Source organism: Salmo salar, chromosome ssa02 (genome assembly GCF_905237065.1).
Source record: "Salmo salar chromosome ssa02, Ssal_v3.1, whole genome shotgun sequence".
In the NCBI taxonomy this organism is placed as follows: Eukaryota; Metazoa; Chordata; class Actinopteri; order Salmoniformes; family Salmonidae; genus Salmo; species Salmo salar.
Window position 1 is genome coordinate 92,195,884 of NC_059443.1, and position 60,948 is coordinate 92,256,831.

At 42.1% G+C, this 60,948-nt stretch overlaps 1 protein-coding gene across 2 annotated transcripts; it reads right to left on the minus strand.

The window, feature by feature from the left end:
- Nucleotides 1-27,848: 27,848 nt before the first annotated feature.
- LOC123732936 (zinc finger protein 2-like) lies at nt 27,849-59,485 on the minus strand. Of its 2 annotated transcripts, XM_045712272.1 has the most exons (4): nt 59,004-59,473; nt 56,247-56,344; nt 43,364-43,550; nt 27,849-29,419 (listed from the first exon to the last, which is right to left on the minus strand). In XM_045712272.1, the coding sequence occupies exons 1-4, from the start codon at nt 59,278-59,280 to the stop codon at nt 28,344-28,346; spliced, it is 1,638 nt and encodes a 545-aa protein (XP_045568228.1). In that variant the 5' UTR covers nt 59,281-59,473; the 3' UTR covers nt 27,849-28,343. The 2 variants fall into 2 exon arrangements, with proteins under 2 accessions (XP_045568228.1, XP_045568234.1); XM_045712278.1 differs by lacking the exon at nt 27,849-29,419 and having other exon boundaries at nt 43,434-43,550; nt 59,044-59,485.
- Between the last annotated feature and the right edge of the window lie 1,463 nt (nt 59,486-60,948).

The window sequence follows — 60,948 nt, forward strand, 5'->3', positions numbered from 1 at the left end:
TCCACCAGTAGATTTATTATAATGGAGTTGATAGTGACAACCATCCCATCCACCAGTAGATTTATTATAATGGGGTTGATAGTCACAACCATCCCCCATCCACCAGTAGATTTATTATAATGGTGTTGCTAGTGACAACCATCCACCAGTAGATGAATTATACTGGAGTTGATAGTGACAACCATCCCCATCCACCAGTAGATTTATTATAATGGAGTTGGTAGTGACAACCATCCCCATCCACCAGTAGATTTATTATAATAGGGTTGATTGTGACAACCATCCCCCCTTCACCAGTAGATTTATTATAATGGAGTTGATAGTGACAACCATCCCCATCCACAAGTAGATTTATTATAATGGAGTTGATAGTGACAACCATCCCATCCACCAGTAGATTTATTATAATGGTGTTGCTAGTGACAACCATCCACCAGTAGATGTATTATACTGGAGTTGATAGTGACAACCATCCCCATCCACCAGTAGATTTATTATAATGGAGTTGGTAGTGACAACCATCCCCATCCACCAGTAGATTTATTATAATAGGGTTGATTGTGACAACCATCCCCCCTTCACCAGTAGATTTATTATAATGGAGTTGATAGTGACAACCATCCCCATCCACCAGTAGATTTATTATAATGGAGTTGATAGTAACAACCATCCACCAGTAGATTTATTATAATAGGGTTGATTGTGACAACCATCCCCCCTTCACCAGTAGATTTATTATAATGGGGTTGGGTAGTGACAACCATCCACCAGTAGATTTATTATAATGGAGTTGATAGTGACAACCATCCCCATCCACCAGTAGATTTATTATAATGGAGTTGATAGTGACAACCATCCCCATCCACCAGTAGATTTATGATAATGGGGTTGATAGTAACAACCATCTCCATCCACCAGTAGATTTATTATAATGGAGTTGATAGTGACAACCATCCCCATCCACCAGTAGATTTATTGTAATGGAGTTGATAGTGACAACCATCCCCATCCACCAGTAGATTTATTATAATGGAGTTGATAGTAACAACCATCCCCATCCACCAGTAGAATTATTATAATGTGGTTGATAGTAACAACCATCCACCAGTAGATGTATAATGGAGTTGATTGTGACAACAATCCCCATCCACCAGTAGATTTATGATAATGGAGTTGATAGTAACAACCATCTCCATCCACCAGTAGATTTATTATAATGGAGTTGATAGTGACAACCATCCCCATCCACCAGTAGATTTATTATAATGGAGTTGATAGTGACAACCATCCCCATCCACCAGTAGATTTATTATAATGGGGTTTGTTAGTGACAACCATCCACCAGTATATGTATAATGGAGTTGATATTGACAACCATCCCCATCCACCAGTAGAATTATTATAATGGAGTTGATAGTAACAAACGTCCCCATCCACCAGTAGATTTATTATAATGGAGTTGATAGTGACAGCCATCCACATCCACCAGTAGATTTATTATAATGGAGTTGATAGTAACAACCATCTCCATCCACCAGTAGATTTATTATAATGGAGTTGATACTGACAACCATCCCCATCCACCAGTAGATTTATTATAATGGAGTTGATAGTGACAACCATCCCCATCCACCAGTAGATTTATTATAATGGAGTTGATAGTAACAACCATCCCCATCCACCAGTAGATTTATTATAATGGAGTTGATAGTGACAACCATCCCCATCCACCAGTAGAATTATTATAATGTGGTTGATAGTAATAACCATGCACCAGTAGATGTATAATGGAGTTGATTGTGACAACCATCCCCATCCACCAGTAGATTTATTATAATGGGGTTGATAGTAACAACCATACCCCATCCACCAGTAGATTTATTATAATGGAGTTGATAGTGACAAACATCCCCATCCACCAGTAGAATTATTATAATGGAGTTGATAGTAACAACCATCCCCATTCACCAGTAGATGTATTATAATGGAGTTGATAGTGACAACCATCCCCATCCACCAGTAGATTTATTATAATGGAGTTGATAGTGACAACCATCCCCATCCACCAGTAGATGTATTATAATGGAGTTGATAGTGACAACCATCCACCAGTAGATTTATTATAATGGAGTTGATAGTGACAACCATCCCCATCCACCAGTAGATTTATTGTAATGGAGTTGATAGTGACAACCATCCCCATCCACCAGTAGATTTATTATAATGGAGTTGATAGTAACAACCATCCCCATCCACCAGTAGATTTATTATAATGTGGTTGATAGTAACAACCATCCACCAGTAGATGTATTAATGGAGTTGATTGTGACAACAATCCCCATCCACCAGTAGATTTATGATAATGGGGTTGATAGTAACAACCATCCCCATCCACCAGTAGATTTATTATAATGGAGTTGATAGTGACAACCATCCCCATCCACCAGTAGATTTATTATAATGGAGTTGATAGTGACAACCATCCCCATCCACCAGTAGATTTATTATAATGGTGTTGGTAGTGACAACCATCCACCAGTATATGTATAATGGAGTTGATATTGACAACCATCCCCATCCACCAGTAGAATTATTATAATGGAGTTGATAGTAACAACCGTCCCCATCCACCAGTAGATTTATTATAATGGAGTTGATAGTGACAGCCATCCACATCCACCAGTAGATTTATTATAATGGAGTTGATAGTAACAACCATCTCCATCCACCAGTAGATTTATTATAATGGAGTTGATACTGACAACCATCCCCATCCACCAGTAGATTTATTATAATGGAGTTGATAGTGACAACCATCCCCATCCACCAGTAGATTTATTATAATGGAGTTGATAGTAACAACCATCCCCATCCACCAGTAGATTTATTATAATGGAGTTGATAGTGACAACCATCCCCATCCACCAGTAGAATTATTATAATGTGGTTGATAGTAATAACCATGCACCAGTAGATGTATAATGGAGTTGATTGTGACAACCATCCCCATCCACCAGTAGATTTATTATAATGGGGTTGATAGTAACAACCATACCCCATCCACCAGTAGATTTATTATAATGGAGTTGATAGTGACAAACATCCCCATCCACCAGTAGAATTATTATAATGGAGTTGATAGTAACAACCATCCCCATTCACCAGTAGATGTATTATAATGGAGTTGATAGTGACAACCATCCCCATCCACCAGTAGATTTATTATAATGGAGTTGATAGTGACAACCATCCCCATCCACCAGTAGATGTATTATAATGGAGTTGATAGTGACAACCATCCACCAGTAGATTTATTATAATGTAGTTGATAGTGACAAACATCCCCATCCACCAGTAGATTTATTGTAATGGAGTTGATTTTGACAACCATCCCCATCCACCAGTAGATTTATGATAATGGGGTTGATAGTAACAACCATCTCCATCCACCAGTAGATTTATTATAATGGAGTTGATAGTGACAACCATCCCCATCCACCAGTAGATTTATTGTAATGGAGTTGATAGTGACAACCATCCCCATCCACCGTAGATTTATTATAATGGAGTTGATGGTTGTTACTATCTCCATCCACCAGTAGATTTATTATAATGGAGTTGATAGTGACAACCATCCCATCCACCAGTAGATTTATGATAATGGTGTTGATGGTTGTTACTATCTCCATCCACCAGTAGATTTATTATAATGGAGTTGATAGTGACAACCATCCCATCCACCAGTAGATTTATTATAATGGGGTTGATAGTCACAACCATCCCCCATCCACCAGTAGATTTATTATAATGGTGTTGCTAGTGACAACCATCCACCAGTAGATGAATTATACTGGAGTTGATAGTGACAACCATCCCCATCCACCAGTAGATTTATTATAATGGAGTTGATAGTGACAACCATCCCCATCCACCAGTAGATTTATTATAATAGGGTTGATAGTGACAACCATCCCCCCTTCACCAGTAGATTTATTATAATGGAGTTGATAGTGACAACCATCCCCATCCACAAGTAGATTTATTATAATGGAGTTGATAGTAACAACCATCCACCAGTAGATTTATTATAATAGGGTTGATTGTGACAACCATCCCCCCTTCACCAGTAGATTTATTATAATGGGGTTGGGTAGTGACAACCATCCACCAGTAGATTTATTATAATGGAGTTGATAGTGACAACCATCCCCATCCACCAGTAGATTTATTATAATGGAGTTGATAGTGACAACCATCCCCATCCACCAGTAGATTTATGATAATGGGGTTGGTAGTAACAACCATCTCCATCCACCAGTAGATTTATTATAATGGAGTTGATAGTGACAACCATCCCCATCCACCAGTAGAATTATTATAATGTGGTTGATAGTAATAACCATCCACCAGTAGATGTATAATGGAGTTGATTGTGACAACCATCCCCATCCACCAGTAGATTTATTATAATGGGGTTGATAGTAACAAACATCCCCATCCACCAGTAGAATTATTATAATGGAGTTGATAGTAACAACCATCCCCATTCACCAGTAGATGTATTATAATGGAGTTGATAGTGACAACCATCCCCATCCACCAGTAGATTTATTATAATGGAGTTGATAGTGACAACCATCCCCATCCACCAGTAGATTTATGATAATGGGGTTGATAGTAACAACCATCTCCATCCACCAGTAGATTTATTATAATGGAGTTGATAGTGACAACCATCCCCATCCACCAGTAGATTTATTGTAATGGAGTTGATAGTGACAACCATCCCCATCCACCGTAGATTTATTATAATGGAGTTGATGGTTGTTACTATCTCCATCCACCAGTAGATTTATTATAATGGAGTTGATAGTGACAACCATCCCATCCACCAGTAGATTTATGATAATGGTGTTGATGGTTGTTACTATCTCCATCCACCAGTAGATTTATTATAATGGAGTTGATAGTGACAACCATCCCATCCACCAGTAGATTTATTATAATGGGGTTGATAGTCACAACCATCCCCCATCCACCAGTAGATTTATTATAATGGTGTTGCTAGTGACAACCATCCACCAGTAGATGAATTATACTGGAGTTGATAGTGACAACCATCCCCATCCACCAGTAGATTTATTATAATGGAGTTGGTAGTGACAACCATCCCCATCCACCAGTAGATTTATTATAATAGGGTTGATTGTGACAACCATCCCCCTTCACCAGTAGATTTATTATAATGGAGTTGATAGTGACAACCATCCCCATCCACAAGTAGATTTATTATAATGGAGTTGATAGTAACAACCATCCACCAGTAGATTTATTATAATAGGGTTGATTGTGACAACCATCCCCCCTTCACCAGTAGATTTATTATAATGGGGTTGGGTAGTGACAACCATCCACCAGTAGATTTATTATAATGGAGTTGATAGTGACAACCATCCCCATCCACCAGTAGATTTATTATAATGGAGTTGATAGTGACAACCATCCCCATCCACCAGTAGATTTATGATAATGGGGTTGGTAGTAACAACCATCTCCATCCACCAGTAGATTTATTATAATGGAGTTGATAGTGACAACCATCCCCATCCACCAGTAGAATTATTATAATGTGGTTGATAGTAATAACCATCCACCAGTAGATGTATAATGGAGTTGATTGTGACAACCATCCCCATCCACCAGTAGATTTATTATAATGGGGTTGATAGTAACAACCATACCCCATCCACCAGTAGATTTATTATAATGGAGTTGATAGTGACAAACATCCCCATCCACCAGTAGATGTATTATAATGGAGTTGATAGTGACAACCATCCACCAGTAGATTTATTATAATGGGGTTGATAGTAACAACCATCTCCATCCACCAGTAGATTTATTATAATGGAGTTGATGGTGACAACCATCCCCATCCACCAGTAGATTTATTGTAATGGAGTTGATAGTGACAACCATCCCCATCCACCAGTAGATTTATTCTAATGGAGTTGATAGTAACAACCATCCCCATCCACCAGTAGAATTATTATAATGTGGTTGATAGTAACAACCATCCACCAGTAGATGTATAATAGAGTTGATTGTGACAACAATCCCCATCCACCAGTAGATTTATGATAATGGAGTTGATAGTAACAACCATCTCCATCCACCAGTAGATTTATTATAATGGAGTTGATAGTGACAACCATCCCCATCCACCAGTAGATTTATGATAATGGGGTTGATAGTAACAACCATCTCCATCCACCAGTAGATTTATTATAATGGAGTTGATGGTGACAACCATCCCCATCCACCAGTAGATTTATTGTAATGGAGTTGATAGTGACAACCATCCCCATCCACCAGTAGATTTATTCTAATGGAGTTGATAGTAACAACCATCCCCATCCACCAGTAGAATTATTATAATGTGGTTGATAGTAACAACCATCCACCAGTAGATGTATAATAGAGTTGATTGTGACAACAATCCCCATCCACCAGTAGATTTATGATAATGGAGTTGATAGTAACAACAATCTCCATCCACCAGTAGATTTATTATAATGGAGTTGATAGTGACAACCATCCCCATCCACCAGTAGATTTATTATAATGGAGTTGATAGTGACAACCATCCCCATCCACCAGTAGATGTATTATAATGGGGTTGGTAGTGACAACCATCCACCAGTAGATGTATAATGGAGTTGATATTGACAACCATCCCCATCCACCAGTAGAATTATTATAATGGAGTTGATAGTAACAACCGTCCCCATCCACCAGTAGATTTATTATAATGGAGTTGATAGTGACAGCCATCCACATCCACCAGTAGATTTATTATAATGGAGTTGATAGTAACAACCATCTCCATCCACCAGTAGATTTATTATAATGGAGTTGATACTGACAACCATCCCCATCCACCAGTAGATTTATTATAATGGAGTTCATAGTGACAACCATCCCCATCCACCAGTAGATTTATTATAATGGAGTTGATAGTAACAACCATACCCCATCCACCAGTAGAATTATTATAATGGAGTTGATAGTAACAACCATCCCCATTCACCAGTAGATGTATTATAATGGAGTTGATAGTGACAACCATCCACCAGTAGATGAATTATACTGGAGTTGATAGTGACAACCATCCCCATCCACCAGTAGATTTATTATAATGGAGTTGGTAGTGACAACCATCCCCATCCACCAGTAGATTTATTATAATAGGGTTGATTGTGACAACCATCCCCCCTTCACCAGTAGATTTATTATAATGGAGTTGATAGTGACAACCATCCCCATCCACAAGTAGATTTATTATAATGGAGTTGATAGTAACAACCATCCACCAGTAGATTTATTATAATAGGGTTGATTGTGACAACCATCCCCCCTTCACCAGTAGATTTATTATAATGGGGTTGGGTAGTGACAACCATCCACCAGTAGATTTATTATAATGGAGTTGATAGTGACAACCATCCCCATCCACCAGTAGATTTATTATAATGGAGTTGATAGTGACAACCATCCCCATCCACCAGTAGATTTATGATAATGGGGTTGGTAGTAACAACCATCTCCATCCACCAGTAGATTTATTATAATGGAGTTGATAGTGACAACCATCCCCATCCACCAGTAGATTTATTGTAATGGAGTTGATAGTGACAACCATCCCCATCCACCAGTAGATTTATTATAATGGAGTTGATAGTAACAACCATCCCCATCCACCAGTAGAATTATTATAATGTGGTTGATAGTAACAACCATCCACCAGTAGATGTATAATGGAGTTGATTGTGACAACAATCCCCATCCACCAGTAGATTTATGATAATGGAGTTGATAGTAACAACCATCTCCATCCACCAGTAGATTTATTATAATGGAGTTGATAGTGACAACCATCCCCATCCACCAGTAGATTTATTATAATGGAGTTGATAGTGACAACCATCCCCATCCACCAGTAGATTTATTATAATGGGGTTGGTAGTGACAACCATCCACCAGTATATGTATAATGGAGTTGATATTGACAACCATCCCCATCCACCAGTAGAATTATTATAATGGAGTTGATAGTAACAACCGTCCCCATCCACCAGTAGATTTATTATAATGGAGTTGATAGTGACAGCCATCCACATCCACCAGTAGATTTATTATAATGGAGTTGATAGTAACAACCATCTCCATCCACCAGTAGATTTATTATAATGGAGTTGATACTGACAACCATCCCCATCCACCAGTAGATTTATTATAATGGAGTTGATAGTGACAACCATCCCCATCCACCAGTAGATTTATTATAATGGAGTTGATAGTAACAACCGTCCCCATCCACCAGTAGATTTATTATAATGGAGTTGATAGTGACAGCCATCCACATCCACCAGTAGATTTATTATAATGGAGTTGATAGTAACAACCATCTCCATCCACCAGTAGATTTATTATAATGGAGTTGATACTGACAACCATCCCCATCCACCAGTAGATTTATTATAATGGAGTTGAGAGTGACAACCATCCCCATCCACCAGTAGATTTATTATAATGGAGTTGATAGTAACAACCATCCCCATCCACCAGTAGATTTATTATAATGGAGTTGATAGTGACAACCATCCCCATCCACCAGTATAATTATTATAATGTGGTTGATAATAATAACCATCCACCAGTAGATGTATAATGGAGTTGATTGTGACAACCATCCCCATCCACCAGTAGATTTATTATAATGGGGTTGATAGTAACAACCATACCCCATCCACCAGTAGATTTATTATAATGGAGTTGATAGTGACAACCATCCCCATCCACCAGTAGATTTATTATTAATGGAGTTGATAGTGACAACCATCCCCATCCACCAGTAGATGTATTATAATGGAGTTGATAGTGACAACCATCCACCAGTAGATTTATTATAATGGAGTTGATAGTGACAACAATCCCCATCCACCAGTAGATTTATTATAATGGAGTTGATAGTGACAACCATCCCCATCCAACAGTAGATTTATGATAATGGGGTTGATAGTAACAACCATCTCCATCCACCAGAAGATTTATTATAATGGAGTTGATAGTGACAACCATCCCCATCCACTAGTAGATTTATTGTAATGGAGTTGATAGTGACAACCATCCCCATCCACCAGTAGATTTATTATAATGGAGTTGATAGTAACAACCATCCACCAGTAGATGTATAATGGAGTTGATTGTGACAACAATCCCCATCCACCAGTAGATTTATGATAATGGAGTTGATAGTAACAACCATCTCCATCCACCAGTAGATTTATTATAATGGAGTTGATAGTGACAACCATCCCCATCCACCAGTAGATTTATTATAATGGGGTTGATAGTAACAACCATACCCCATCCACCAGTAGAATTATTATAATGGAGTTGATAGTAACAACCATCCCCATTCACCAGTAGATGTATTATAATGGAGTTGATAGTGACAACCATCCCCATCCACCAGTAGATTTATTATAATGGAGTTGATAGTGACAACCATCCCCATCCACCAGTAGATGTATTATAATGGTGTTGGTAGTGACAACCATCCACCAGTAGATGTATAATGGAGTTGATTGTGACAACCATCCCCATCCACCAGTAGATTTATTATAATGGAGTTGGTAGTGACAACCATCTCCATCCACCAGTAGATTTATTATAATGGAGTTGGTAGTGACAACCATCCCCATCCACCAGTAGATTTATTATAATGGTGTTGGTAGTGACAATCATCCCCATCCACCAGTAGATTTATTATAATGGAGTTGATAGTGACAACCATCCACCAGTAGATTTATTATAATGGAGTTGATAGTGACAACCAACCCCATCCACCAGTAGATTTATTATAATGGAGTTGATAGTGTCAACCATCCCCATCCACCAGTAGATGTATTATAATGGTGTTGGTAGTGACAACCATCCCCATCCACCAGTAGATGTATAATGGAGTTGATTGTGACAACCATCCCCATCCACCAGTAGATTTATTATAATGGAGTTGATGGTTGTTACTATCCCCATCCACCAGTAGATTTATTATAATGGAGTTGATAGTGACAACCATCCCATCCACCAGTAGATTTATTTTAATGGGTTGATAGTCACAACCATCCCCCATCCACCAGTAGATTTATTATAATGGTGTTGCTATTGACAACCATCCACCAGTAGATTTATTATAATGGAGTTGATAGTGACAACCATCCCCATCCACCAGTAGATTTATTATAATGGAGTTGATAGTGACAACCAACCCCATCCACCAGTAGATGTATTATAATGGTGTTGGTAGTGACAACCATCCCCATCCACAAGTAGATGTATAATGGAGTTGATTGTGACAACCATCCCCATCCACCAGTAGATTTATTATAATGGAGTTGATAGTGACAACCATCCCCATCCACCTGTAGATTTATTATAATGGAGTTGATAATGACAACCATCCGCATCTACCAGTAGATTTATTATAATGGAGTTGATAGTGACAACCATCCCCATCTACCAGTAGATGAATTATAATGGAGTTGGTAGTGACAACCATCCCCATCCACCAGTAGATTTATTATAATGGAGTTGATAGTGACAACCATCCCCCCTTCACCAGTAGATTTATTATAATGGGGTTGATTGTGATAACCATCCCCATCCACCAGTAGATTTATTATAATGGAGTTGATAGTGACAACCATCCCCACCCACCAGTAGATTTATTATAATGGAGCTGATAGTGACAACCATCCCCCCTTCATCAGTAGATTTATTATAATGGGGTTGATAGTGACAACCATCCCCATCCACCAGTAGATTTATTATAATGGAGTTGATAGTGACAACCATCCCCATCCACCAGTAGATTTATTATAATGGGGTTGGTAGTGACAACCATCCACCAGTAGATGTATAATGGAGTTGATATTGACAACCATCCCCATCCACCAGTAGAATTATTATAATGGAGTTGATAGTAACAACCGTCCCCATCCACCAGTAGATTTATTATAATGGAGTTGATAGTGACAGCCATCCACATCCACCAGTAGATTCATTATAATGGAGTTGATAGTAACAACCATCTCCGTCCACCAGTAGATTTATTATAATGGAGTTGATACTGACAACCATCCCCATCCACCAGTAGATTTATTATAATGGAGTTGATAGTGACAACCATCCCCATCCACCAGTAGATTTATTATAATGGAGTTGATAGTAACAACCATCCCCATCCACCAGTAGATTTATTATAATGGAGTTGATAGTGACAACCATCCCCATCCACCAGTAGAATTATTATAATGTGGTTGATAGTAATAACCATCCACCAGTAGATGTATAATGGAGTTGATTGTGACAACCATCCCCATCCACCAGTAGATTTATTATAATGGGGTTGATAGTAACAACCATACCCCATCCACCAGTAGATTTATTATAATGGAGTTGATAGTGACAAACATCCCCATCCACCAGTAGAATTATTATAATGGAGTTGATAGTAACAACCATCCCCATTCACCAGTAGATGTATTATAATGGAGTTGATAGTGACAACCATCCCCATCCACCAGTAGATGTATTATAATGGAGTTGATAGTGACAACCATCCCCATCCACCAGTAGATGTATTATAATGGAGTTGATAGTGACAACCATCCACCAGTAGATTTATTATAATGGAGTTGATAGTGACAACCATCCCCATCCACCAGTAGATTTATTATAATGGAGTTGATAGTGACAACCATCCCCATCCACCAGTAGATTTATTGTAATGGAGTTGATAGTGACAACCATCCCCATCCACCAGTAGATTTATTCTAATGGAGTTGATAGTAACAACCATCCCCATCCACCAGTAGAATTATTATAATGTGGTTGATAGTAACAACCATCCACCAGTAGATGTATAATAGAGTTGATTGTGACAACAATCCCCATCCACCAGTAGATTTATGATAATGGAGTTGATAGTAACAACCATCTCCATCCACCAGTAGATTTATTATAATGGAGTTGATAGTGACAACCATCCCCATCCACCAGTAGATTTATTATAATGGAGTTGATAGTGACAACCATCCCCATCCACCAGTAGATTTATTATAATGGGGTTGGTAGTGACAACCATCCCACCAGTAGATGTATAATGGAGTTGATATTGACAACCATCCCCATCCACCAGTAGATTTATTATAATGGAGTTGATAGTAACAACCGTCCCCATCCACCAGTAGATTTATTATAATGGAGTTGATAGTGACAGCCATCCACATCCACCAGTAGATTTATTATAATGGAGTTGATAGTAACAACCATCTCCATCCACCAGTAGATTTATTATAATGGAGTTGATACTGACAACCATCCCCATCCACCAGTAGATTTATTATAATGGAGTTCATAGTGACAACCATCCCCATCCACCAGTAGATTTATTATAATGGAGTTGATAGTAACAACCATACCCCATCCACCAGTAGAATTATTATAATGGAGTTGATAGTAACAACCATCCCCATTCACCAGTAGATGTATTATAATGGAGTTGATAGTGACAACCATCCCCATCCACCAGTAGATTTATTATAATGGAGTTGATAGTGACAACCATCCCCATCCACCAGTAGATGTATTATAATGGTGTTGGTAGTGACAACCATCCACCAGTAGATGTATAATGGAGTTGATTGTGACAACCATCCCCATCCACCAGTAGATTTATTATAATGGAGTTGGTAGTGACAACCATCTCCATCCACCAGTAGATTTATTATAATGGAGTTGGTAGTGACAACCATCCCCATCCACCAGTAGATTTATTATAATGGGGTTAATAGTGACAATCATCCCCATCCACCAGTAGATTTATTATAATGGAGTTGATAGTGACAACCATCCACCAGTAGATTTATTATAATGGAGTTGATAGTGACAACCAACCCCATCCACCAGTAGATTTATTATAATGGAGTTGATAGTGTCAACCATCCCCATCCACCAGTAGATGTATTATAATGGTGTTGGTAGTGACAACCATCCCCATCCACCAGTAGATGTATAATGGAGTTGATTGTGACAACCATCCCCATCCACCAGTAGATTTATGACAATGGAGTTGATGGTTGTTACTATCTCCATCCACCAGTAGATTTATTATAATGGTGTTGATAGTGACAACCATCCCATCCACCAGTAGATTTATTTTAATGGGGTTGATAGTCACAACCATCCCCCATCCACCAGTAGATTTATTATAATGGTGTTGCTAGTGACAACCATCCACCAGTAGATTTATTATAATGGAGTTGATAGTGACAACCATCCCCATCCACCAGTAGATTTATTATAATGGAGTTGATAGTGACAACCAACCCCATCCACCAGTAGATGTATTATAATGGTGTTGGTAGTGACAACCATCCCCATCCACCAGTAGATTTATGATAATGGTGTTGATGGTTGTTACTATCTCCATCCACCAGTAGATTTATTATAATGGAGTTGATAGTGACAACCATCCCATCCACCAGTAGATTTATTATAATGGTGTTGCTAGTGACAACCATCCACCAGTAGATGTATTATACTGGAGTTGATAGTGACAACCATCCCCATCCACCAGTAGATTTATTATAATGGAGTTGGTAGTGACAACCATCCCCATCCACCAGTAGATTTATTATAATAGGGTTGATTGTGACAACCATCCCCCCTTCACCAGTAGATTTATTATAATGGAGTTGATAGTGACAACCATCCCCATCCACCAGTAGATTTATTATAATGGAGTTGATAGTAACAACCATCCCCATCCACCAGTAGAATTATTATAATGTGGTTGATAGTAACAACCATCCACCAGTAGATGTATAATGGAGTTGATTGTGACAACAATCCCCATCCACCAGTAGATTTATGATAATGGAGTTGATAGTAACAACCATCCCCATCCACCAGTAGATTTATTATAATGGAGTTGATAGTGACAACCATCCCCATCCACCAGTAGATTTATTATAATGGAGTTGATAGTGACAACCATCCCCATCCACCAGTAGATTTATTATAATGGGGTTGGTAGTGACAACCATCCCACCAGTATATGTATAATGGAGTTGATATTGACAACCATCCCCATCCACCAGTAGAATTATTATAATGGAGTTGATAGTAACAACCGTCCCCATCCACCAGTAGATTTATTATAATGGAGTTGATAGTGACAGCCATCCACATCCACCAGTAGATTTATTATAATGGAGTTGATAGTAACAACCATCCCCATCCACCAGTAGATTTATTATAATGGAGTTGATAGTGACAACCATCCCCATCCACCAGTAGATTTATTATAATGGAGTTGATAGTGACAACCATCCCCATCCACCAGTAGATTTATTATAATGGAGTTGATAGTAACAACCATCCCCATCCACCAGTAGATTTATTATAATGGAGTTGATAGTGACAACCATCCCCATCCACCAGTAGAATTATTATAATGTGGTTGATAGTAATAACCATGCACCAGTAGATGTATAATGGAGTTGATTGTGACAACCATCCCCATCCACCAGTAGATTTATTATAATGGGGTTGATAGTAACAACCATACCCCATCCACCAGTAGATTTATTATAATGGAGTTGATAGTGACAAACATCCCCATCCACCAGTAGAATTATTATAATGGAGTTGATAGTAACAACCATCCCCATTCACCAGTAGATGTATTATAATGGAGTTGATAGTGACAACCATCCCCATCCACCAGTAGATTTATTATAATGGAGTTGATAGTGACAACCATCCCCATCCACCAGTAGATGTATTATAATGGAGTTGATAGTGACAACCATCCACCAGTAGATTTATTATAATGGAGTTGATAGTGACAACCATCCCCATCCACCAGTAGATTTATTGTAATGGAGTTGATAGTGACAACCATCCCCATCCACCAGTAGATTTATGATAATGGGGTTGATAGTAACAACCATCTCCATCCACCAGTAGATTTATTATAATTGAGTTGATAGTGACAACCATCCCCATCCACCAGTAGATTTATTGTAATGGAGTTGATAGTGACAACCATCCCCATCCACCAGTAGATTTATTATAATGGAGTTGATAGTAACAACCATCCCCATCCACCAGTAGATTTATTATAATGGAGTTGATAGTAACAACCATCCCCATCCACCAGTAGAATTATTATAATGTGGTTGATAGTAACAACCATCCACCAGTAGATGTATAATGGAGTTGATTGTGACAACAATCCCCATCCACCAGTAGATTTATGATAATGGAGTTGATAGTAACAACCATCTCCATCCACCAGTAGATTTATTATAATGGAGTTGATAGTGACAACCATCCCCATCCACCAGTAGATTTATTATAATGGGGTTGATAGTAACAACCATACCCCATCCACCAGTAGAATTATTATAATGGAGTTGATAGTCACAACCATCCCCCATCCACCAGTAGATTTATTATAATGGTGTTGCTAGTGACAACCATCCACCAGTAGATTTATTATAATGGAGTTGATAGTGACAACCATCCCCATCCACCAGTAGATTTATTATAATGGAGTTGATAGTGACAACCAACCCCATCCACCAGTAGATGTATTATAATGGTGTTGGTAGTGACAACCATCCCCATCCACAAGTAGATGTATAATGGAGTTGATTGTGACAACCATCCCCATCCACCAGTAGATTTATGATAATGGTGTTGATGGTTGTTACTATCTCCATCCACCAGTAGATTTATTATAATGGAGTTGATAGTGACAACCATCCCATCCACCAGTAGATTTATTATAATGGGGTTGATAGTCACAACCATCCCCCATCCACCAGTAGATTTATTATAATGGTGTTGCTAGTGACAACCATCCACCAGTAGATGTATTATACTGGAGTTGATAGTGACAACCATCCCCATCCACCAGTAGATTTATTATAATGGAGTTGGTAGTGACAACCATCCCCATCCACCAGTAGATTTATTATAATAGGGTTGATTGTGACAACCATCCCCCCTTCACCAGTAGATTTATTATAATGGAGTTGATAGTGACAACCATCCCCATCCACCAGTAGATTTATTATAATGGAGTTGATAGTAACAACCATCCACCAGTAGATTTATTATAATAGGGTTGATTGTGACAACCATCCCCCCTTCACCAGTAGATTTATTATAATGGGGTTGGGTAGTGACAACCATCCACCAGTAGATTTATTATAATGGAGTTGATAGTGACAACCATCCCCATCCACCAGTAGATTTATTATAATGGAGTTGATAGTGACAACCATCCCCATCCACCAGTAGATTTATGATAATGGGGTTGATAGTAACAACCATCTCCATCCACCAGTAGATTTATTATAATGGAGTTGATAGTGACAACCATCCCCATCCACCAGTAGATTTATTGTAATGGAGTTGATAGTGACAACCATCCCCATCCACCAGTAGATTTATTATAATGGAGTTGATAGTAACAACCATCCCCATCCACCAGTAGAATTATTATAATGTGGTTGATAGTAACAACCATCCACCAGTAGATGTATAATGGAGTTGATTGTGACAACAATCCCCATCCACCAGTAGATTTATGATAAAGGAGTTGATAGTAACAACCATCTCCATCCACCAGTAGATTTATTATAATGGAGTTGATAGTGACAACCATCCCCATCCACCAGTAGATTTATTATAATGGAGTTGATAGTGACAACCATCCCCATCCACCAGTAGATTTATTATAATGGGGTTGGTAGTGACAACCATCCACCAGTATATGTATAATGGAGTTGATATTGACAACCATCCCCATCCACCAGTAGAATTATTATAATGGAGTTGATAGTAACAACCGTCCCCATCCACCAGTAGATTTATTATAATGGAGTTGATAGTGACAGCCATCCACATCCACCAGTAGATTTATTATAATGGAGTTGATAGTAACAACCATCTCCATCCACCAGTAGATTTATTATAATGGAGTTGATACTGACAACCATCCCCATCCACCAGTAGATTTATTATAATGGAGTTGATAGTGACAACCATCCCCATCCACCAGTAGATTTATTATAATGGAGTTGATAGTAACAACCATCCCCATCCACCAGTAGATTTATTATAATGGAGTTGATAGTGACAACCATCCCCATCCACCAGTAGAATTATTATAATGTGGTTGATAGTAATAACCATCCACCAGTAGATGTATAATGGAGTTGATTGTGACAACCATCCCCATCCACCAGTAGATTTATTATAATGGGGTTGATAGTAACAACCATACCCCATCCACCAGTAGATTTATTATAATGGAGTTGATAGTGACAAACATCCCCATCCACCAGTAGAATTATTATAATGGAGTTGATAGTAACAACCATCCCCATTCACCAGTAGATGTATTATAATGGAGTTGATAGTGACAACCATCCCCATCCACCAGTAGATTTATTATAATGGAGTTGATAGTGACAACCATCCCCATCCACCAGTAGATGTATTATAATGGAGTTGATAGTGACAACCATCCACCAGTAGATTTATTATAATGGAGTTGATAGTGACAACCATCCCCATCCACCAGTAGATTTATTGTAATGGAGTTGATAGTGACAACCATCCCCATCCACCAGTAGATTTATGATAATGGGGTTGATAGTAACAACCATCTCCATCCACCAGTAGAATTATTATAATGTGGTTGATAGTAACAACCATCCACCAGTAGATGTATAATGGAGTTGATAGTGACAACAATCCCCATCCACCAGTAGATTTATTATAATGGAGTTGATAGTAACAACCATCCCCATCCACCAGTAGATTTATTATAATGGAGTTGATAGTGACAACCATCCCCATCCACCAGTAGATTTATTATAATGGGGTTGATAGTAACAACCATACCCCATCCACCAGTAGATTTATTATAATGGAGTTGATAGTCACAACCATCCCCCATCCACCAGTAGATTTATTATAATGGTGTTGCTAGTGACAACCATCCACCAGTAGATTTATTATAATGGAGTTGATAGTGACAACCATCCCCATCCACCAGTAGATTTATTATAATGGAGTTGATAGTGACAACCAACCCCATCCACCAGTAGATGTATTATAATGGTGTTGGTAGTGACAACCATCCCCATCCACAAGTAGATGTATAATGGAGTTGATTGTGACAACCATCCCCATCCACCAGTAGATTTATGATAATGGTGTTGATGGTTGTTACTATCTCCATCCACCAGTAGATTTATTATAATGGAGTTGATAGTGACAACCATCCCATCCACCAGTAGATTTATTATAATGGGGTTGATAGTCACAACCATCCCCCATCCACCAGTAGATTTATTATAATGGTGTTGATAGTGACAACCATCCCCATCCACCAGTAGATTTATTATAATGGAGTTGATAGTAACAACCATCCCCATCCACCAGTAGAATTATTATAATGTGGTTGATAGTAACAACCATCCACCAGTAGATGTATAATGGAGTTGATTGTGACAACAATCCCCATCCACCAGTAGATTTATGATAAAGGAGTTGATAGTAACAACCATCTCCATCCACCAGTAGATTTATTATAATGGAGTTGATAGTGACAACCATCCCCATCCACCAGTAGATTTATTATAATGGAGTTGATAGTGACAACCATCCCCATCCACCAGTAGATTTATTATAATGGGGTTGGTAGTGACAACCATCCACCAGTATATGTATAATGGAGTTGATATTGACAACCATCCCCATCCACCAGTAGAATTATTATAATGGAGTTGATAGTAACAACCGTCCCCATCCACCAGTAGATTTATTATAATGGAGTTGATAGTGACAGCCATCCACATCCACCAGTAGATTTATTATAATGGAGTTGATAGTAACAACCATCTCCATCCACCAGTAGATTTATTATAATGGAGTTGATACTGACAACCATCCCCATCCACCAGTAGATTTATTATAATGGAGTTGATAGTGACAACCATCCCCATCCACCAGTAGATTTATTATAATGGAGTTGATAGTAACAACCATCCCCATCCACCAGTAGATTTATTATAATGGAGTTGATAGTGACAACCATCCCCATCCACCAGTAGAATTATTATAATGTGGTTGATAGTAACAACCATGCACCAGTAGATGTATAATGGAGTTGATTGTGACAACCATCCCCATCCACCAGTAGATTTATTATAATGGGGTTGATAGTAACAACCATACCCCATCCACCAGTAGATTTATTATAATGGAGTTGATAGTGACAAACATCCCCATCCACCAGTAGAATTATTATAATGGAGTTGATAGTAACAACCATCCCCATTCACCAGTAGATGTATTATAATGGAGTTGATAGTGACAACCATCCCCATCCACCAGTAGATTTATTATAATGGAGTTGATAGTGACAACCATCCCCATCCACCAGTAGATTTATTATAATGGGGTTGGTAGTGACAACCATCCACCAGTATATGTATAATGGAGTTGATATTGACAACCATCCCCATCCACCAGTAGAATTATTATAATGGAGTTGATAGTAACAACCGTCCCCATCCACCAGTAGATTTATTATAATGGAGTTGATAGTGACAGCCATCCACATCCACCAGTAGATTTATTATAATGGAGTTGATAGTAACAACCATCTCCATCCACCAGTAGATTTATTATAATGGAGTTGATACTGACAACCATCCCCATCCACCAGTAGATTTATTATAATGGAGTTGATAGTGACAACCATCCCCATCCACCAGTAGATTTATTATAATGGAGTTGATAGTAACAACCATCCCCATCCACCAGTAGATTTATTATAATGGAGTTGATAGTGACAACCATCCCCATCCACCAGTAGAATTATTATAATGTGGTTGATAGTAATAACCATCCACCAGTAGATGTATAATGGAGTTGATTGTGACAACCATCCCCATCCACCAGTAGATTTATTATAATGGGGTTGATAGTAACAACCATACCCCATCCACCAGTAGATTTATTATAATGGAGTTGATAGTGACAAACATCCCCATCCACCAGTAGAATTATTATAATGGAGTTGATAGTAACAACCATCCCCATTCACCAGTAGATGTATTATAATGGAGTTGATAGTGACAACCATCCCCATCCACCAGTAGATTTATTATAATGGAGTTGATAGTGACAACCATCCCCATCCACCAGTAGATGTATTATAATGGAGTTGATAGTGACAACCATCCACCAGTAGATTTATTATAATGGAGTTGATAGTGACAACCATCCCCATCCACCAGTAGATTTATTGTAATGGAGTTGATAGTGACAACCATCCCCATCCACCAGTAGATTTATGATAATGGGGTTGATAGTAACAACCATCTCCATCCACCAGTAGAATTATTATAATGTGGTTGATAGTAACAACCATCCACCAGTAGATGTATAATGGAGTTGATTGTGACAACAATCCCCATCCACCAGTAGATTTATGATAATGGAGTTGATAGTAACAACCATCTCCATCCACCAGTAGATTTATTATAATGGAGTTGATAGTGACAACCATCCCCATCCACCAGTAGATTTATTATAATGGGGTTGATAGTAACAACCATACCCCATCCACCAGTAGATTTATTATAATGGAGTTGATAGTCACAACCATCCCCCATCCACCAGTAGATTTATTATAATGGTGTTGCTAGTGACAACCATCCACCAGTAGATTTATTATAATGGAGTTGATAGTGACAACCATCCCCATCCACCAGTAGATTTATTATAATGGAGTTGATAGTGACAACCATCCCCATCCACCAGTAGATGTATTATAATGGTGTTGGTAGTGACAACCATCCCCATCCACAAGTAGATGTATAATGGAGTTGATTGTGACAACCATCCCCATCCACCAGTAGATTTATGATAATGGTGTTGATGGTTGTTACTATCTCCATCCACCAGTAGATTTATTATAATGGAGTTGATAGTGACAACCATCCCATCCACCAGTAGATTTATTATAATGGGGTTGATAGTCACAACCATCCCCCATCCACCAGTAGATTTATTATAATGGTGTTGCTAGTGACAACCATCCACCAGTAGATGAATTATACTGGAGTTGATAGTGACAACCATCCCCATCCACCAGTAGATTTATTATAATGGAGTTGGTAGTGACAACCATCCCCATCCACCAGTAGATTTATTATAATAGGGTTGATTGTGACAACCATCCCCCCTTCACCAGTAGATTTATTATAATGGAGTTGATAGTGACAACCATCCCCATCCACCAGTAGATTTATTATAATGGAGTTGATAGTAACAACCATCCACCAGTAGATTTATTATAATAGGGTTGATTGTGACAACCATCCCCCCTTCACCAGTAGATTTATTATAATGGGGTTGGGTAGTGACAACCATCCACCAGTAGATTTATTATAATGGAGTTGATAGTGACAACCATCCCCATCCACCAGTAGATTTATTATAATGGAGTTGATAGTGACAACCATCCCCATCCACCAGTAGATTTATGATAATGGGGTTGATAGTAACAACCATCTCCATCCACCAGTAGATTTATTATAATGGAGTTGATAGTGACAACCATCCCCATCCACCAGTAGATTTATTGTAATGGAGTTGATAGTGACAACCATCCCCATCCACCAGTAGATTTATTATAATGGAGTTGATAGTAACAACCATCCCCATCCACCAGTAGAATTATTATAATGTGGTTGATAGTAACAACCATCCACCAGTAGATGTATAATGGAGTTGATTGTGACAACCATCCCCATCCACCAGTAGATTTATGATAAAGGAGTTGATAGTAACAACCATCTCCATCCACCAGTAGATTTATTATAATGGAGTTGATAGTGACAACCATCCCCATCCACCAGTAGATTTATTATAATGGAGTTGATAGTGACAACCATCCCCATCCACCAGTAGATTTATTATAATGGGGTTGGTAGTGACAACCATCCACCAGTATATGTATAATGGAGTTGATATTGACAACCATCCCCATCCACCAGTAGAATTATTATAATGGAGTTGATAGTAACAACCATCCCCATCCACCAGTAGATTTATTATAATGGAGTTGATAGTGACAGCCATCCCCATCCACCAGTAGATTTATTATAATGGAGTTGATAGTAACAACCATCTCCATCCACCAGTAGATTTATTATAATGGAGTTGATACTGACAACCATCCCCATCCACCAGTAGATTTATTATAATGGAGTTGATAGTGACAACCATCCCCATCCACCAGTAGATTTATTATAATGGAGTTGATAGTAACAACCATCCCCATCCACCAGTAGATTTATTATAATGGAGTTGATAGTGACAACCATCCCCATCCACCAGTAGATTTATGATAATGGGGTTGATAGTAACAACCATCTCCATCCACCAGTAGATTTATTATAATGGAGTTGATAGTGACAACCATCCCATCCACCAGTAGATTTATTATAATGGGGTTGATAGTCACAACCATCCCCCATCCACCAGTAGATTTATTATAATGGTGTTGCTAGTGACAACCATCCACCAGTAGATGTATTATACTGGAGTTGATAGTGACAACCATCCCCATCCACCAGTAGATTTATTATAATGGAGTTGGTAGTGACAACCATCCCCATCCACCAGTAGATTTATTATAATAGGGTTGATTGTGACAACCATCCCCCCTTCACCAGTAGATTTATTATAATGGAGTTGATAGTGACAACCATCCCCATCCACCAGTAGATTTATTATAATGGAGTTGATAGTAACAACCATCCACCAGTAGATTTATTATAATAGGGTTGAATGTGACAACCATCCCCCCTTCACCAGTAGATTTATTATAATGGGGTTGGGTAGTGACAACCATCCACCAGTAGATTTATTATAATGGAATTGATAGTGACAACCATCCCCATCCACCAGTAGATTTATTATAATGGAGTTGATAGTGACAACCATCCCCATCCACCAGTAGATTTATGATAATGGGGTTGATAGTAACAACCATCTCCATCCACCAGTAGATTTATTATAATGGAGTTGATAGTGACAACCATCCCCATCCACCAGTAGATTTATTGTAATGGAGTTGATAGTGACAACCATCCCCATCCACCAGTAGATTTATTATAATGGAGTTGATAGTAACAACCATCCCCATCCACCAGTAGAATTATTATAATGTGGTTGATAGTAACAACCATCCACCAGTAGATGTATAATGGAGTTGATTGTGACAACAATCCCCATCCACCAGTAGATTTATGATAAAGGAGTTGATAGTAACAACCATCTCCATCCACCAGTAGATTTATTATAATGGAGTTGATAGTGACAACCATCCCCATCCACCAGTAGATTTATTATAATGGAGTTGATAGTGACAACCATCCCCATCCACCAGTAGATTTATTATAATGGGGTTGGTAGTGACAACCATCCACCAGTAGATGTATAATGGAGTTGATATTGACAACCATCCCCATCCACCAGTAGAATTATTATAATGGAGTTGATAGTAACAACCGTCCCCATCCACCAGTAGATTTATTATAATGGAGTTGATAGTGACAGCCATCCACATCCACCAGTAGATTTATTATAATGGAGTTGATAGTAACAACCATCTCCATCCACCAGTAGATTTATTATAATGGAGTTGATACTGACAACCATCCCCATCCACCAGTAGATTTATTATAATGGAGTTGATAGTGACAACAGTCCCCATCCACCAGTAGATTTATTATAATGGAGTTGATAGTAACAACCATCCCCATCCACCAGTAGATTTATTATAATGGAGTTGATAGTGACAACCATCCCCATCCACCAGTAGAATTATTATAATGTGGTTGATAGTAATAACCATCCACCAGTAGATGTATAATGGAGTTGATTGTGACAACCATCCCCATCCACCAGTAGATTTATTATAATGGGGTTGATAGTAACAACCATACCCCATCCACCAGTAGATTTATTATAATGGAGTTGATAGTGACAAACATCCCCATCCACCAGTAGAATTATTATAATGGAGTTGATAGTAACAACCATCCCCATTCACCAGTAGATGTATTATAATGGGGTTGATAGTGACAACCATCCCCATCCACCAGTAGATTTATTATAATGGAGTTGATAGTGACAACCATCCCCATCCACCAGTAGATGTATTATAATGGAGTTGATAGTGACAACCATCCACCAGTAGATTTATTATAATGGAGTTGATAGTGACAACCATCCCCATCCACCAGTAGATTTATTGTAATGGAGTTGATAGTGACAACCATCCCCATCCACCAGTAGATTTATGATAATGGGGTTGATAGTAACAACCATCTCCATCCACCAGTAGATTTATTATAATGGAGTTGATAGTGACAACCATCCCCATCCACCAGTAGATTTATTGTAATGGAGTTGATAGTGACAACCATCCCCATCCACCAGTAGATTTATTGTAATGGAGTTGATAGTGACAACCATCCCCATCCACCAGTAGATTTATTATAATGTGGTTGATAGTAACAACCATCCACCAGTAGATGTATAATGGAGTTGATTGTGACAACAATCCCCATCCACCAGTAGATTTATGATAATGGAGTTGATAGTAACAACCATCTCCATCCACCAGTAGATTTATTATAATGGAGTTGATAGTGACAACCATCCCCATCCACCAGTAGATTTATTATAATGGGGTTGATAGTAACAACCATACCCCATCCACCAGTAGAATTATTATAATGGAGTTGATAGTAACAACCATCCCCATTCACCAGTAATTATTATAATGGAGTTGATAGTGACAACCATCCCCATCCACCAGTAGATTTATTATAATGGAGTTGATAGTGACAACCATCCCCATCCACCAGTAGATGTATTATAATGGTGTTGGTAGTGACAACCATCCACCAGTAGATGTATAATGGAGTTGATTGTGACAACCATCCCCATCCACCAGTAGATTTATTATAATGGAGTTGATAGTGTCAACCATCCCCATCCACCAGTAGATTATTATAATTTTGTTACAACCATCTCCATCCACCAGTAGATGTATTATAATGGAGTTGATTGTGACAACCATCCCCATCCACCAGTAGATTTATTGTAATGGGTTTGATAGTAACAACCATACCCCATCCACCAGTAGAATTATTATAATGGAGTTGATAGTAACAACCATCCCCATTCACCAGTAGATGTATTATAATGGAGTTGATAGTGACAACCATCCCAATCCACCAGTAGATTTATTATAATGGAGTTGATAGTGACAACCATCCCCATCCACCAGTAGATGTATTATAATGGTGTTGGTAGTGACAACCATCCACCAGTAGATGTATAATGGAGTTGATTGTGACAACCATCCCCATCCACCAGTAGATTTATTATAATGGAGTTGGTAGTGACAACCATCTCCATCCACCAGTAGATTTATTATAATGGAGTTGGTAGTGACAACCATCCCCATCCACCAGTAGATTTATTATAATGGGGTTAATAGTGACAATCATCCCCCATCCACCAGTAGATTTATTATAATGGAGTTGATAGTGACAACCATCCACCAGTAGATTTATTATAATGGAGTTGATAGTGACAACCAACCCCATCCACCAGTAGATTTATTATAATGGAGTTGATAGTGTCAACCATCCCCATCCACCAGTAGATGTATTATAATGGTGTTGGTAGTGACAACCATCCCCATCCACCAGTAGATGTATAATGGAGTTGATTGTGACAACCATCCCCATCCACCAGTAGATTTATGACAATGGAGTTGATGGTTGTTACTATCTCCATCCACCAGTAGATTTATTATAATGGAGTTGATAGTGACAACCATCCCATCCACCAGTAGATTTATTTTAATGGGGTTGATAGTCACAACCATCCCCCATCCACCAGTAGATTTATTATAATGGTGTTGCTAGTGACAACCATCCACCAGTAGATTTATTATAATGGAGTTGATAGTGACAACCATCCCCATCCACCAGTAGATTTATTATAATGGAGTTGATAGTGACAACCAACCCCATCCACCAGTAGATGTATTATAATGGTGTTGGTAGTGACAACCATCCCCATCCACAAGTAGATGTATAATGGAGTTGATTGTGACAACCATCCCCATCCACCAGTAGATTTATGATAATGGAGTTGATGGTTGTTACTATCTCCATCCACCAGTAGATTTATTATAATGGAGTTGATAGTGACAACCATCCCCATCCACCAGTAGATTTATTGTAATGGAGTTGATAGTGACAACCATCCCCATCCACCAGTAGATTTATTATAATGGAGTTGATAGTAACAACCATCCCCATCCACCAGTAGAATTATTATAATGTGGTTGATAGTAACAACCATCCACCAGTAGATGTATAATGGAGTTGATTGTGACAACAATCCCCATCCACCAGTAGATTTATGATAATGGAGTTGATAGTAACAACCATCTCCATCCACCAGTAGATTTATTATAATGGAGTTGATAGTGACAACCATCCCCATCCACCAGTAGATTTATTATAATGGGGTTGATAGTCACAACCATACCCCATCCACCAGTAGATTTATTATAATGGTGTTGATAGTGACAACCATCCCCATTCACCAGTAGATGTATTATAATGGAGTTGATAGTGACAACCATCCCCATCCACCAGTAGATTTATTATAATGGAGTTGATAGTGACAACCATCCCCATCCACCAGTAGATGTATTATAATGGTGTTGGTAGTGACAACCATCCACCAGTAGATGTATAATGGAGTTGATTGTGACAACCATCCCCATCCACCAGTAGATTTATTATAATGGGGTTGATAGTGTCAACCATCCCCATCCACCAGTAGATGTATTATAATGGTGTTGGTAGTGACAACCATCCCCATCCTCCAGTAGATTTATTATAATGGAGTTGATTGTGACAACCATCCCCATCCACCAGTAGATTTATTGTAATGGATTTGATAGTGACAACCATCCCCATCCACCAGTAGAATTATTATAATGGAGTTGATAGTAACAACCATCCCCATTCACCAGTAGATGTATTATAATGGAGTTGATAGTGACAACCATCCCAATCCACCAGTAGATTTATTATAATGGAGTTGATAGTGACAACCATCCCCATCCACCAGTAGATGTATTATAATGGTGTTGGTAGTGACAACCATCCACCAGTAGATGTATAATGGAGTTGATTGTGACAACCATCCCCATCCACCAGTAGATTTATTATAATGGAGTTGGTAGTGACAACCATCTCCATCCACCAGTAGATTTATTATAATGGAGTTGGTAGTGACAACCATCCCCATCCACCAGTAGATTTATTATAATGGGGTTTATAGTGACAACCATCCCCCATCCACCAGTAGATTTATTATAATGGAGTTGATAGTGACAACCATCCACCAGTAGATTTATTATAATGGAGTTGATAGTGACAACCATCCCCATCCACTAGTAGATGTATTATAATGGAGTTGATAGTGACAACCATCCCCATCCACCAGTAGATTTATTATAATGGAGTTGGTAGTGACAACCATCCCCATCCACCAGTAGATGTATAATGGAGTTGATCCAGTAGATTTATTATAATGGAGTTGATAGTGACAACCATCCCCATCCACCAGTAGATTTATTATAATGGAGTTGATAATGACAACCATTGTCCTAAATGTTATAGTTGCCAATCTAAATGTTACAGCTTCTAGGATCTCAAACACATGATATGTATTGTCTGGATGCTCATTTTAAACATACAAATTATACATCTGATCATGTGACATTAGAGCTTAATGGGGAAACAAGTTGAACCATCCATCCAGCAACATCAACAGTTATCACAAAGAGATCATTCTACACTCTGTGTTCTGCTACCCAGGTCTGGTGTTGGAGAACATTCTACACTCTGTGTTCTACTACCCAGGTCTGGTGTTGGAGAACATTCTACACTCTGTGTTCTACTACCCAGGTCTGGTGTTGGAGATCATTCCACACTCTGTGTTCTACTACCCAGGTCTGGTGTTGGAGATCATTCCACACTCTGTGTTCTACTACCCAGGTCTGGTGTTGGAGATCATTCTACACTCTGTGGATCTCCTGCATGTATTTTCTGATGTTTAATCAGGTATCTTGAATCAGAGTATCTTTTTTCACATTGGTCACAGCCATAAGGTTTCTCTCCTGTGTGTGTTCTCTGGTGTGATATCAAGTTGCCTGATGTAGTAAAACCTTTCCCACATACAGCACAGACATAAGGTTTCTCTCCTGTGTGGATTCGCTTGTGGCGTATTAAAGTCCCAATAAAAGTGAAACTCTTCCCACAGTCGGAGCAGTGGTGAGGCCTCTCTCGAGTGTGCGTTAGCTTGTGTATAGTCAGGCTTCCTGACTGAGTGAATTTCTTCCCACATTGATCACAGCTATAAGGTTTCTCTCCAGTGTGAGTTCTCTGGTGGGAAGCCAGAGTACCGATTTGAGTGAATTTCTTCCCACACTGATCACAGACATACGGCTTGGCTCGCGTGTGCGTTCTCTGGTGTGATTTTAAATGTTCTGACCTAACAAAACTTTTGCCACAGTCAGCGCAGAGGAAAGGTCTTTCTCCGGTGTGGGTACGCCGGTGTAGAGTCAGAGATGCTGACGTAACACAATAATTCCCACACACGTCACAGTTATAAGGCTTCTCTCCTGAGCATTTTCTCTGGTGTTGTTTTAGACTGCTCGATGAAACAAATCTCTTGCCACGGTCGGAGCAGTGGTATGGCTCTCTGGAATGCGTGTGGTTGTGTGTTCTCTGGTGTAAAATCAGTTCACTCGAGGTGGTAAAGGTCATTCCACATACATCACAGCCATAGGTTCTCTCTCCAGTGTGAATTCCTTGGTGATATTGTAATGACTGTGATGTTTTAAAACTCTTCCCACAGTCAGAAAAGAGGTGAAGTTTATTTCCTGTGTTTACTCGCTGGTGTATTTTAAGTTCCGATAAAGATTTGCAAAGTTTCCCACAGTCAGAGCAGCAGTGAGGTCTCTTCCTTGTGGATCTCTGCAGGTGTTTATTGAGGTGTTCTGATCTGGAGAGACTCTTCTCTGCCTCGTCAGCATCATGAGGTTGTTGAGGCTCCCCGGAGGATCCAAGATAGTCACGTCTCTCTCCTGTGTGAACGACAAAGACAGACAGTCGCTGTAATTTGTCATTGTCATGAATGTTTAAAACGCTTTTAACAAAAATGTCTTCTAACATTAATAAGACGGTGAAGTGATCAACAGTCATTTTTGTTTGTCTTCATTTTTCACACATTACTAATGTCGATGATTTTATTCTTACAATAAAGTAAGTATGTATTATTATATATATATATATATATATATATATATATATATATATATATATATATATATATATATATATAAATAAATGTATTATTATTATATAGAGGGAGAGAGGGGACTGTATTATTATTATATAGAGGAGAGAGGGGACTGTATTATTATTATATAGAGGGAGAGAGGGGACTGTATTATTATTATAGAGGGAGAGGGGGACTGTATTATTATTATATAGAGGGAGAGGGGGACTGTATTATTATTATATAGAGGGAGAGGGGGACTGTATTATTATTATATAGAGGGAGAGATGGGACTGTATTATTATTATATAGAGGGAGAGAGGGGACTGTATTATTATTATATAGAGGGAGAGAGGGGACTGTATTATTATATAGAGGGAGAGAGGGGACTGTATTATTATATAGAGGGAGAGAGGGGACTGTATTATTATATAGAGGGAGAGAGGACTGTATTATTATATAGAGGGAGAGAGGGGACTGTATTATTATTATATAGAGGGAGAAAGGGGACTATTATTATTATATAGAGGGAGAGAGGGGACTGTATTATTATATAGAGGGAGAGAGGGGACTGTATTATTATTATATAGAGGGAGAGAGGGGACTGTATTATTATTATATAGAGGGAGAGAGGGGACTGTATTATTATATAGAGGGAGAGGGGGACTGTATTATTATTATATAGAGGGAGAGGGGGACTGTATTATTATTATATAGAGGGAGAGATGGGACTGTATTATTATTATATAGAGGGAGAGAGGGGACTGTATTATTATTATATAGAGGGAGAGAGGGGACTGTATTATTATTATATAGAGGGAGAGAGGGGACTGTATTATTATATAAAGGGAGAGAGGGGACTGTATTATTATATAGAGGGAGAGAGGGGACTGTATTATTATATAGAGGGAGAGAGGACTGTATTATTATATAGAGGGAGAGAGGGGACTGTATTATTATTATATAGAGGGAGAGAGGGGACTGTATTATTATTATATAGAGGGAGAGAGGGGACTATTATTATTATATAGAGGGAGAGAGGGGACTGTATTATTATTATATAGAGGGAGAGAGGGGACTGTATTATTATTATATAGAGGGAGAGAGGGGACTGTATTATTATTATATAGAGGGAGAGAGGGGACTGTATTATTATTATATAGAGGGAGAGAGGGGACTGTATTATTATTATATAGAGGGAGAGAGGGGACTGTATTATTATTATATAGAGGGAGAGAGGGGACTGTATTATTATTATATAGAGGGAGAGAGGGGACTGTATTATTATTATATAGAGGGAGAGGGGGACTGTATTATTATTATATAGAGGGAGAGAGAGGACTGTATTATTATATAGAGGGAGAGAGAGGACTGTATTATTATATAGAGGGAGAGAGGGGACTGTATTATTATTATATAGAGGGAGAGAGGGGACTGTATTATTATTATATAGAGGGAGAGATGGGACTGTATTATTATTATATAGAGGGAGAGAGGGGACTGTATTATTATTATATAGAGGGAGAGATGGGACTGTATTATTATATAGAGGGAGAGAGGGGACTGTATTATTATATAGAGGGAGAGAGGGGACTGTATTATTATATAGAGGGAGAGAGGACTGTATTATTATATAGAGGGAGAGAGGGGACTGTATTATTATTATATAGAGGGAGAAAGGGGACTATTATTATTATATAGAGGGAGAGAGGGGACTGTATTATTATTATATAGAGGGAGAGAGGGGACTGTATTATTATTATATAGAGGGAGAGAGGGGACTGTATTATTATATAGAGGGAGAGGGGGACTGTATTATTATTATATAGAGGGAGAGGGGGACTGTATTATTATTATATAGAGGGAGAGAGGGGACTGTATTATTATTATATAGAGGGAGAGAGGGGACTGTATTATTATTATATAGAGGGAGAGAGAGGGACTGTATTATTATATAGAGGGAGAGAGGGGACTGTATTATTATATAAAGGGAGAGAGGGGACTGTATTATTATATAGAGGGAGAGAGGGGACTGTATTATTATATAGAGGGAGAGAGGACTGTATTATTATATAGAGGGAGAGAGGGGACTGTATTATTATATAGAGGGAGAGGGGGACTGTATTATTATTATATAGAGGGAGAGAGGGACTGTATTATTATTATATAGAGGGAGAGAGGGGACTGTATTATTATTATATAGAGGAGAGAGGGGACTGTATTATTATTATATAGAGGGAGAGAGGGGACTGTATTATTATATAAAGGGAGAGAGGGGACTGTATTATTATATAGAGGGAGAGAGGGGACTGTATTATTATATAGAGGGAGAGAGGGACTGTATTATTATATAGAGGGAGAGAGGGGACTGTATTATTATATAGAGGGAGAGAGGGGACTGTATTATTATATAGAGGGAGAGAGGGGACTGTTATTATTATATAGAGGGAGAGAGGGGACTGTATTATTATTATATAGAGGGAGAGAGGGGACTGTATTATTATTATATAGAGGAGAGAGGGGACTGTATTATTATTATATAGAGGGAGAGAGGGGACTGTATTATTATTATATAGAGGGAGAGAGGGGACTGTATTATTATTTATAGAGGGAGAGAGGGGACTGTATTATTATAGAGGGAGAGAGGGACTGTATTATTATATAGAGGAGAGAGGGGGACTGTATTATTATTATATAGAGGGAGAGAGGGGACTGTATTATTATTATATAGAGGGAGAGAGGGACTGTATTATTATTATATAGAGGGAGAGAGGGGACTGTATTATTATTATATAGAGGGAGAGAGGGGACTGTATTATTATTATAGAGGGAGAGAGGGACTGTATTATTATATAGAGGGAGAGAGAGGACTGTATTATTATATAGAGGGAGAGAGGGGACTGTATTATTATTATATAGAGGGAGAGAGGGGACTGTATTATTATTATATAGAGGGAGAGAGGGGACTGTATTATTATTATATAGAGGGAGAGAGGGGACTGTATTATTATATAGAGGGAGAGAGGGGACTGTATTATTATATAGAGGGAGAGAGGGGACTGTATTCTTATTATATAGAGGGAGAGAGGGACTGTATTATTATATAGAGGGAGAGAGGGGACTGTATTATTATTATATAGAGGGAGAGGGGGACTGTATTATTATTATATAGAGGGAGAGATGGGACTGTATTATTATTATATAGAGGGAGAGAGGGGACTGTATTATTATTATATAGAGGGAGAGAGGGGACTGTATTATTATTATATAGAGGGAGAGAGGGACTGTATTATTATATAGAGGGAGAGAGGGGACTGTATTATTATATAGAGGGAGAGAGGGGACTGTATTATTATATAGAGGGAGAGAGGACTGTATTATTATATAGAGGGAGAGAGGGGACTGTATTATTATATAGAGGGAGAGAGGGGACTGTATTATTATTATATAGAGGGAGAGAGGGACTTATTATTATTATATAGAGGAGAGAGGGGACTGTATTATTATTATATAGAGGGAGAGAGGGGACTGTATTATTATTATATAGAGGAGAGAGGGGACTGTATTATTATTATATAGAGGGAGAGAGGGGACTGTATTATTATTATATAGAGGGAGAGAGGGGACTGTATTATTATTATATAGAGGGAGAGAGGGGACTGTATTATTATTATATAGAGGGAGAGGGGGACTGTATTATTATTATATAGAGGGAGAGAGAGGACTGTATTATTATATAGAGGGAGAGAGAGGACTGTATTATTATATAGAGGGAGAGAGGGGACTGTATTATTATTATATAGAGGAGAGAGGGGACTGTATTATTATTATATAGAGGGAGAGATGGGACTGTATTATTATTATATGAGGGAGAGAGGGGACTGTATTATTATTATATAGAGGGAGAGAGGGACTGTATTATTATATAGAGGGAGAGAGGGGACTGTATTATTATATAGAGGGAGAGAGGGGACTGTATTATTATATAGAGGGAGAGAGGGACTGTATTATTATATAGAGGGAGAGAGGGGACTGTATTATTATTATATAGAGGGAGAAAGGGGACTATTATTATTATATAGAGGGAGAGAGGGGACTGTATTATTATATAGAGGGAGAGAGGGGACTGTATTATTATTATATAGAGGGAGAGAGGGGACTGTATTATTATTATATAGAGGGAGAGAGGGGACTGTATTATTATATAGAGGGAGAGAGGGGACTGTATTATTATTATATAGAGGGAGAGAGGGGACTGTATTATTATTATATAGAGGAGAGAGGGGACTGTATTATTATTATATAGAGGGAGAGAGGGGACTGTATTATTATTATATAGAGGGAGAGAGGGGACTGTATTATTATTATATAGAGGGAGAGAGGGGACTGTATTATTATATAAAGGGAGAGAGGGGACTGTATTATTATATAGAGGGAGAGAGGGGACTGTATTATTATATAGAGGGAGAGAGGGACTGTATTATTATATAGAGGGAGAGAGGGGACTGTATTATTATATAGAGGAGAGAGGGGACTGTATTATTATTATATAGAGGGAGAGAGGGGACTGTATTATTATTATATAGAGGGAGAGAGGGGACTGTATTATTATTATATAGAGGGAGAGAGGGGACTGTATTATTATTATATAGAGGGAGAGAGGGGACTGTATTATTATTATATAGAGGGAGAGAGGGGACTGTATTATTATATAAAGGGAGAGAGGGGACTGTATTATTATATAGAGGAGAGAGGGGACTGTATTATTATATAGAGGGAGAGAGGGGACTGTATTATTATATAGAGGGAGAGAGGGGACTGTATTATTATATAGAGGGAGAGAGGGGACTGTATTATTATATAGAGGGAGAGAGGGGACTTATTATTATTATATAGAGGGAGAGAGGGGACTGTATTATTATTATATAGAGGGAGAGAGGGGACTGTATTATTATTATATAGAGGGAGAGAGGGGACTGTATTATTATTATATAGAGGGAGAGAGGGGACTGTATTATTATTATATAGAGGGAGAGAGGGGACTGTATTATTATATAGAGGGAGAGAGGGGACTGTATTATTATATAGAGGAGAGAGAGGGACTGTATTATTATATAGAGGGAGAGAGGGGACTGTATTATTATTATATAGAGGGAGAGAGGGGACTGTATTATTATATAGAGGGAGAGAGGGGACTGTATTATTATATAGAGGGAGAGAGGGGACTGTATTATTATTATATAGAGGGAGAGAGGGGACTGTATTATTATTATATAGAGGGAGAGAGGGGACTGTATTATTATTATATAGAGGGAGAGAGGGACTGTATTATTATTAATAGAGGGAGAGAGGGGACTGTATTATTATATAGAGGGAGAGAGGGGACTGTATTATTATATAGAGGAGAGAGGGGACTGTATTATTATTATATAGAGGGAGAGAGGGGACTGTATTATTATTATATAGAGGGAGAGAGGGGACTGTATTATTATATAGAGGGAGAGAGGGGGACTGTATTATTATTATAAGAGGGAGAGAGGGGACTGTATTATTATTATATAGAGGGAGAGATGGGACTGTATTATTATTATATAGAGGGAGAGAGGGGACTGTATTATTATTATATAGAGGGAGAGAGGGGACTGTATTATTATTATATAGAGGGAGAGAGGGGACTGTATTATTATATAGAGGGAGAGAGGGGACTGTATTATTATATAGAGGGAGAGAGGGGACTGTATTATTATATAGAGGGAGAGAGGGACTGTATTATTATATAGAGGGAGAGAGGGGACTGTATTATTATATAGAGGGAGAGAGGGGACTGTATTATTATTATATAGAGGGAGAGAGGGGACTGTATTATTATATAGAGGGAGAGAGGGGACTGTATTATTATTATAGAGGGAGAGAGGGGACTGTATTATTATTATATAGAGGGAGAGAGGGGACTGTATTATTATTATATAGAGGGAGAGAGGGGACTGTATTATTATTATATAGAGGGAGAGAGGGGACTGTATTATTATATAGAGGGAGAGAGGGACTGTATTATTATTATATAGAGGAGAGAGGGGACTGTATTATTATTATATAGAGGGAGAGAGAGGACTGTATTATTATATAGAGGGAGAGAGAGGACTGTATTATTATATAGAGGGAGAGAGGGGACTGTATTATTATTATATAGAGGGAGAGAGGGGACTGTATTATTATTATATAGAGGAGAGAGGGGACTGTATTATTATATAGAGGGAGAGAGGGGACTGTATTATTATTATATAGAGGAGAGAGGGGACTGTATTATTATTATAGAGGGAGAGAGGGGACTGTATTATTATTATATAGAGGAGAGAGGGGACTGTATTATTATATAGAGGGGGAGAGGGGACTGTATTATTATATAGAGGGAGAGAGGGGACTGTATTATTATATAGAGGGAGAGAGGGGACTGTATTATTATTATATAGAGGGAGAGAGGGGACTGTATTATTATTATATAGAGGGAGAGAGGGGACTGTATTATTATTATATAGAGGGAGAGAGGGGACTGTATTATTATTATATAGAGGGAGAGAGGGGACTGTATTATTATATAGAGGGAGAGAGGGGACTGTATTATTATTATATAGAGGGAGAGAGGGGACTGTATTATTATTATATAGAGGGAGAGAGGGGACTGTATTATTATTATATAGAGGGAGAGAGGGGACTGTATTATTATTATATGAGGGAGAGAGGGGACTGTATTATTATTATATAGAGGAGAGAGGGGACTGTATTATTATATAGAGGGAGAGAGGGGACTGTATTATTATTATATAGAGGGAGAGAGGGGACTGTATTATTATTATATAGAGGGAGAGAGGGGACTGTATTATTATATAGAGGGAGAGAGGGGACTGTATTATTATTATATAGAGGAGAGAGGGGACTGTATTATTATTATATAGAGGGAGAGAGGGACTGTATTATTATTATAAGAGGGAGAGAGGGGACTGTATTATTATTATATAGAGGGAGAGAGGGGACTGTATTATTATATAGAGGGAGAGAGGGGACTGTATTATTATATAGAGGGAGAGAGGGGACTGTATTATTATATAGAGGGAGAGAGGGACTGTATTATTATATAGAGGGAGAGAGGGGACTGTATTATTATTATATAGAGGGAGAGAGGGGACTGTATTATTATTATATAGAGGGAGAGAGGGGACTGTATTATTATATAGAGGGAGAGAGGGGACTGTATTATTATTATATAGAGGGAGAGAGGGGACTGTATTATTATTATATAGAGGGAGAGAGGGGACTGTATTATTATATAGAGGGAGAGAGAGGACTGTATTATTATATAGAGGGAGAGAGGGGACTGTATTATTATATAGAGGGAGAGAGGGGACTGTATTATTATTATATAGAGGGAGAGAGGGGACTGTATTATTATTATATAGAGGGAGAGAGGGGACTGTATTATTATTATATAGAGGGAGAGAGGGGACTGTATTATTATATAGAGGGAGAGAGGGGACTGTATTATTATATAGAGGGAGAGAGGGACTGTATTATTATATAGAGGGAGAGAGGGGACTGTATTATTATATAGAGGGAGAGAGGGGACTGTATTATTATTATATAGAGGGAGAGAGGGACTGTATTATTATTATATAGAGGAGAGAGGGGACTGTATTATTATTATATAGAGGGAGAGAGGGGACTGTATTATTATATAGAGGGAGAGAGGGGACTGTATTATTATTATATGAGGGAGAGAGGGGACTGTATTATTATTATATAGAGGGAGAGAGGGGACTGTATTATTATATAGAGGGAGAGAGGGACTGTATTATTATTATATAGAGGGAGAGAGGGGACTGTATTATTATTATATAGAGGGAGAGAGGGGACTGTATTATTATTATATAGAGGGAGAGAGGGGACTGTATTATTATTATATGAGGGAGAGAGGGGACTGTATTATTATATAGAGGGAGAGAGGGGACTGTATTATTATATAGAGGGAGAGAGGGGACTGTATTATTATTATATAGAGGGAGAGAGGGGACTGTATTATTATTATATAGAGGGAGAGAGGGGACTGTATTATTATTATATAGAGGGAGAGAGGGACTGTATTATTATATAGAGGGAGAGAGGGGACTGTATTATTATTATATAGAGGGAGAGAGGGACTGTATTATTATTATATAGAGGGAGAGAGGGGACTGTATTATTATTATATAGAGGGAGAGAGGGGACTGTATTATTATTATATAGAGGGAGAGGGGGACTGTATTATTATTATATAGAGGGAGAGAGGGGACTGTATTATTATTATATAGAGGAGAGAGGGGACTGTATTATTATTATATAGAGGGAGAGAGGGGACTGTATTATTATTATAGAGGGAGAGAGGGGACTGTATTATTATTATATAGAGGGAGAGAGGGGACTGTATTATTATTATATAGAGGGAGAGAGGGACTGTATTATTATTATATAGAGGGAGAGAGGGGACTGTATTATTATTATATAGAGGGAGAGAGGGGACTGTATTATTATATAGAGGGAGAGAGGGGACTGTATTATTATTTATAGAGGGAGAGAGGGGACTGTATTATTATATAGAGGGAGAGAGGGGACTGTATTATTATATAGAGGGAGAGAGGGGACTGTATTATTATATAGAGGGAGAGAGGGGACTGTATTATTATTATATAGAGGGAGAGAGGGGACTGTATTATTATTATATAGAGGGAGAGAGGGGACTGTATTATTATTATATAGAGGGAGAGAGGGGACTGTATTATTATTATATAGAGGGAGAGAGGGGACTGTATTATTATTATATAGAGGGAGAGAGGGGACTGTATTATTATTATATAGAGGGAGAGAGGGGACTGTATTATTATTATAGAGGGAGAGGGGGACTGTATTATTATTATATAGAGGGAGAGAGGGACTGTATTATTATTATATAGAGGGAGAGAGGGACTGTATTATTATTATATAGAGGGAGAGAGGGGACTGTATTATTATTATATAGAGGAGAGAGGGGACTGTATTATTATATAGAGGAGAGAGGGGACTGTATTATTATTATATAGAGGGAGAGAGGGGACTGTATTATTATATAGAGGGAGAGAGGGGACTGTATTATTATTATATAGAGGGAGAGAGGGGACTGTATTATTATTATATAGAGGGAGAGAGGGGACTGTATTATTATTATATAGAGGGAGAGAGGGGACTGTATTATTATTATATAGAGGGAGAGAGGGACTGTATTATTATATAGAGGGAGAGAGGGGACTGTATTATTATATAGAGGGAGAGAGGGGACTGTATTATTATAATAGAGGGAGAGAGGGGACTGTATTATTATATAGAGGGAGAGAGGGGACTGTATTATTATATAGAGGGAGAGAGGGGACTGTATTATTATATAGAGGGAGAGAGGGGACTGTATTATTATTATATAGAGGAGAGAGGGGACTGTATTATTATTATATAGAGGGAGAGAGGGGACTGTATTATTATTATAGAGGGAGAGAGGGGACTGTATTATTATATAGAGGGAGAGAGGGGACTGTATTATTATTATATAGAGGGAGAGAGGGGACTGTATTATTATTATATAGAGGGAGAGAGGGGACTGTATTATTATTATATAGAGGGAGAGAGGGGACTGTATTATTATTATAGAGGGAGAGAGGGGACTGTATTATTATTATATAGAGGGAGAGAGGGACTGTATTATTATTATATAGAGGGAGAGAGGGACTGTATTATTATATAGAGGGAGAGAGGGGACTGTATTATTATATAGAGGGAGAGAGGGACTGTATTATTATATAGAGGGAGAGAGGGGACTGTATTATTATTATATAGAGGGAGAGAGGGGACTGTATTATTATTATATAGAGGGAGAGAGGGGACTGTATTATTATTATATAGAGGGAGAGAGGGGACTGTATTATTATTATATAGAGGAGAGAGGGACTGTATTATTATTATATAGAGGAGAGAGGGACTGTATTATTATATAGAGGGAGAGAGGGGACTGTATTATTATTATAGAGGGAGAGAGGGACTGTATTATTATATAGAGGGAGAGAGGGGACTGTATTATTATTATATAGAGGGAGAGAGGGGACTGTATTATTATTATATAGAGGGAGAGAGGGGACTGTATTATTATATAGAGGGAGAGAGGGGACTGTATTATTATTATATAGAGGGAGAGAGGGGACTGTATTATTATTATATAGAGGAGAGAGGGGACTGTATTATTATATAGAGGGAGAGAGGGGACTGTATTATTATTATATAGAGGGAGAGAGGGACTGTATTATTATTATATAGAGGGAGAGAGGGGACTGTATTATTATTATATAGAGGGAGAGAGGGGACTGTATTATTATTATATAGAGGGAGAGAGGGGACTGTATTATTATTATATAGAGGGAGAGAGGGGACTGTATTATTATATAGAGGGAGAGAGGGGACTGTATTATTATATAGAGGAGAGAGGGGACTGTATTATTATTATATAGAGGGAGAGAGGGGACTGTATTATTATATAGAGGGAGAGAGGGGACTGTATTATTATAATAGAGGGAGAGAGGGGACTGTATTATTATTATATAGAGGGAGAGAGGGGACTGTATTATTATTATATAGAGGGAGAGGGGACTGTATTATTATTATATAGAGGGAGAGAGGGGACTGTATTATTATTATATAGAGGGAGAGAGGGGACTGTATTATTATTATATAGAGGGAGAGAGGGGACTGTATTATTATTATATAGAGGGAGAGAGGGACTGTATTATTATTATATAGAGGGAGAGAGGGGACTGTATTATTATTATATAGAGGGAGAGAGGGGACTGTATTATTATTATATAGAGGGAGAGAGGGGACTGTATTATTATTATATAGAGGGAGAGAGGGGACTGTATTATTATTATATAGAGGGAGAGAGGGGACTGTATTATTATTATATAGAGGGAGAGAGGGGACTGTATTATTATTATATAGAGGGAGAGAGGGGACTGTATTATTATTATATAGAGGGAGAGAGGGGACTGTATTATTATATAGAGGGAGAGAGGGGACTGTATTATTATTATAGAGGGAGAGAGGGACTGTATTATTATATAGAGGGAGAGAGGGGACTGTATTATTATTATATAGAGGGAGAGAGGGGACTGTATTATTATTATAGAGGGAGAGAGGGGACTGTATTATTATTATAGAGGGAGAGAGGGGACTGTATTATTATATAGAGGGAGAGAGGGGACTGTATTATTATTATATAGAGGGAGAGAGGGACTGTATTATTATTATATAGAGGAGAGAGGGGACTGTATTATTATTATATAGAGGGAGAGAGAGGACTGTATTATTATTATATAGAGGGAGAGAGGGGACTGTATTATTATTATATAGAGGGAGAGAGGGGACTGTATTATTATTATATAGAGGGAGAGAGGGGACTGTATTATTATATAGAGGGAGAGAGGGGACTGTATTATTATTATATAGAGGGAGAGAGGGGACTGTATTATTATTATATAGAGGGAGAGAGAGGACTGTATTATTATTATATAGAGGGAGAGAGGGGACTGTATTATTATTATATAGAGGGAGAGAGGGGACTGTATTATTATATAGAGGGAGAGAGGGGACTGTATTATTATATAGAGGGAGAGAGGGGACTGTATTATTATTATATAGAGGGAGAGAGGGGACTGTATTATTATTATATAGGGAGAGAGGGGACTGTATTATTATTATATAGAGGGAGAGAGGGGACTGTATTATTATTATATAGAGGGAGAGAGGGGACTGTATTATTATTATATAGAGGGAGAGGGGGACTGTATTATTATTATATAGAGGGAGAGAGGGGACTGTATTATTATTATATAGAGGGAGAGAGGGGACTGTATTATTATATAGAGGGAGAGAGGGGACTGTATTATTATTATATAGAGGGAGAGAGGGGACTGTATTATTATATAGAGGGAGAGAGGGGACTGTATTATTATATAGAGGGAGAGAGAGGACTGTATTATTATATAGAGGGAGAGAGGGACTGTATTATTATTATATAGAGGGAGAGAGGGGACTGTATTATTATTATATAGAGGAGAGAGGGGACTGTATTATTATTATATAGAGGGAGAGAGGGGACTGTATTATTATATAGAGGGAGAGAGGGGACTGTATTATTATTATATAGAGGGAGAGAGGGGACTGTATTATTATTATATAGAGGGAGAGAGGGGACTGTATTATTATTATATAGAGGGAGAGAGGGGACTGTATTATTATTATATAGAGGGAGAGAGGGGACTGTATTATTATTATATAGGAGGGAGAGAGGGGACTGTATTATTATTATATAGAGGGAGAGAGGGGACTGTATTATTATATAGAGGGAGAGAGGGGACTGTATTATTATTATTATATAGGAGGGAGAGAGGGGACTGTATTATTATTATATAGAGGGAGAGAGGGGACTGTATTATTATTATATAGAGGGAGAGAGGGGACTGTATTATTATTATATAGAGGGAGAGAGGGACTGTATTATTATATAGAGGAGAGAGGGGACTGTATTATTATTATATAGAGGGAGAGAGGGGACTGTATTATTATATAGAGGGAGAGAGGGGACTGTATTATTATAATATAGAGGGAGAGAGGGGACTGTATTATTATTATATAGAGGAGAGAGGGGACTGTATTATTATTATATAGAGGGAGAGAGGGGACTGTATTATTATTATATAGAGGGAGAGAGGGGACTGTATTATTATTATATAGGAGGGAGAGAGGGACTGTATTATTATTATATAGAGGGAGAGAGGGGACTGTATTATTATATAGAGGGAGAGAGGGGACTGTATTATTATTATTATATAGGAGGGAGAGAGGGGACTGTATTATTATTATATAGAGGGAGAGAGGGGACTGTATTATTATTATATAGAGGGAGAGAGGGGACTGTATTATTATATACAGGGAGAGAGGGGACTGTATTATTATTATATAGAGGGAGAGAGGGGACTGTATTATTATATAGAGGGAGAGAGGGGACTGTATTATTATATAGAGGGAGAGAGGGGACTGTATTATTATATAGAGGGAGAGAGGACTGTATTATTATATAGAGGGAGAGAGTGGACTGTATTATTATATAGAGGGAGAGAGGGGACTGTATTATTATTATATAGAGGGAGAGAGGGGACTGTATTATTATTAAATAGAGGGAGAGAGGGGACTGTATTATTATATAGAGGGAGAGAGGGGACTGTATTATTATTATATAGAGGGAGAGAGGGGACTGTATTATTATTATATAGAGGGAGAGAGGGGACTGTATTATTATTATATAGAGGGAGAGAGGGGACTGTATTATTATATAGAGGGAGAGAGGGGACTGTATTATTATATAGAGGGAGAGAGGGGACTGTATTATTATATAGAGGGAGAGAGGGGACTGTATTATTATATAGAGGGAGAGAGCTTTACGTATCGACCTTCACGGCCTTCGTCAGAGCTTTTGTGAGCTTAAATTAGCACCCTTATGTAGACTTAGCCCCAGCCACATCCGTTCCACGCATCGAAAACGGGGTTGGAAGCAAAGGAAAAACAAATAAGTGCTACCAAATAAAACAAAATGCATTTCATAAATATTAGAATAAAGTGTGTAAATAATACGTATTACAGAACTTACTTTGATGTGTCAAATCTCCCTCTTCCTCCTCTTCTCCTCCTCCTCTTGTAGTTCCACTCAGCCTCAGTGTTTTCCTGCAGTCCACCAGCGTCACAGACACCCTCTTCAGACCCAGCAGTAAGGTGATACCAGAAAAGGTACGACCCGGGGACTCTGGGAGGGTGGAGGGGGGCATGCTAGTGTTGTCCTGGTAACCATAAACAGGGAAACAAAGACACATATCACTACGGATTCTATCATTCACTGTCCTTAAGAACTTTACAGTAACCCGGCCTAGATAGACCAAGCTGTATGCTAGACCAGACACTCACTGTTCTTCTTAAGAACTGCTGGACCAACTAGACCAGACCGAGCTGAACCAACTAGACCAGACCGAGTTGAACCAACTAGACCAGACCGAGTTGAACCAACTAGACCGAGCTGAACCAACTAGACCAGACCGAGCTGAACCAACTAGACCAGACCGAGCTGGACCAACTAGACCAGACCGAGCTGAACCAACTAGACCAGACCGAGCTGAACCAACTAGACCAGACCGAGCTGTACCAACTAGACCAGACCGAGCTGTACCAACTAGACCAGACCGAGCTGGACCAACTAGACCAGACCGAGCTGAACCAACTAGACCAGACCGAGCTGAACCAACTAGACCGAGCTGAACCAACTAGACCGAGCTGAACCAACTAGACCGAGCTGAACCAACTAGACCAGACCGAGCTGAACCAACTAGACCGAGCTGAACCAACTAGACCGAGCTGAACCAACTAGACCGAGCTGAACCAACTAGACCAGACCGAGCTGTACCAACTAGACCAGACCGAGCTGTACCAACTAGACCAGACCGAGCTGAACCAACTAGACCAGACCGGGCTGGACCAACTAGACCGGACCGGGCTGGACCAACTAGACCAGACCGAGCTGTACCAACTAGACCAGACCGAGCTGAACCAACTAGACCAGACCGAGCTGCACCAACTAGACCAGACCGAGCTGAACCAACTAGACCGGACCGAGCTGAACCAACTAGACCGGACCGAGCTGGACCAACCAGACCAGACCGAGCTGGATCAACTAGACCGAGCTGAACCAACTAGACCAGACCGAGCTGAACCAACTAGACCGAGCTGTACCAACTAGACCAGACCGAGCTGAACCAACTAGACCAGACCGAGCTGAACCAACTAGACCGAGCTGAACCAACTAGACCGAGCTGAACCAACTAGACCGAGCTGGACCAACTAGACCAGACCGAGAAGAACCAACTAGACCAGACCGAGCTGGACCAACTAGACCGAGCTGAACCAACCAGACCAGACCGAGCTGAACCAACTAGACCAGACCGAGCTGAACCAACTAGACCAGACCGGGCTGGACCAACTAGACCGGACCGGGCTGGACCAACTAGACCGGACCGGGCTGGACCAACTAGACCAGACCGAGCTGAACCAACTAGACCAGACCGAGCTGAACCAACTAGACCGGACCGGGCTGGACCAACTAGACCAGACCGAGCTGTACCAACTAGACCAGACCGAGCTGGACCAACTAGACCAGACCGAGCTGGAACAACTAGACCAGACCGAGCTGGAACAACTAGACCAGACCGAGCTGGACCAACTAGACCAGACCGAGCTGAACCAACTAGACCGAGCTGAACCAACTAGACCGAGCTGTACCAACCAGACCGGACCGAGCTGGACCAACAAGACCAGACCGAGCTGAACCAACTAGACCGAGCTGTACCAACTAGACCAGACCGAGCTGAACCAACTAGACCAGACCGAGCTGAACCAACTAGACCAGACCGAGCTGCACCAACTAGACCAGACCGAGCTGAACCAACTAGACCAGACCGAGCTGAACCAACTAGACCAGACCGAGCTGAACCAACTAGACCAGACCGAGCTGAACCAACTAGACCAGACCGAGCTGAACCAACTAGACCAGACCGAGCTGAACCAACTAGACCGAGCTGAACCAACTAGACCGAGCTGTACCAACTAGACCAGACCGAGCTGAACCAACTAGACCGAGCTGGACCAACTAGACCAGACCGAGCTGAACCAACTAGACCAGACCGAGCTGAACCAACTAGACCGAGCTGAACCAACTAGACCAGACCGAGCTGGACCAACCAGACCAGACCGAGCTGAACCAACTAGACCGAGCTGGACCAACTAGACCAGACCGAGCTGGACCAACTAGACCGAGCTGAACCAACTAGACCGAGCTGAACCAACTAGACCAGACCGAGCTGAACCAACTAGACCAGACCGAGCTGAACCAACTAGACCGAGCTGAACCAACTAGACCGAGCTGTACCAACTAGACCAGACCGAGCTGTACCAACTAGACCAGACCGAGCTGAACCAACTAGACCAGACCGAGCTGAACCAACTAGACCAGACCGAGCTGAACCAACTAGACCAGACCGAGCTGAACCAACTAGACCGAGCTGCACCAACTAGACCAGACCGAGCTGAACCAACTAGACCAGACCGAGCTGAACCAACTAGACCGAGCTGAACCAACTAGACCAGACCGAGCTGGAACAACTAGACCAGACCGAGCTGAACCAACTAGACCGAGCTGAACCAACTAGACCGAGCTGTACCAACCAGACCGGACCGAGCTGGACCAACAAGACCAGACCGAGCTGAACCAACTAGACCGAGCTGTACCAACTAGACCAGACCGAGCTGAACCAACTAGACCAGACCGAGCTGTACCAACTAGACCAGACCGAGCTGAACCAACTAGACCGAGCTGAACCAACTAGACCAGACCGAGCTGAACCAACTAGACCGAGCTGAACCAACTAGACCAGACCGAGCTGCACCAACTAGACCAGACCGAGCTGAACCAACCAGACCAGACCGAGCTGTACCAACCAGACCAGACCGAGCTGTACCAACTAGACCAGACCGAGCTGCACCAACTAGACCGAGCTGAACCAACCAGACCGGACCGAGCTGGACCAACAAGACCAGACCGAGCTGAACCAACTAGACCGAGCTGTACCAACTAGACCAGACCGAGCTGAACCAACTAGACCAGACCGAGCTGCACCAACTAGACCAGACCGAGCTGAACCAACTAGACCGAGCTGAACCAACTAGACCGAGCTGAACCAACTAGACCAGACCGAGCTGAACCAACTAGACCAGACCGAGCTGGACCAACTAGACCAGACCGAGCTGAACCAACTAGACCAGACCGAGCTGAACCAACTAGACCGAGCTGCACCAACTAGACCAGACCGAGCTGAACCAACTAGACCAGACCGAGCTGAACCAACTAGACCGAGCTGAACCAACTAGACCAGACCGAGCTGGAACAACTAGACCAGACCGAGCTGAACCAACTAGACCGAGCTGAACCAACTAGACCAGACCGAGCTGAACCAACTAGACCGAGCTGAACCAACTAGACCAGACCGAGCTGAACCAACTAGACCAGACCGAGCTGAACCAACTAGACCGAGCTGAACCAACTAGACCAGACCGAGCTGGACCAACTAGACCAGACCGAGCTGAACCAACTAGACCAGACCGAGCTGAACCAACTAGACCAGACCGAGCTGAACCAACTAGACCAGACCGAGCTGAACCAACTAGACCAGACCGAGCTGAACCAACTAGACCGGACCGAGCTGAACCAACTAGACCAGACCGAGCTGGACCAACTAGACCAGACCGAGCTGTACCAACTAGACCGAGCTGAACCAACTAGACCAGACCGAGCTGAACCAACTAGACCGAGCTGGACCAACTAGACCAGACCGAGCTGGACCAACTAGACCGAGCTGAACCAACTAGACCGAGCTGGACCAACTAGACCAGACCGAGCTGGACCAACTAGACCGAGCTGAACCAACTAGACCGAGCTGAACCAACTAGACCAGACCGAGCTGAACCAACTAGACCAGACCGAGCTGAACCAACTAGACCGAGCTGGACCAACTAGACCAGACCGAGCTGGACCAACTAGACCAGACCGAGCTGCACCAACCAGACCAGACCGAGCTGTACCAACTAGACCAGACCGAGCTGAACCAACTAGACCAGACCGAGCTGGACCAACTAGACCAGACCGAGCTGAACCAACTAGACCAGACCGAGCTGAACCAACTAGACCGGACCGGGCTGGACCAACTAGACCGGACCGGGCTGGACCAACTAGACCAGACCGAACTGAACCAACTAGACCAGACCGAGCTGAACCAACTAGACCGGACCGGGCTGGACCAACTAGACCGGACCGAGCTGTACCAACTAGACCGGACCGAGCTGGACCAACTAGACCAGACCGAGCTGGAACAACTAGACCAGACCGAGCTGAACCAACTAGACCGAGCTGTACCAACTAGACCAGACCGAGCTGAACCAACTAGACCGAGCTGAACCAACTAGACCGAGCTGTACCAACCAGACCGGACCGAGCTGGACCAACAAGACCAGACCGAGCTGAACCAACTAGACCGAGCTGTACCAACTAGACCAGACCGAGCTGAACCAACTAGACCAGACCGAGCTGAACCAACTAGACCGAGCTGAACCAACTAGACCGAGCTGAACCAACTAGACCGAGCTGAACCAACTAGACCAGACCGAGCTGTACCAACTAGACCAGACCGAGCTGAACCAACTAGACCAGACCGGGCTGGACCAACTAGACCGGACCGGGCTGGACCAACTAGACCAGACCGAGCTGTACCAACTAGACCAGCCCGAGCTGAACCAACTAGACCAGACCGAGCTGCACCAACTAGACCAGACCGAGCTGAACCAACTAGACCGGACCGAGCTGAACCAACTAGACCGGACCGAGCTGGACCAACCAGACCAGACCGAGCTGGATCAACTAGACCGAGCTGAACCAACTAGACCAGACCGAGCTGAACCAACTAGACCGAGCTGTACCAACTAGACCAGACTGAGCTGAACCAACTAGACCAGACCGAGCTGAACCAACTAGACCGAGCTGAACCAACTAGACCGAGCTGAACCAACTAGACCGAGCTGGACCAACTAGACCAGACCGAGAAGAACCAACTAGACCAGACCGAGCTGGACCAACTAGACCGAGCTGAACCAACCAGACCAGACCGAGCTGAACCAACTAGACCAGACCGAGCTGAACCAACTAGACCGGACCGGGCTGGACCAACTAGACCGGACCGGGCTGGACCAACTAGACCGGACCGGGCTGGACCAACTAGACCAGACCGAGCTGAACCAACTAGACCAGACCGAGCTGAACCAACTAGACCGGACCGGGCTGGACCAACTAGACCAGACCGAGCTGTACCAACTAGACCAGACCGAGCTGGACCAACTAGACCAGACCGAGCTGGAACAACTAGACCAGACCGAGCTGGAACAACTAGACCAGACCGAGCTGGACCAACTAGACCAGACCGAGCTGAACCAACTAGACCGAGCTGAACCAACTAGACCGAGCTGTACCAACCAGACCGGACCGAGCTGGACCAACAAGACCAGACCGAGCTGAACCAACTAGACCGAGCTGTACCAACTAGACCAGACCGAGCTGAACCAACTAGACCAGACCGAGCTGCACCAACTAGACCAGACCGAGCTGAACCAACTAGACCAGACCGAGCTGAACCAACTAGACCAGACCGAGCTGAACCAACTAGACCGAGCTGGACCAACTAGACCAGACCGAGCTGAACCAACTAGACCAGACCGAGCTGAACCAACTAGACCAGACCGAGCTGAACCAACTAGACCGAGCTGTACCAACTAGACCAGACCGAGCTGAACCAACTAGACCGAGCTGGACCAACTAGACCAGACCGAGCTGAACCAACTAGACCAGACCGAGCTGAACCAACTAGACCGAGCTGAACCAACTAGACCAGACCGAGCTGGACCAACCAGACCAGACCGAGCTGAACCAACTAGACCGAGCTGGACCAACTAGACCAGACCGAGCTGGACCAACTAGACCGAGCTGAACCAACTAGACCGAGCTGAACCAACTAGACCAGACCGAGCTGAACCAACTAGACCAGACCGAGCTGAACCAACTAGACCGAGCTGAACCAACTAGACCGAGCTGTACCAACTAGACCAGACCGAGCTGAACCAACTAGACCAGACCGAGCTGAACCAACTAGACCAGACCGAGCTGAACCAACTAGACCAGACCGAGCTGAACCAACTAGACCGAGCTGCACCAACTAGACCAGACCGAGCTGAACCAACTAGACCAGACCGAGCTGAACCAACTAGACCGAGCTGAACCAACTAGACCAGACCGAGCTGGAACAACTAGACCAGACCGAGCTGAACCAACTAGACCGAGCTGAACCAACTAGACCGAGCTGTACCAACCAGACCGGACCGAGCTGGACCAACAAGACCAGACCGAGCTGAACCAACTAGACCGAGCTGTACCAACTAGACCAGACCGAGCTGAACCAACTAGACCAGACCGAGCTGTACCAACTAGACCAGACCGAGCTGAACCAACTAGACCGAGCTGAACCAACTAGACCAGACCGAGCTGAACCAACTAGACCGAGCTGAACCAACTAGACCAGACCGAGCTGCACCAACTAGACCAGACCGAGCTGAACCAACCAGACCAGACCGAGCTGTACCAACCAGACCAGACCGAGCTGTACCAACTAGACCAGACCGAGCTGCACCAACTAGACCGAGCTGAACCAACCAGACCGGACCGAGCTGGACCAACAAGACCAGACCGAGCTGAACCAACTAGACCGAGCTGTACCAACTAGACCAGACCGAGCTGAACCAACTAGACCAGACCGAGCTGCACCAACTAGACCAGACCGAGCTGAACCAACTAGACCGAGCTGAACCAACTAGACCGAGCTGAACCAACTAGACCAGACCGAGCTGAACCAACTAGACCAGACCGAGCTGGACCAACTAGACCAGACCGAGCTGAACCAACTAGACCAGACCGAGCTGAACCAACTAGACCGAGCTGCACCAACTAGACCAGACCGAGCTGAACCAACTAGACCAGACCGAGCTGAACCAACTAGACCGAGCTGAACCAACTAGACCAGACCGAGCTGGAACAACTAGACCAGACCGAGCTGAACAAACTAGACCGAGCTGAACCAACTAGACCAGACCGAGCTGAACCAACTAGACCGAGCTGAACCAACTAGACCAGACCGAGCTGAACCAACTAGACCAGACCGAGCTGAACCAACTAGACCGAGCTGAACCAACTAGACCAGACCGAGCTGGACCAACTAGACCAGACCGAGCTGAACCAACTAGACCAGACCGAGCTGAACCAACTAGACCAGACCGAGCTGAACCAACTAGACCAGACCGAGCTGAACCAACTAGACCAGACCGAGCTGAACCAACTAGACCGGACCGAGCTGAACCAACTAGACCAGACCGAGCTGGACCAACTAGACCAGACCGAGCTGTACCAACTAGACCGAGCTGAACCAACTAGACCAGACCGAGCTGAACCAACTAGACCGAGCTGGACCAACTAGACCAGACCGAGCTGGACCAACTAGACCGAGCTGAACCAACTAGACCGAGCTGGACCAACTAGACCAGACCGAGCTGGACCAACTAGACCGAGCTGAACCAACTAGACCGAGCTGAACCAACTAGACCAGACCGAGCTGAACCAACTAGACCAGACCGAGCTGAACCAACTAGACCGAGCTGGACCAACTAGACCAGACCGAGCTGGACCAACTAGACCAGACCGAGCTGCACCAACCAGACCAGACCGAGCTGTACCAACTAGACCAGACCGAGCTGAACCAACTAGACCAGACCGAGCTGGACCAACTAGACCAGACCGAGCTGAACCAACTAGACCAGACCGAGCTGAACCAACTAGACCGGACCGGGCTGGACCAACTAGACCGGACCGGGCTGGACCAACTAGACCAGACCGAACTGAACCAACTAGACCAGACCGAGCTGAACCAACTAGACCGGACCGGGCTGGACCAACTAGACCGGACCGAGCTGTACCAACTAGACCGGACCGAGCTGGACCAACTAGACCAGACCGAGCTGGAACAACTAGACCAGACCGAGCTGAACCAACTAGACCGAGCTGTACCAACTAGACCAGACCGAGCTGAACCAACTAGACCGAGCTGAACCAACTAGACCGAGCTGTACCAACCAGACCGGACCGAGCTGGACCAACAAGACCAGACCGAGCTGAACCAACTAGACCGAGCTGTACCAACTAGACCAGACCGAGCTGAACCAACTAGACCAGACCGAGCTGCACCAACTAGACCAGACCGAGCTGAACCAACTAGACCGAGCTGAACCAACTAGACCGAGCTGAACCAACTAGACCAGACCGAGCTGGACCAACTAGACCAGACCCAGCTGGACCAACTAGACCAGACCGAGCTGGACCAACTAGACCAGACCCAGCTGGACCAACTAGACCAGACCGAGCTGAACCAACTAGACTGAGCTGAACCAACTAGACCAGACCGAGCTGTACCAACTAGACCAGACCGAGCTGAACCAACTAGACCAGACCGAGCTGAACCAACTAGACCAGACCGAGCTGGACCAACTAGACCAGACCGAGCTGAACCAACTAGACCGAGCTGTACCAACTAGACCAGACCGAGCTGAACCAACCAGACCAGACCGAGCTGGACCAACTAGACCAGACCGAGCTGCACCAACTAGACCGAGCTGAACCAACTAGACCGAGCTGAACCAACTAGACCGAGCTGAACCAACTAGACCAGACCGAGCTGCACCAACTAGACCGAGCTGAACCAACTAGACCAGGCCGAGCTGGACCAACTAGACCAGACCGAGCTGAACCAACTAGACCAGACCGAGCTGTACCAACTAGACCAGACCGAGCTGTACCAACTAGACCGAGCTGAACCAACTAGACCAGACCGAGCTGTACCAACTAGACCAGACCGAGCTGAACCAACTAGACCAGACCGAGCAGAACCAACTAGACCAGACCGAGCTGAACCAACTAGACCAGACCGAGCAGAACCAACTAGACCGGACCGAGCTGAACCAACCAGACCGGACCGAGCTGAACCAACCAGACCGGACCGAGCTGAACCAACCAGACCGGACCGAGCTGAACCAACTAGACCGGACCGAGCTGAACCAACTAGACCGGACCGAGCTGAACCAACTAGACCAGACCGAGCTGAACCAACTAGACCAGACCGAGCTGTACCAACTAGACCAGACCGAGCTGAACCAACTAGACCAGACCGAGCTGGACCAACTAGACCAGACCGGGCTGGACCAACTAGACCAGACCGAGCTGAACCAACTAGACCAGACCGAGCTGAACCAACTAGACCAGACCGGGCTGGACCAACTAGACCGAGCTGAACCAACTAGACCGGACCGGGCTGGACCAACTAGACCGAGCTGAACCAACTAGACCAGACCGAGCTGAACCAACTAGACCGAGCTGAACCAACTAGACCAGACCGGGCTGGACCAACTAGACCGGGCTGGACCAACTAGACCGAGCTGATCCAACTAGACCGAGCTGAACCAACTAGACCAGACCGAGCTGGACCAACTAGACCAGACCGAGCTGAACCAACTAGACCAGACCGAGCTGGACCAACTAGACCAGACCGAGCTGGACCAACTAGACCAGACCGAGCTGAACCAACTAGACCAGACCGAGCTGAACCAACTAGACCAGACCGAGCTGAACCAACTAGACCAGACCGAGCTGAACCAACTAGACCAGACCGAGCTGAACCAACTAGACCGAGCTGTACCAACTAGACCGGACCGAGCTGGACCAACCAGACCAGACCGAGCTGGACCAACTAGACCGAGCTGAACCAACTAGACCGAGCTGCACCAACTAGACCAGACCGAGCTGAACCAACTAGACCAGACCGAGCTGGACCAACTAGACCAGACCGAGCTGGACCAACTAGACCAGACCGAGCTGAACCAACTAGACCGAGCTGTACCAACTAGACCAGACTGAGCTGAACCAACCAGACCAGACCGAGCTGGACCAACCAGACCAGACCGAGCTGGACCAACTAGACCAGACCGAGCTGAACCAACTAGACCGAGCTGTACCAACTAGACCAGACCGAGCTGAACCAACCAGACCAGACCGAGCTGTACCAACTAGACCAGACCGAGCTGAACCAACTAGACCGAGCTGAACCAACTAGACCGAGCTGAACCAACTAGACCAGACCGAGCTGAACCAACTAGACCAGACCGAGCTGAACCAACTAGACCGAGCTGAACCAACTAGACCGAGCTGAACCAACTAGACCAGACCGAGCTGCACCAACTAGACCAGACCGAGCTGAACCAACTAGACCAGACCGAGCTGAACCAACTAGACCGAGCTGTACCAACTAGACCAGACCGAGCTGAACCAACCAGACCAGACCGAGCTGAACCAACTAGACCAGACCGAGCTGAACCAACTAGACCAGACCGAGCTGAACCAACTAGACCGAGCTGTACCAACTAGACCGGACCGAGCTGGACCAACCAGACCAGACCGAGCTGGACCAACTAGACCGAGCTGAACCAACTAGACCGAGCTGCACCAACTAGACCAGACCGAGCTGAACCAACTAGACCAGACCGAGCTGAACCAACTAGACCAGACCGAGCTGGACCAACTAGACCAGACCGAGCTGGACCAACTAGACCAGACCGAGCTGAACCAACTAGACCGAGCTGTACCAACTAGACCAGACTGAGCTGAACCAACCAGACCAGACCGAGCTGGACCAACCAGACCAGACCGAGCTGGACCAACTAGACCAGACCGAGCTGAACCAACTAGACCAGACCGAGCTGAACCAACTAGACCGAGCTGTACCAACTAGACCAGACCGAGCTGAACCAACCAGACCAGACCGAGCTGTACCAACTAGACCGAGCTGAACCAACTAGACCGAGCTGAACCAACTAGACCAGACCGAGCTGAACCAACCAGACCAGACCGAGCTGAACCAACTAGACCAGACCGAGCTGAACCAACTAGACCAGACCGAGCTGAACCAACTAGACCGAGCTGAACCAACTAGACCGAGCTGAACCAACTAGACCAGACCGAGCTGAACCAACTAGACCAGACCGAGCTGAACCAACTAGACCGGACCGAGCTGAACCAACTAGACCGAGCTGAACCAACTAGACCAGACCGAGCTGAACCAACTAGACCGAGCTGAACCAACTAGACCAGACCGAGCTGAACCAACTAGACCAGACCGAGCTGAACCAACTAGACCGAGCTGAACCAACTAGACCAGACCGAGCTGAACCAACTAGACCAGACCGAGCTGAACCAACTAGACCGAGCTGAACCAACTAGACCAGACCGAGCTGAACCAACTAGACCAGACCGAGCTGAACCAACTAGACCGAGCTGAACCAACTAGACCAGACCGAGCTGAACCAACTAGACCGAGCTGTACCAACTAGACCAGACCGAGCTGAACCAACCAGACCAGACCGAGCTGAACCAACTAGACCAGACCGAGCTGCACCAACTAGACCAGACCGAGCTGCACCAACTAGACCAGACCGAGCTGAACCAACTAGACCGAGCTGAACCAACTAGACCGAGCTGAACCAACTAGACCGAGCTGGACCAACTAGACCAGACCGAGCTGTACCAACTAGACCAGACCGAGCTGTACCATCTAGACCAGACCGAGCTGCACCAACTAGACCAGACCGAGCTGCACCAACTAGACCAGACCGAGCTGAACCAACTAGACCGAGCTGAACCAACTAGACCAGACCGAGCTGAACCAACTAGACCAGACCGAGCTGAACCAACTAGACCAGACCGAGCTGAACCAACTAGACCAGACCGAGCTGAACCAACTAGACCGAGCTGCACCAACTAGACCAGACCGAGCTGAACCAACTAGACCAGACCGAGCTGAACCAACTAGACTGAGCTGAACCAACTAGACCGGACCGAGCTGAACCAACTAGACCGGACCGAGCTGAACCAACTAGACCAGACCGAGCTGAACCAACTAGACCGAGCTGCACCAACTAGACCAGACCGAGCTGAACCAACTAGACCAGACCGAGCTGAACCAACTAGACCAGACCGAGCTGAACCAACTAGACCAGACCGAGCTGAACCAACTAGACCAGACCGAGCTGAACCAACTAGACCGAGCTGAACCAACTAGACCAGACCGAGCTGAACCAACTAGACCAGACCGAGCTGAACCAACTAGACCAGACCGAGCTGAACCAACTAGACCAGACCGAGCTGAACCAACTAGACCAGACCGAGCTGAACCAACTAGACCAGACCGAGCTGAACCAACTAGACCAGACCGAGCTGAACCAACTAGACCAGACCGAGCTGAACCAACTAGACCAGGCCGAGCTGAACCAACTAGACCAGGCCGAGCTGAACCAACTAGACCAGACCGAGCTGAACCAACCAGACCAGACCGAGCTGAACCAACTAGACCGAGCTGAACCAACTAGACCGAGCTGAACCAACTAGACCGAGCTGGACCAACTAGACCAGACCGAGCTGAACCAACTAGACCAGACCGAGCTGTACCAACTAGACCAGACCGAGCTGAACCAACTAGACCAGACCGAGCTGAACCAACTAGACCAGACCGAGCTGAACCAACTAGACCGGACCGAGCTGAACCAACTAGACCAGACCGAGCTGAACCAACTAGACCAGACCGAGCTGAACCAACTAGACCAGACCGAGCTGGACCAACTAGACCGAGCTGTACCAACTAGACCGGACCGAGCTGAACCAACTAGACCAGACCGAGCTGAACCAACTAGACCAGACCGAGCTGGACCAACTAGACCAGACAGTTGTGATGTTAGGTTAGTACCATGTGGTGTTCTGATCCGGATAAACTCTTCTCTGCCTCGTCAGCATCATGTTGTTGTTGAGGATCCCCAGAGGATCTACGATATTCACGTCTCTCTCCTGTGTGAACAAGAAAGTCACACAGATTGTCATGTACAAATGTTATTGCCACAGTAAAAATCAACCATTTTGTCCATCTGGTGTCTGTGACAGCTATTACAAAATCCTACAGGGACTGACTAAACAACTAGTCTTGTGAATCAAGTTAAGCTGACTATTTTGGTTAGAAGCATTCGTAATTTTTTTGCAAAGTTTTCATTAATTTTTATAAGAAATTAGAAAACCCAAACAAACAAAAAACCTTTAAACGGATGACAACTGATCTTGTCTCATCCTATCAAGCTTCAGAGATCATCTGCACAAAGGGAATACTTCTTTCCTAAATTCAAATTCAAGATTTTCTTCATCTCTAAATCCAGAATACTTCCTGATTTCTTTACAAAACATTTTTTATAAAAAAAACATAAAAGCTCTCAAATCATCATATAAAATGTACAATAAAATGTTCAGATGCAGTTTATTCTCTACCTCCTCTGAAATCACAGACCGTACATAGACGAATTAAGAGGGGGGACTATGCCATCGAACCGACCTCTTTCTATTACCAGGGGCAGTATCCCGGGTTCTCAACAAGGTCACACAAGGACCTTCTGTTTCAGGTTAGGTGAGAGGTGACAAGGTTCTGGAACGTGGCGGGTTTCGATCTGGTTCTGAGTTGAGAGTTGAGAGTTCTGAGAGTTGAGAGTTCTGAGAGTTCTGAGAGTTCTGAGAGTTCTGAGATTTGAGAGTTCTGAGAGTTGAGAGTTCTGAGAGTTGAGAGTTCTGAGAGTTGAGAGTTCTGAGAGTTGAGAGTTCTGAGAGTTGAGAGTTCTGAGAGTTGAGAGTTCTGAGAGTTGAGAGTTCTGAGAGTTGAGAGTTCTGAGAGTTGAGAGTTCTGAGTTAAGAGTTCTGAGTGACCGTGTGACCAATCAAATTTGATCACTAACTGTTACTCAAAAAGAGTTCTGACATTCTTGACGAGGTCACGAGGTTTTGGGTTAAGGTTGCTACAATAGCTTTCTCTATGAATTTGAGAGAGTGGTTACATTTCTCCAGCCACCACCAACCTCAGTTGTTTACCAAAACTTGTGACAGGGCGGCCATTTTGTTTCTGTTCTAATCCCAGGTTGCCCTTTTAAAAAAAGCCACATCAATCAATCAATCAATCAATCAGAGGTTCAAACAATAAAGCAGTCAACCTGCCACTGTAGTAGTGCAATGGATTTACAGACTGTGGTTTTCTACTGTAAAATGTGGTTTTCTACTGTAAAATGTATAACCAAACAAAAAAACATTGATTTACACTGAGACTGTGGTTTTCTACTGTAAAATGTATAACCAAACAAAAAAACATTGATTTACACTGAGACTGTGGTTTTCTACTGTAAAATGTATAACCAAACAAAAAAACATTCATTTACACTGAGACTGTGGTTTTCTACTGTAAAATGTATAACCAAACAAAAAAACCATTGATTTACACTGAGACTGTGGTTTTCTACTGTAAAATGTGGTTTTCTACTGTAAAATGTATAACCAAACAAAAAAACATTGATTTACACTGAGACTGTGGTTTTCTACTGTAAAATGTATAACCAAACAAAAAAACATTGATTTACACTGAGACTGTGGTTTTCTACTGTAAAATGTATAACCAAACAAAAAAACATTGATTTACACAAACTCTAATTTTGATGTAAAAGTTTAACAAACCATACAACTCTGAACAGTAAATGCATTAAAAAAACTAAAAAACATTTACTGTAAAAACTGCAGACAAAGTTTGTTAACAGAACTACGGTAAAAGTCTCCCTTTGTCTTCCCTGTGGCTCAGTTGGTAGAGCATGGTGTTTGCAACGCCAGCATGGTGTGTGCAACGCCAGGGTTGTGGGTTCGATTCCCACGGTGGGGCCAGTACAACAAAAAAAAAGAAGAATTTACAAAATGCATGAAATGTATGCATTCACTACTGTAAGTCGCTCTGGATTAAGAGCGTCTGCTAAATGACTAAAATGTAAAAATGTAAATGTAATTCTGTTAACAAACGTTGTATCTGCACAGTTCCTTCCTGTAAATGTGTTTTTTTTGTTCAAACGAGTCCTTATAGTTTAAAATAGCAACAACAACAAAAATTTGGGTGAGGGGGGGTTACTTTACCATGGAATTATCCATTCATAATAACCTGACAGATGGGGCTGGAGAAATGTATCCACTCCAAATGCATAGACAGACCTATGGATGCAAGGACAGACCATCCAAGACATCATTATAGTATAGTAATATAATATAATACAGTAATAACATTTATAGTGTTTCCCCATGTTGAGCCAATACAGCTTTTGATATACGACAGTTGAACTAAGGAATGTGCTATATCATTCAAGTATCAATGACTATATAAGTCCAAATGTGGATGCAACAACTGCAGATCGCCCCTTTAAAACCCCACACACACATCGGTTCAACAACTGCAGGTCGCCCCTTTAAAACCCCACACACCAGTTCACCAACTGCAGATCGCCCCTTTAAAACCCCTGTACTGGTCCCCCGTGGGAATCGAACCCACAACCCTGGCGTTGCAAACACCATGCTCTACCAACTGAGCCACAGGGGAGATTTCAACATCTGCAGTTTGTGCCTCTGTTTTTAAGATGAGTACTTCCTGGTGTGTTAATCTTACCTCCTGTCTCCTCCTGCTCTTTTTTCGATGTGACAGTTACCTTCCCTTCCTCGGCAAAAGCTGCTTCCTCTTCCTCTTCTTTAACTGAAACGTCTTTCTCTTCTTCTTTCACTGTAACAGCCTCACCCTCTACTTCTTGTTTTACTGTAACATCCTCCTCTTCCTTCTCCTCTTTCACGACAACGTTCAGCCACACTCCCTCTTCCTCCGTCAAGCAGACCTCCTCCTCCTCCTCCTCGTCGTCTTTAACAGGAGGAGAGTAGCTTAGTGAGCTCATGGTCGGGGATGTTATCTAACAGTTAGCTAGCTAGGCTAATGCTAACTCAACCAGCCCGCTAGCTGACCAATAACAACACCGTAAATATTACATTAAATCGGATAACTAACTAGACGACAGAAGTGAGTTTAAAACACAGTTGCTAATATACACTAAAGCGTCTAAATAGCTTTATTGGTTCGGCTATTTTGTCTAGCAAGCTACCGAGGTGGCTGAATAACTGTTGTTGCTGTTGAAAGAAGCGTTCCGTCCACTACATTATACGTCACACCAACAGCGTCAAGCTACCGAGGTGGCTGAATAACTGTCTAACTTCTTCTTCTCTAGTATAATAGCGCTCAGCAAAACAAACGTTTAAGGTCCATACTGCCACCCGCTGGAGGATACGATCAAATATCACGGTTTGCTTAATTCTCTACCATTTTTGTAAAATTAAATAAAACAAATACATCCCTACTAACTTCTTCTTACATACACCCCCCCTCTCTGCCTCCCCCCTCCCTCCCTAAACTACCAAACAAGTTCCCTCTAACATTGACATTTTAGTCATTTAGCAGACGCTCTTGTCCAGAGCAACTTACAGTAGTGAACGCATACATTTCCTGCATTTTTTGTTGTTGTTGTTGTACTGGCCCCCCTTGGGAATCGAACCCACAACCCTGGCATCGCAAACACCATGCTGGCGTTGCAACACCATGCTCTACCAACTGAGCCATAGGCTTAGAAATGGTGACCAGAATCAGAGATTATGTTTATAGGACTGCTTTCCTATCGCTGATTGGAATATGTTTCGATGACTGCTGACAAAAGGACAGGGCTTCCACTCACAGGGCTTCCACTCACAGGGCTTCCACTCACAGGGCTTCCACACACAGGGCTTCCACACACAGGGCTTCCACACACACAGGGCTACCACACACACAGGGCTTCCACACACAGGGCTACCACACACACAGGGCTTCCACACACACAGGGCTACCACACACACAGGGCTACCACACACACAGGGCTACCACACACAGGGCTTCCACACACAGAGCTACCACACACAGAGCTATCCCAGACAACTCTGGGGCTACCACACACAGAGCTATCCCAGACAACCCTGGGGCTACCACACACAGAGCTATCCCAGACAACCCTGGGGCTACTGGCCGAGGACAGGAACAAGTTCCATAAGTCCCCCTATAACCGAAGTCTGAATTTTGTCCTGCTAGGTGACCTAAACTGGGACATGTTTAAACCACCTGGGACTCCCTAAATCTTTCTCAGATTATCACCAATCCCACAAGGTATGACTCCAAAACACCCAGAAAAGGCTACTCTCCTCAATGTTATCCTCACAATGTGGAGGCTATATACAGGGGGTACCGGTACAGAGTCAATGTGGAGGCTATATACAGGGGGTACCGGTACAGAGTCAATGTGGAGACTATATACAGGGGGTACCGGTACAGAGTCAATGTGGAGGCTATATACAGGGGGGTACCGGTACAGAGTCAATGTGGAGGCTATATACAGGGGGTACCGGTACAGAGTCAATGTGGAGGCTATATACAGGGGGTACCGGTACAGAGTCAATGTGGAGGCTATATACAGGGGGTACCGGTACAGAGTCAATGTGGAGGCTATATACAGGGGGTACCGGTACAGAGTCAATGTGGAGGC

Coding starts and splice junctions, on each gene's coding strand:
- LOC123732936 (XM_045712272.1), bottom strand. CDS start 59,280: ATGAGCTCACTAAGCTACTCTCCTCCTGTTAAAGACGACGAGGAGGAG. Junction 56,345..59,003: donor AGAGCAGGAGGAGACAGGAG/GTAAGATTAACA, acceptor TTGTTCACACAG/GAGAGAGACGTGAATATCGT. Junction 43,551..56,246: donor CCGGATCAGAACACCACATG/GTACTAACCTAA, acceptor TATGGTTACCAG/GACAACACTAGCATGCCCCC.